This window comes from Zalophus californianus, chromosome 4 (assembly GCF_009762305.2).
Source record: "Zalophus californianus isolate mZalCal1 chromosome 4, mZalCal1.pri.v2, whole genome shotgun sequence".
NCBI classification, from domain to species: Eukaryota; Metazoa; Chordata; class Mammalia; order Carnivora; family Otariidae; genus Zalophus; species Zalophus californianus.
In genome coordinates this window covers 152,576,850-152,648,938 of record NC_045598.1, presented here as the reverse complement: position 1 = coordinate 152,648,938, position 72,089 = coordinate 152,576,850, and the positions used below count along the sequence as shown (strand labels likewise).

Genomic DNA, 72,089 nt, shown 5'->3' with positions numbered 1-72,089 from the left:
ACTGCCAATGCGAAGCCTGAGAAAGTCCGCGGCAAGCTGGGAGGGGTTGGTCACCCCAAGCAGCGTCTTACCTGGTGTCCTTGCCTTTCCCCTAGTTTCTCTCTCTGATCCGTTGTCCACAGAGGAGCCAGAAATGGAGACAAATTCAGTCATGTCACTCCCCTGCCAGAAACCCTTGGAGGGCCTCCTAGCGTATTAAAGCTAAGCCACTTCAGAGGGCATACAAGGTCCTTGTGATTTAGCCCCTGCTGTCCCCTGGCTCCAACGCTCACGGACACTCTCCCTCTTCCCACCTGCCAGACTCCTGTCCGCCCCCCACCCCCAGCAAGCTGCACTGTGGGTTCCAGCCACATATGCTTTCTTCGGCCGGTGCATGAGGTGCCCTTCTCATCCCCAGGCCTTCTTCCCTCTAACCAAATGCTCTTCTTCACTTCAGTGATCTGTCTGCCCAGGTCTCGCCCTGCCGTCGCCTCCCCAGGACATTCTTCTCTGACTTACCCTATTTGAGTTAGGTGCCTATATCCATTGGTATGATTTTGATTCCCCATAACAGAAATGTGATTATTGTGGCTTTACAGGGTAGAAATTCAATTTCTCTCTCATGTGGAATGGACTTGGAGCTGGATGGCCCGGGGTGGTTTGGAAGCTGTGCAGACCCTGGGGACCCAGGCGCCTTCCTTTCTGTACCTCCATCCTAGCTTGGAGCACCTCGTGGTCCAGGCTGACTATTGCAGCCATCGTGTCCACCTCGCGGGCAAAGTGTTTGAGATTCTGTATTTGTCTGATTGGTAGCTATTAATCATTAGACCAAATGAACAGCCACGGTCATTGGCATCTCCCATCCACGGCCCATTCTCTGAACTGCCTCCTTTACCTGACTGTCACACACCAGGCATTTCCTGGCATTTCCCTGACCCTAGATCACCCCAGGGCCAGGGACCAGACCACAGGGACAGCTCCTCTGCCCCAAAGCCTGCTGGAATTATTCCAACTGGCCAATCCCAAGCTTGCCTGTCCCTCAGAGGACATGATCAAGGCGGTGGCCGATGCTTGCCCTCGCACCTGCTTCCGCCTGCTGACCGAACCTGGTGCCTCCCCACGTGGCCCTGTGTGGCATGGACTGCCCCTTCTTCCTATTACTGCAAGTCATAGATTCTTCTGCCGATGGCATTCTTCTGCCCGTGCCATCACTCAGCCTCCTTTATAAATGAAGACCCAGGCACAGATCACAAAGTGACCCCCATCCTTTCAGGCAGCCTTCCCTGACCCACAGCACAGTGTATGGCCACAACCCGTCTCCTCCCGCGGCTAGCTCCAGAGGAGGCTGGGAGTGTGCAGCGTCATCCCAGTTGCATCAGGGTTCTGTCATGGTGACCTTACTGGTGGCTCTCCTGGCCCTCCATGCTTCTCCGGTGCTAGCATTTGTCCCCTTGTCCACCACCACCGGCTTGCTTGTCTGTCCTCTAGGCCGGTAAGATGAGCAATTGATCTGTCATGACGCCTTGGTGACTGCCGAATCCCTGCCCCTAGCGCAGGGCCTTGAGCTGTGGAGATGCTTAGTGCTGCGGAAGGAAAGCGCAGCTTCTTGACTGTTGACTTGGGAATATAACACGTGACGTGCGTCGGCACTGTTCGGCTCAGCCCACCTTCTCTATAAAATGGGCAACACATCTGACACGGATCCGTTTATTTATGTGGTCACTGAACAAATATTTTTTGGAGCAGCTAAGTCAGGCTTGTTGTAGTTCAAGGAGCCAAAGTGAGCTAACCAGACACGGTGTCTTACTCAGTACTGTGTTTAGAACAAATTCCTACCAGCACATCTAAGCCTTGCTGGGCCCACCTTCCTTTCTCCGTCAGATGCGTTTAACGCTATGCTTTTCACAGTAAGTATTCAATAAATCTCAATTGAGCCACCAATTGAAACAAGGACAGAGTGGGAGATTTTTAATGTCCTTATTATCATCCCAATTTCCTCCTTAAAAATGTTACTTGGTCATTCTTCCAAGTTTTATAGCCCCAAAGGCACGAACAATTGGATAATAAGGGCTGGATATAAATTCTAATTCCCTTTCCTGGAACGTGTCTTTGTAACACTCCATACTGTTTTCCTTTGGAATTTCATATTGTAGAAATTGATGTAGAATAGGTTTTTGGAGTGAGCTGAGCCACATGGTGTCACATGGTGTTATCTTTCCCAGTGCCAGGTTCTTAGGTTTAAGGTCTGGTGTGGCATGAAAAGACCCCAGCTACCATTATCTCTCTGACAGGTTCTTTTTCTTTCTTTCTTTCTTTTTTAGAGAGAGATCGACAGCACTTGAGGGGAGAAAGGTAGAGGGAGAGCGAGGGAGAATCTTAATCAGGCTCCATGATCAGTGCGGAGGCCAACACGGAGCTCCATCTCAGGACCCTGAGATCATGACCTGAGCAGAAGCCAATAGTTGGACGCTTAACTGACTGAGCCACCCAGGTGCCCTCTGTACAGATTCTTAAAGATATGTTTTTTACTAAACCTTATATCTGAGAAAATAAGTTCAATTCCAATTAGGTATTCAAATAACAATAATATTTTTCTATTTTTAGTCATACACACGCACACACACACACACACACACACACACATATATATATTACAGATTTTATTTATTCATTTGAGAGAAAGAGGGAGAGGGTGCACAAGCAGGGGGAGCGGCAGGCAGAGGGAGAGGGAGAAGCAGGCTCCCTGCCAAGCAGGGAACCCAATGAGGGGCTCGATCCCAGGACCCTGGGACCATGATCTGAGCCGAAGGCAGACGCTCAACCATCTGAGCCACCCAGGCACCCACACATATATATTTTTAAAATCTTTGTTCACCTGCCTTTCTTATGGTGATGGTGACAGAAATGAATTAAAGAACTGTGTCCTAACTTCAGAGTCTCTCAAACAATAGATCACTAGTCTATTAGTGTCTGTGCAATGGGGCATGTAACATGGAATGGGGGTCTCCCAAACAACATAACACCATTTTAATTAATGAATGTGAATGCAGTGGGGTCTAAACACAAAGTGGTTTCTTTTGTTCCATCTGTGCCTTCCGTCATCCGTTTTCTGTTGAGTCCTCCTTTCCTGTCCTGTAGAGACATCCAGAAGATTCCATAACTTCCCAGTCTTTTCCAGTCCTTGAAGCTTAGTCCTTGTATAGCTCCAATTTAAATTTCATCCCCCTCCCTCTTCCCCCTTCCTGCACTCAGTAGGCTAATAATGGCTTAGGGATTTGGAGGTAGATGGAGCTTGTCTCTGCTTTCATTTCTTTCTTGCCTCCTTCCTGGAGTGGAGGAGGGGCCTTGTGATCAAGCTTGGGGCCTCCTCACCAAGCGTACTCCAGTTTCTCCAGAGTGTTAGGGTGTCAGCTGGGAGAGAGACAGCCTTTTTCTGCCTGCTGATCTTCTCCCGGGGGTTGTGATGGTTAATTAAAATGAACCATGACCCTTGCCTAGGCTACAGTGCCCCATCGTTTGGTCAGACACAAGTCTAGATTTGCTGTGAGGCTATTTTTTAGACCTGATTAACATTTAAATCAGTAGACTTTGAGTAAAGGAGATTGTTCTCCGTAATGTGGGTTGGCCTCATCTCATCAGTTGAAGACCTTAAGAGAAAAGCCCAAATCCCCAGGAGAGAAGGAACCGTACTTCCAGACCACCTTTGGACTCAAGACTGCAACATCGATTCCTGCTGGGATTTCCAGGCTGCCCGCCTGCCATGCAGATTTCAGGCTTGCCACCTCCCACCACTGCATAAGCCAGTTCCTTAAAATAAATCTGTCTCTCAGAAATGTGCTATCAAGCCAGGAAAAGACATGGAGGAACTTAAATGCATATTACTAAGTGAAAGAAACCAATCAGAAAAGGCTACATATTGTATGATTCTAACAGTATGACATTCTGGAAAAGGTAAAACTATGGAGACAGTAAAAGGATCAGTGGTTGTCAGGGTTTGGAGTGAAGGGAGAGATGAACAGGTGGAGCACAGAGGATTTTTAGGGCAGTGAAAATAATCTGTATGATACCATAATGACAGGTACATGTCATTATACATTTGTCCAAACACATATAAGGTCCAACACTAGAGTGAACCCTAAGGTGAACTATGGACTTTGGATGATAATCATGTGTCCCTTGTCCTCCCCCAGCAACATATCACTCTGGTGGGAGATGTTGATAATGGGGGAGTCTGTACATGTGTGGGCACAGGTATATGGGAAATTTCTGTAACTTCGGCTCAATTTTGCTGTGAACCAAAAACAACTCTAAAAAAATAGTCTCTGTTTAAAAGTCATTTTAAAATCTCATATATATGTACGTATTTTCTCTTAAGACCTTCAACTGATCGGATGAGGCCCACCCACATTATGTGTGTACGCACACACACACGCACCTGCATTTTATTGGTTCCAATTCTTTGGAGAACCCCAATAAGGGCCTTCTCTGCTTCTCTGCCATCACTGACTGTCTGTATCAGTGGTTTCTATGTTCAGACGAGTTTCTCTGGAACACCTCTTTATTTGGCTGGGATGGTGGTGAAGAATACCTCCTCCTTCCACCTTACAGAGAGGGGAGGGAAAGCCACAGTGAGCTCTAAGCCAACCACATTCTACTCTTGTGACTCTCTTCCCATCTCCCCTCCACAGGTGAGAATTTTGGGTGAGAATCGGGGATTGACAAGATGGGAGAGCGTGGACCAGAATGGTGCCTGGGGATGGCCGTTCTTTTTAGAATGTGGGGTTCCTTAGTGCTCCTCAGTCCTCAGCTGTAGACCTCAGTGGTCAGTTCCAGGACAATGGGAAAACTTCAACTCAGCATCAGTGAGAGTAAGTTTTCAGGATGCTACCAGGCATTCCTTGAAAAAGAAGAGTTCCAAGTCCCCAATATATATTTGGGGTAGCTAAGTGAAATAGAGTTAAACACTTTCACACCAGGTTTCTCTGAAACTTTAACACAATGATGTGGATGGAAAGCTCCTTCGAGAGGAAACGACATGCTGGGATTCCTGAACCTTGACTCTGGAACTCAGCTTTGAGACTTAACTAGTAATAACTCCCAGAAGTGTTTCTAGAACTATATTTCTAGAACAGTGGGTTGGGAAATAGGGAGTTAGCGAGGCAGCTGAGATCCTGGCTCTCCCTTGCTCCTTTCCAACTGTGCAGACTCTCCGGAATTTGGAACTAATTACTTGACTTCCTGAGCTTTTGTGAGCATCTGAGGATAACATACACAAAGCACCTACTAGAGAATCAGTGTTCCGTAGTGATAGCTATTATTATGAATAAGATCTGATGTTCATGGATATGGAATCAACTCATAACCCATCCTACCATCAGTAGGTATATTTTACCAATGACTCTTTTGTTGTAAGAACAATTGAATGTGTGATATACTTTTAAGGGGTCTAAATTCTGAATTGTGGTTGTTTTTTTTTAAGATTTATTTATTTATTTGAGAGAGAGGGAGAGAGCACTCATAAGTTGGGAAAGAGGCAGAGGGAGAGAATATTCAAGCCTACTCCCCACTGAGTGTGGAGCCCAATACCAGCTCAATCTCACAACCCCCAGGATCATGACCTAAGTCAAAACCAAGAGTCCCGTCTGCTCAACCAACTGAGCCATCCAGGTGCCCCGGAATTGTGTGTTTAAAAACATTTCTGCTATCATCACTCTTTATTTTTCTCTGTTTCAAAATTGGCACATGGAGGAAATCTGAGCATTTTTCCTAACTCTAAGGTCTGGACAGTTTTTATGCTGGTCAAGTTAATTTTAAAGAGATCAGTGAAGTCACAGAGAATGGTTAAATATTAGAAAACTTGATTTCCTATTACAAACATGCATTGAGTAAACACAATTTCCTACAACAAACAAACAAGTAAAGCCGACAGGACATGTCCTGAGTTAAGAGGGGTTGGGATATAATTAGATTGTCCCCATCCTCTGCCCAGCCCCCTTCTCAGGGGCAAGAGGGGACTCTGAAGGGGGAGTTTCTTGTCTTCTTGCGGGGAGGTGGAGAAGAAACTGCCTTGTGATGATCATTCAAAACCTCAGCCCAAGTTTCGGTCAGATGTGCTCAAGTCCCTTTATCTTTACTTTTGTGCTCTATGAGACAGTACAGATTGGCTGAAAACTGGTGTTTTTTGTTAGTTTGCAAAAATACCACCACCTCAGGGCGCCTGGGTGGCTCAGCTGGTTAAGCGACTGCCTTCGGCTCAGGTCATGATCCTGGAGTTCCGGGATCGAGTCCCGCATCGGGCTCCCTGCTCAGCGGGGAGTCTGCTTCTCCCTCTGACCCTCTTCCCTCTCATGCTCTCTCTCTACCATTCTCTCTCTCTCAAATAAATAAATAAAATCTTTAAAAAAAATACCACCACCTCATATTTTATGTGATTTATGTGATGAAATACTTTGGAGTCCATACATCTATTATTACTGTATTACACAGCATTGAAGTTAAAAGCTATATAACATTTAATCATTAAAGTTCTCAGAAAGGGAGCTTCTTGTACATAAAATATTTAAATTTATGATGATAATATACAGAGTACCATACATTTTCCAGGAAAGACGTTTACCCCCAACTGACTACTGTTTATATTGTTGATGTCTTCGGGGCATGTGATTTGTAACATCCTCCAGCCTCTTATCCTCCCTGTATAAGAAAAGACAATGGCTGGGGCAGTACTTTGTGTTCAGAGTTCAAAGACTCTCAGTCTCTCAAGGATGCTGCTGTCAGAATCTCATGTTCCCGATTTTCATCGAGGCTGTGTTAAAAATGTATTTATTTATTATTGTGGTTAGAACACAACATGAAATCTACCCTCTTAACAGAATTTTAAAAATATTTTAAAGTAAGCTCTACGCCCTACATGAGGCTCGAACTCATGATCCCAAGATCAAGAGCCGCACGCTCCACCGACTGAACCAGCCAGGCACCCCCACCCTCTGAACAAATTTCTAAGTACACAGTACCGTATTGTGGATTAGAAGCACAACGTTGTACAGCAGGTCTCTAGAACTTCCTCGTCTTGCATAACTAAAACTTTGTACTCATTGAACAGCAATTTCTCACTTCCCCAGCCCCTGGCAACCCCCCGTCCTGCTCTCTGTTTCTAGGAGTTTGACCCTTTTACATATCTTATGTAAGTGGAATCATGCAGTATTTGTCCTTCTGGGGTGGGCAGCATTACATTCAACAGTACTTATCATTTCACCCTGAAAAATATCTTTGTTATTTTGCTAATATATCTCCAGTAACCACTATCAGCCCAGAACGCACTGGCCTCACCACATTTTTTATCAGCTCCCCGTAGGGTGCATAAGGAGATGAATATTCAGAATGTAACATTCACTTCAGTTATTCAGACGTGATGGAGCTTTAGGTGATAACAAACCAAACCAACCGTCCCGAGGGGAGTTTATGGTCTGTTATGCAGCAGCAAAATCTAATGTGGAGACCAGAGCTCACCTTGGTCTAAAGCCTTACCTTCGTCTAATTTAATAATTAATAAATCACCTGATTTTCAACAGACTTGAACTTACTTTCGAATTGGCCTTTGTTTTGAAAACTTTGCTTTTTGGAAATGCAAAATGGTACATCCACTTTGGATAAAGAGTTTAGCAGTTGCTTAATAAAGAGGGAACAAGCAATTACCATACAATGTAGCTAGCAATTTCCCTCCTGAGCCTTTAGCATAGAGGAGTGGAAACTTGTGTCCATACAAAAATATGGACACAAATGTTTATTGCAGCTTATTCATAATAGCCAGAATCTAGAAACAATCTAACTGACCCTCAATGGACGAATGGTTAAACAAGCTTGGTATGTATATACCATGGAATGCTAACCAGCAACAACAGTGGTAAGAAAAGGAATGGGCTATTTTTGATACAATAATTTGGATTGATCTCAAGGGAATTATGCTGGGTGGAAAAGGCCACTCCCCAAAGGTACAGATCACGTGATTCCATTTACATAACATTTTTAAAATGACATTATAGAGAACAGAGCACATGTTGCCATGGGTGAGGGTCAGGGGTGGGGCTGGGAAAGCAGGTGTGGTTATAAAAGGACAGTGGGGGGGGCGGGGTGAGGGGCTGTTGTGTACCTTGACTGGTGCTGACTACACGAATCTACATGTGATAAAATTGCACAGTAATAAATACCCACAGAGAAGGGCGCCTAACACTGAGGGAATCTGAACAAGATGGTGGATTATATCGATAACCGTTTCCTGCTTGCAATATTGTCACTATCATTTTGCAAGATTCTATCTTGGAGGGAAACTGGGTAAAGGGTTCTGTATTATTTCTTAGGACTGCATATGAATCTACATTTATCTCAAAATAAAAAAGTTTAATTGAAAAACAAGGCTTTGCTTGTAGTTGAAGATATTGCAGGGAAAGCAATCCTTTAAATCTGATAGACCGTTACAGAGCAAAGAAAAGTTTTCCTCCGTTTCTCCTGAGGAATATCATACATGGCAAAATAGAACTGTAGGCCTCAGGAAAGTTACAAATCACTTCTGTTACCAAGAAAGCAATTTGGTATCAGTCTCCTCTAGAAGTCAATGAAGGAGAAGAACAGCATGAGATGAGAGTAACCTCAATTCTCAATGAATTCCAAAGATGAACTTTTTAATCACTGTTCTTATTTTTTAAGCTCAGAATTAGAGTCTGTACTTATGCAGTTCCAGACTGCAAATTGCACATCAGCCAATCTTCCATCCCTGCTCTGTGGAAGGCACTGCCGGGGTGAGGGGGGCAGAAAGATGACAGACAAGAAGGTCTCCAGGAATTTACAGTGATATGAAGGGTAATGAGTACACCTCTGAAGAGATACAGATAGAGGCCAGGGCTGTGTGTGTGTGTGTGTGTGTGTGTGAGAGAGAGAGACAGAGAGGGAGAGAGAGAGAGAGTTAGAGATGAGGACTAGGGAGACAAGGGAAGGATTAGAGGAGATGGTATTTATTTATTTATTTATGAATGATTTTATTTATTTATTTGACAGAGAGAGACACAGCGAGAGAGGGGCAAGGGGAGTGGGAGAGGGAGAAGCAGGCTTCCCGCGGACCAGGGGCTCGATCCCAGGACCCTGGGATCACGACCTGAGCCACCCAGGCGCCCCTCCACGAGCACCTCTTGATGGGGACCTGGGCTGTTTTCCAGTCTCTGACTAATACAAGCAAATGCTTAATGTATAAGAAACTTCGTATTTTTGGCATTGTCCTCTTGAACTCGGTGCTTCCGGTGGTGGCCTCCTCGGGGCCAGCCTAGAACCCACTTCTCTAGCCCTTTCTCATTTGGAAAATAGCCGACAGGGGATGGGGTGAGGGTCGAGGATGCCCTGTGTTCAAATCGCCACCTTGTGGTGGTTTCAGATTCCTTCTGAAGGTTTTGTTTTTTGTTTTTAAGATTTTATATATTTGAGAGAGCACATGCGCACGCACAAAGAGAGAGAGAGAGCACGTGCGCATGGATGAACACAAGCAGGAGGAGGGGCAAAGAGAGAGGGAGAAGCAGACTCCCCGCTGAGGAGGGAGCCCGAATTGGGGCTAATCCCAGGACCCTGAGATCATGACCTGAGCCGAAGGTGGACACTTAACCGGCTGAGCCCCCCAGGCACCCCTCCTCCTGAAGGTTTTTAAACCTACCTCGAGGTGGGCAGTGGCAGACAGCCGGCGCTGGAGGACTGGAGGCCAGTCCTGACCACTTCCCAGCAAAATTGCTTGGAATCAAAAAAAAGCACTGAGTGAATATATGGAATTGTTGAATCACTATATTGTACACCTGAAACTAACATAACACTGTATGTTAACTACACTGGAATTAAAAAACCTTCACACATTTTACAATAATTAACTCAAAGTGGATTATAGATTTAAATGTAAAAGATAAAACTAAAATTTTTAGAAGAAAACAAGAGAAAGTCTTTGGCACCTAGAGTGAGGAGAAGAGTTCTTAAACATGACCCCAGAAACATGGCCCATGAAAGAAAAAGTCAATACATTGGACTACAGCAAAATTTAAAACTCTGGCTCTGCAAAAGGCCCTGTTAAGAAAATGAAATGACCAGCTATAGATTGCGAAAAATTATTTGCAAACCACATATCTGGCAAAGGATTTTTTTTCATGGAAAATAATGAAGGACTCTCAAAATCCAGTAGTCAAAACACACCACCCAACCAGGAAATGAGCAAAACATCAACAGACATTTCACCAAAGGTGATGTACGGATGGCAAATGAGCATGAGAAAAGATGTTGAATATTATTAGCCATCAGGGAAATGCAGATTAAAACCATGATGAGGTATTACTACACCCCTATTGCAACATACTGTACAAAAATGACACTATCAAATGGTGGTGCTGGGATGGCCTGGGTGGCTTAGTCAGTTAAGCATCTGCCTTCGGCTCAGGTCAGGATCCCGCTGTCGTGGGATGGAGCCGCACTTCGGGCTCCTTGCTCAGCGGGGAGTCTGCTTCTCCCTCTGCCTGCTGCTCCCCCTGCTTGTGCTCTCTCTCTGACAAATCAAATATAAAAAAAAAAAATGGTGGTGCTGATGTGCAGGAACTGGATCTTTCGTATATTACTGTGGGAATGTAAAATGGTAAGCCACTCTGGAAAAGGATCTGGCAGTTTTTTATCAAACTAAACCTGGGCTTACTGGTGGCTCTCCTGGCCCTCCATGCTTCTCTTGTGCTAGCATTTGTCCCCTTGTCCACCAACACCGGCTTGCTTGTCTGTCCTCTAGGCCGGTAAGACGAGCAATTGATCTGTCATGACGCCTTGGTGACTGCCGAATCCCTGCCCTAGCGCAGGGCCTTGAGCCGTGGAGATGCTTAGTGCTGCGGAAGGAAAGCGCAGCTTCTTGACTGTTGACTTGGGAATATAACACGTGACGTGCGTCGGCACTGTTCGGCTCAGCCCACCTTCTCTATAAAATGGGCAACACATCTGACACGGATCCGTTTATTTATGTGGTCACTGAACAAATATTTTTTGGAGCAGCTAAGTCAGGCTTGTTGTAGTTCAAGGAGCCAAAGTGAGCTAACCAGACACGGTGTCTTACTCAGTACTGTGTTTAGAACAAATTCCTACCAGCAGATCTAAGCCTTGCTGGGCCCACCCTCCTTTCTCCGTCAGATGCGTTTAACGCTATGCTTTTCATTTGTTAGGTTATTTTTCCGTCCTTTTTTAAAGACTTTAGTTTCCATTTGGTCTTGTATTTTTCTTGAAAAAATTTTTTAATATTAGACGCTTCTACTTTTTCTCTTCTGACGTTAGTTTTAAAATTTTATTATCTGTTAATACCTCCAAGACAGTCTTGGCTAGTAGGTAACCCTGCTCTGCTCTGATTTCAATTGAGATGACTTTAGTATTTCCCTTAAGTTTTTGTTTTTGTGTTTTAAATCTAAATTGGGAATGGCTATTGGATTTTTTAAAATACTTCTTCAGCAGTGTCATGTGATCATAGGCCTTTTCTGCTTTAAGTTTGTGGTGAAATGAAATGTGTTACTGGATTTCCTGATTATCAGCCCACACTTGCATCTTTCATGGTGTTCTATTCTGTTGATAAATTATTGGATTTTGTTTGTTAATAACAGGAACGTCCCCGGGCTTTTGGCATTTGGATGTCCCCCTTTCCACTTCCAATACTAAGGCGGGTTTTCTTCCGTCTTGCATTATTGTGAACATTTCAATTTTGATGAGAAATGGGAATAGCTGCAATTTCCCCGGGTAATCCTGTATTTTAGTAAGTTGTTATAGTTTCAAAGAGAAAGAAATCATCCATAATTACACTATCTGAAGTTACTCACAGCTCCTGCTGTTTTGCCATAAACCCTTTTGTGGTGTTCGTCAGAAAATCGTCAGCCCCTCAACAAACTTCACCAGGAATCCGCACCCTAAATGGGCCACGTGCTGCTCTTCTGACTCCCGGGGGCGCACGTGGGTGGGGGGAGCTCCTGATGGAGCCGCGCTAGCCTCCTTCCTCATAGAAAAGCTGTCGTGCAGACTGCGCTACACAGCTCTGGGGGCACCATTCACATTCAGCCATTGTGCCTCCATGTACTTACTACGATTTCCCAGCAGATGGCAGTGGACCGAGGGGCGCCAGTGAGGCCAGGACTCCCCTCCGAGACTGGCTAGAGGTTACTTGGACCCACTGCTACTCTGGGCATGCAAAAGGACCCGTGCCAGCTTGGGGTACCCGAGAGCAGCTATCTTCATCCGTACCTTGCCCCCCACCCCCGCCTTGACCCTGTTAGCAGACAACAGCAAAAGTCAGGCTCACCCCCAATTTCCCCTCTGCTGGTAAGGTTCTAGTTCTTAAGCGGAATGGTGTTTTCAGAGGTGTTCATTTTATTATGCTTTATACTTTATGTACATGTTACATATATTCATTTTGAATGCTTTGATACAATAAATAAAAAAGGAAAGCACACATATACAAATAAGAATGCCAGTATCATGGGGAAGACCTTGTATCTGCTGAAATTTTTCTTCAATTAGCCTATTCATAAATCTCAGTACTGTTAACTATTAAGTTAGCAAACATGTCACAATGTACTTCCTGTCTTGATGCTAGAGTTAGAAATCCTTCTCCAGTTAAAGCATTTAGAAAGAATAGTAATGTTTTTTTATTTTTTAAAGATTACTTTATAGAGCAGGGCAATTTTTCTACTGGAACTCGTAACTGACAGTTGCAGTAGAGGCATGATAGCAGGCTACTTGAGTTTCCTTCAGCCTGTCTCTAGAATTTAAAGCAGGAATTGAGTGGCAGGAATTTCTTCCAGAAAGCTGTTACATGTAAGTTTGAACATTACTAGCTGCTGCTCTTGAGCAGTATCTGAGAGATTTCAGAATTTCTGCTCTGTTGCAAACGCTAAAACCTGACCTTAGAAAGGATGCCTGGGTGCAGGAAAAACGCAGCGTTACGTCCAACCCTGTGACAGGGACCGCTAGCTGGGCTCGCTGTCCACCTCCCCACTGCTTCCTCCGTAACGAATCCTGGAATGTTCATTGGCCCACGACAGCCAGAATAAAGACTATTATTTCCTGTTCTCTTTGTAGCTAGTAGGATCAAGTGATTAAGTTTGAGTTGATGAGCCTATGTGGCGTAACTCGAGAAGTGCTCTTAAAGACAGGGGCGGCATTATCCAGCTGTGTAGCTGTCGGCAGCCTCGACATGGAAGCCGTGTGTTGCGCGTGGGGGGGGACCGCGGTCGAGGGAACCGGGAGTCCTGACCCTGCAGCGCTGGAGCAGTGCCGGACCGCCTTCCCAACTTTTCCACGCACGCACAAGAAATAAACTTGTATCTTGTTTAAGTCACTATTTGGGGACACAGCCCAACTAATAAATAGTGTCAAATTTGAGTCTCATTTCCTTAACCTAAAACGTTGATGCAAGTTAGACGCTGCACCTGATGGCGGGTGCATCTACTGCTTAGATGACGGACGGAAGCGGGTTCCCACGGAGAACATCGTGCGTCACAAACGGCTATTTTACGAGGTGCTGAACTCCAAATATCTGACCTCCCACTGGTAAAGCGCATCTGTGGTTTTTGAAAGAAGCATCAAGATCAAAAACTAATTGCCTTTAGACTAGCTTAAGATGCAAAGTGACTGAAGTCCCTTCCCATAAGAGAACTGTAACGAGCAATTTAAACAAAACAAAAATGGTTTGTTTTATTTACAATACTCAATGCATTTTACAAATAACATATTTGCATTCCCTAAGTCTTTTGGAAAGTAATTCCAGTTTGTGCAATGAGTTTACAGAAAAGTCTTAAGACATCTCTTAGACATCTTAAACCTAAATTCTCAATTTTGAAAGATATTTCACACTACATTAACAGAGGACTGTTTTTAATTAAGAAAAATTAAACTCTGTAGTTAAATATTGCCTTTCAATTATCTTTAACCCAAATACAAACTGGATTAGCCTGTGAAATAATACCATTAGATTTGGATAAATTATTTCCACTGCTTCCCCCACCCCCAAAATGCATGCACAAAGTAAACATGGTAAATTACATTAACGACATGTTATTTCAACACTTTTTTTTTTTGGACTCTCTCAACTATTGTTTTGCTCAATCTGGGGTACAGATAGGTAGGATTCCAGTCTGGGGAAATCCTAAACCCCACTCCAGAATAGGGAAGGATTTTCAGTAAGTCTGAGGAGACAGGTCAGGATTAGGGAGATTTCTAAGCAGGTTCTCCGAGGAGGCCTCGTCTGCTAATTAGAACCAGGTTCCCCTTCAGGCCTGATGAAGCCTAAAGGAGTCAGTCATCTCCCTACTGACAGTCTGGGGAGCATCTAATGCGAGTCTCCAAAGGACAATAGGTTCCTCTGTCTCCCCTCTTCCCTGAACCGCTACCTTCATTTTAGTGCCTTCTAAGGTTGATGATGGACAAAAGTTCCTGTGTTCAGATTCCAGAAACTGATTTAATGCCATATCAAGATCTTCTGGAACAGGTAAAGAGCAATGAACAATGACACTTTAATTGTGCAAGAGTTTTCATCTCATGCATGTGAAAAAAAATTTTATCACTCATAGCTGCCATCTCTTAAAACATAAAATCCACGTCCTCGCTCTTGAGCTGGAAAGACAAGAGACATCGCCACATCGGATCCACCCATTTAGCAATGCACTTCTCCATCTCCACACTAGATCTCTCCTCAAAAGACAGTGTCCCTAACATCCACTGTCGGTGGCTGTCTGGGAGATACTGAGCCAGAGAAACAAAGCCCAACATTTGACACAGCCAACAAAATTCTAAGATAAAGAAATGGTGAGGTAGAGTTGAGAGAGTTCAACTGAATTTTCTGAGCATAGATCTTTTGGCACATTCTAAAATTATACAGACTCCTTCTCAAACTCTCTGTGACACCTTTACAAAGTGCTGGCAACTTCAGGAATCCTTGATCTATTTAGGAAACATCTATGTAAAGCTCACAGAATAAAGTCATTTGAAGAAATGAATTCCTGGCAGTTGAGCTTATTTACCCCAATATTGAAGCAAATAAACACAATGCTATCCATTTGCTGAATTTATTTAAACAAATCAATTTAGAAATCTCATAGAATGAAACAAGACTTCTGACATGTAAACATACTGCCGTGTTCCTGAAACAGATGGTAACACCTGATAAAAGTTAATAATCGCTTGTTAGGAAAGCTGTCCATTAATAAGGCCAGTCTTCAGCAGTTACTAAAACCATTGTGTTTCTTTAGCTTTCCTAGCGTGACAATGCAATACTATCAAACCACAATCAGATCTAATAAAAGACAAGATTGGATGGACAGATCAGTACCATTGGTTACAGCTGTTAAACAGTTTCATTCTTGGCGCCACGTAAAAACAAGCCAATCACATCAAATAAATCATGGCTTTTTTTCTTTATCACAATTCACTAAGTGATGTTAATTATGGTCCTTGTCAAACACGTTTGGTAAAGGCTATTTACAGTGTACATGGCTGAGCATGCACTATTTATAGTTACAAAGATACCTGCCAGTTTATTACAATAGAATTACACAGTGCCTGAAAATGGTGAAACATCTCACACGTCATTTAAATCAATAGTTTCAAGCAGAAAACGTTCCTTATGACCACAATTGCAATAATTACATGAAAATTCTTATAAAAACACGAATCCCCCTCAAGAAATTGATGCATATTCTACGCACTATAGGTTAAGGCAGTAAAAAAATGTATTCCTGATAACTGGAGGTCTTGACAATGTCAATTAAAGCTGTCCGACTCTAGTTTTTCATTCTCCATCGTATACTCAAAGTTCTGTCTGTGTAACTAATCTGTGAAAGATTTCATTTTTAAAGTTGAAGAAGTATTAGCAATGAAGAGAAGAGCTGACGTTGGAAAAAGAAACTGCTAGGGAAAGGGAGAAATGTTAAGTTGCATTTTGCCTGAAAGTTTTCAAATTCTAAACAAGAGCATTATTTGTGAGTCTGAACCTTAAAAGTATAAAACAAATACATATAGTTTACCTTTCTTAATTTAAAATATACTGAACTTTGAACAATTCAAGTAATGTAAGACTATCAAAAATAACTTCATAAGCCATACAAGCATCAACTGCATGTTCAATGTTTTTAATTAAGAACTTTTTAAAAACTGTAAACTAAACCAGGAGTTTAGTTAACAAATGGTAAGTGACCTTTTATTTGCACTTGTGATTCCTTTAATACAAATTGCTACCAACATATATGTAAAGATATGGCAGATTATGCATTTGATCAAAGCACTTTGATTTAAGCATAAAACAGATTCAAATGGTTTAAGTTCCGTGCATAAAGATCGCAGATGCTGCCTACGCATCCGCAGGCAGCTCTCTCTCTAATCAGAATCCTTTATTCCTCAGCTGCAGATGAGACAGGGCACAAGCTGTTGTAAACAGGGCACTGCTGTAAAACCAGGATAATATTCTTAAATTAAGATCATTCTCGTTCAATTGAAAAGACTTTCCCCAAGTGTCTTCCAGCACTGGAGTATATTCTGCTGACCTCTGAATTTCATAAATTAACTTTCCTTTGATTCCATTTTTACGGTGGTTGTGTTCACAGTTTTGTTCTAAAAATTGGTTTGAATTTATATAAAACTCTGTACATGTTCACAAATTATTGCATAAACAGCATAATCTTCCAGACAGTGTTTGAAAACACATGTCCAATTCAGGAAAAATATATTCACGTTTCCCGTCTGGCTTTTTTCTTCTTTTTTATTTGTTTGGGAGATTCCCAGCTAGTTTCAGACTTGGCTAAAGGGAAAAAAAGAAAGAAAAAACAGGAGTAAATACTGTTATGTCTCAAAAATGTAAAGGTAGCATCAACGGAAACATGCGTTGAAATAGCTCCGCCGGTAATGCTTCAACCTTTGTGTTTACATCCCCAGCCCCAGTGACACGTTCTGTAGGTGAGTCCACGGCTGCCGGCCCCTTTTCCTCTGAATCCCAGTGTATTGTTTTTTTGTGACATGGGAGGTATTTCACCGGTTTTGATCTAGAAAACCCACCATTTAATACGGCTCAATCTGAGTGATGAAAGTGAAAATGGGCAAAAATGGACACTGAACAGAGCTGAAGGGAGCAACGGAGGGAAAAAAAGGCACAGAACGATTCCCAGCCCCAAGAACATGCGCACAGGAAAAGGGAGGGACCAGACAGACAAGGGCATGTATCAAATCCTCCACCGTCCATGTCCCTGGCCACCCCCTCTTGCTTGGAGTGATTTCAGTCCCTGGGCCCTCACAGCTGAGGTCCACAGGGTTCCAAGAAATCCAGCCTTTGCCAAGGAAGGAAGGATTATCTATCAATCCAATCCATCAGCCTTCTAAGGTATTAACGCTTATCAACAGTACAAGAACACACAAAAGAACCAAAACGGAGGATTACTCACTCTGTGAAGGAGGCACACTATTTTGCTTAGTATTTGACTTGGATTTATCTGTCTCTTGTAGCATCGGTGGCACTTGGGACGAACTCTTGTCAGAATCACTTTTTGATAAAAGAACAGATGGCTCGGGAGAAATAGCAGGTGGAAGAGTCTTGATAGGCTATTTTGGGATAAAATTATCTTAAGTTCTTTTGTAAAAACTTTCAAATAAAATTAAATATCATAGTAATACCAAGAGGCTGTTCAGGAACAAGTGAATACTAACACCGTTTCCAAACAATTTACCAGCGGAAGCACTACAACTCGTGCCTGCCCTCTAGCGGCATAACCAAATAAATCCTTACCCACAATAACAAATGGACGAAAGTACAAAATTAGAAGATGTTTACGGAATCTCAAATAGGGGTGAATAATTCCATCTCCATGAACCTTTACATTTTTCTTTTTCATTACAAATATAATGATTTTATATGTTTTAGTAACTCAATGTCCACTTCTTACCAACTCTTTAATTCCTCAAAACTTTTTCATGTGAAAGACAGAAAAAGGCTAATTTCTGAAATGCCAATAGGGGATGCTCCCTTCTCTGCTTCTTGAGAGGTAAGGTTAACTCAACTCAAACAGGGCAGCAATCACTTCCGTTTCCTACCCACAGAAAACGGCGGCCTCAGACAAAAGCGAACTATGGCTATTAGTCCTATCCATTAAAGGAAGCAGTAAAACTCAGGTCCAAATTTTCAGAGTTCTATCCAGTCTTTTAGTGAAATCATAATGCTGAGGGCCTAGGCTCCTACGCCTTGCTTCTCCCCACCAACCTGGAAGCAGAAAGGCCTCTGTGAGACCTGTTAATGCATGGTCAGGAGAGGTAAGGATGGAAACCCCAGTATTTGGAGTGCCTTGAGGCTGTAACAGAGATCATCAATTCATCCTTAGCCTTATCATCATGATTGAATATAGAAACAAGGCTAAGTGATGTTTCTCTTGCCCCTTGTTCCGCTAGGCTTTGTGGGTGTAAGAAAGCTCAATGGAAAAGGAAACAAGAAGAGGAAGCTGTGTGCACGCGGGTAATTACTAGGATTCCTTCCTTCTGTTTCAGGTATCTGAAAGAAGCTGCATTTGTCCTGCTTGGCTCAGCTTTCTTATTAGTGTTCTCCATATTTATTTCTTACCCAAAAGTTTTAGTATTTATTTCCAGTATTCTTTCTCCCCTCTATTCTCTCCACTTAATCTATGATAAATCACAGAAGGACTCAAATAGTCTTTACAAAATGGCTTCTGAAAATGACTTACTAGTAAGTAAAACATCAAAATGTCAAATGACCCTTTGTTGCCCTACTATTAAACCTATGCATGTACTGAGATCACATCCTTACATCTCAAAAGGGAATTCTTCTCTTAGGGAATTAAAAGCAGCAAATCCAAATAGGAACTATGGTTAAGATTTTATTTTGGCACAAGACTGTTACCAATTACTTCTTTTGGCAGTAACTCAGGTTCTTCTTTTTTAAAGATTTTATTTTATTTTTTTAAAGATTTTATTTATTTGACAGAGAGAGAGACAGCGAGAGAGGGAACACAAGCAGGGGGAGTGGGAGAGGGAGAAACAGGCTTCCCGCAGAGCAGGGAGCCCGATACGGGGCTCGATCCCAAAACCCTGGGATCATGACCTGAGCTGATGGCAGACACTTAACGACCGAGCCACCCAGGCGCCCCTAAAGATTTTAAGTAATCTCTACATCCACTGTGGGGCTGGAACTCACAACCCCGAGATCAAGAATCACATCCTTTACCAACTGAGGCAGCCAGGCGCCCCTGTAACTCAGGTTTGTGTCTGAAGCTGTTTCATTAAATATGTACACTTCAAAAAGGCAGATTTTTTTTGATCTGCTTTGCTCTCTGATATATCCTCAAATAGTGTGTGGCAGTGTAGTGGGTTCTCAATAAATTTTTTTGAATGAGCATATAAATGAACCATGCAACTCTAGTAGGATTTCATAGATTTCTATACAATTTACCTTTTTAGAAATTACATTTTAAAAAACTATGCATCACTGGCCTACACCTCTTGTAAAATGATCCTTTCTGACACATCAAAATTTTCTATCAATGGCACATATTTCAAGAACCTGTCACCAATTTTAAACAAATGTTAAATTTTGAGAGGTTGGACCACAGTCATTATATATTATGGCATGCTTTTAGGAAAATGCAACCAGTTACATTTTCTCTAAGCCATCTATCCCCTGTATGTTTAAATATTTAATAGGAGAAAACATAGTCTATTGGTTCTGGTTTCACCACTGTCAGGCAGCTTGGGACTAGTTATTTAAGTTCTCCAACCTCATTTATATAATAGATCTTACCTTTCTCATGGGGTTGTTATGAGGGTTAAATTAGTGTATTTAAAATACTCAGCACTTTAGTGATTAGCAATGCTTAGCACTTAGTACTTCGATAAAATATGAGTTATGACACAACTCTCAAGTCATCAAAATTTTATTCCTTAAATATCAAAAAATTACCTGGCTATTTTTGATGAGTGCTTCAGCTGGATCACTAGTGCTTATGGTCTTCAAAGAAAAAGCTTTTTCCTGTTTTGGACGGACTTTTGAGGTATTCACTGGAAGCTCTTCCCTAATCTCTTTTTCTAATTCTTCTGTGTCCTACAGAGAAAAGTAGTCTATTAGATGATATAAATCACTCTTTTTTACTAATTAAAAATCTATCTGGTTTGTAGTGTTAATGTCCAAAAGATATTCCAAGAAAATAATTTCACTTCAGTAACTGTCCAAACAGCTTAACAGAGCATATAAAAACAATCATTCAAAGATTTAAAATATACAGGTACATCTGGAACAACAGTGATCATCCCTGCTCTCGCCAGGGACTTAAATCAATTGGGAATTAAAAACCAATACACTCCCATCCCCAAATGCAAACCATTCTAATTTACTAAACCAACTAAAACGAAATAAACTAGAATTTTGTCTTTTAAACAAAATACACAGTGAATTAGGTGATACTCGAACTAAGACTTTGGAAGTAACATTTCAGTTAATGACTTCTTCAAGGAACAAAATATTTGTACATAAATACATTCTGTAGATAAATGAGGCTGACACAGTAGAAAGTACTTTTCAGTTCTGGTCTGCTGCAGCCTCGCTGTGTAGTGTCAAAGACAAATAATTTCATTTCCCTGAACCTTAGTTTCCTCCCTCAACTATAAAATAAAATGTGCCTAGATAATTTCTAAGGTCTTATCCAAGCTTTAACATTTCCATTCTTAGGCCATCAGACTTTATTTTTTAAAAAAGATTTTATTTATTTAACAGAGAGAGAGAGAGACAAAGAGCACACACACAAGCAGGGGGAGCAGTAGAGGGAGAGGGAGAAGCAGGCTCCCCGCTGAACAGGGAGCCCGATGAGGGGCTCGATCCCAGGACCCTGGGATCATGACCTGAGCCAAATGCAGATGCTTAACTGACTGAGCCACCCAGGTGTCCAAAGGCCTTCAGACTTAAAAAAGTTTCAACAAAGCAATTCTAAAGCACATTACATGCTTAGGTATGTGAAATAAATATGAAGTAGAATACATTAAACAGGACCATCGTTGCTAATTGTATTGTTCTTTAGCCAACACATACATATAAACCACTGGCTAGGATGATCTTGGAAGTTTTCTGCCAATACCGATATTTTATAAAACTTGTTCAGGATGGTAGTGGGTTTAGACAGTAATAGAAATTTTGTTGTGAATTTAAGTTGAAGAGTAGCTCTGGAAGTATATATGTAGGATTTGCCATCTGCACAAAATTAACGTGATGACATCAGTGAGTTTTACCCTAAGCTGTATTCTAACAGTAAGACGCCCGCCAACCACGTACCCACAACTAAAAAGAACAAATTCCCAAATGTATTACGGACAGGATACTATGTTCTATGAACCTGACACAGAATTTCACGGTTGTCTCATTTAATTCTCAAAGCAACCTATGCAGTTAAGTCACTTGTACAAAGAAAAACAAACAAAAACAACTAGTAAATGGCAAAACTGAAATTTGAATACAGATCTGACTCCAAAGCCTGTATACTTACTGTTATTTATTTAAAAGATTTACTGATTTAAGAGAGAGACAGAGGGAGGGAGGGAGGGGCAGAGGGTGAGAGAGTCCCACGAAGACTCGGCGGTGAGCGCAAAGCCCAATGAGCTCAATCTCACGACCTGAGATCACAACAGGAGCCAAAACCGAGTCAGATGCTTAACCAACCGCGCCACCCAGCTGCCCCATACTCACTGTTATTTTTAAAAACCTATCAAACATTTTTAAAAGGAGTATCAGAATACCAAAAGAACTTCCACAAGTTAATGACCTTTGCCAGTAAGTTGAAATTTACAGATTACATCTGTCCGACAAAATTTCTTTTTAAAAGGAACTCATCTAATCCACAAACCAGAAAAGCAATCTTTAGTAAAGGCTATAAATTTAAGGCACAGAAGTCCAGGAAAAGTTTGGCTAAACAGAGTTCAGACAGTATTACCAACAAAAGACAGCTGTCAATAATGGTTCTCGTCAGACAGCTCAGCTAACAAGAGAAGCACCCTTATTATGTAGTGTATCCACTGAGCTCAGTTACATATATTACTGTGAGAAAAAACTAGCACTGAAAATGGATTAGTGTCATTTATGATGGGCTGTGCCTCCCTCAACAAAAAATGAACGCAACATGTATTTCCTTATATAGCAACTTTTCCCAAAGAGAATAAATAGGAAAATTACTATGTAGGTTATCCTCTAGAAACTCTGGCTATCTCCCACATTTAAAGGAATAAAAACAAGCAGCCACATGTTTGTAGGTAAGGAATAAGATTTTCATAATTTGTAATATAATGGTGATAGTGCTTTCAAAGAGAAACCCATGCATACTTCTGGTAATCTAGTATGTTTGCAATTAAAATACCTTTGTTTTCATCTATATTGTCACTTAAAAATTTTCCCAATAGGAGAGACCAATGAAAAAAGAAGGAAAATGGAGGAGTGACAGAAATAGAAAGTTTCTGTCAGAAGCCAACAAGCAGATGGAAGATACTAAGTGAAGGTATTAAGAGGATACTAAGTGAAACAGACAGCAGACTCAGAGTGACACTCCACTTGTGACCCACATGTTGTTCTGAGCTAAAATTCTAACTTGCTAAATTCCAGTTATTCAAAAGGCATTTGTGTATGTGAGAAATACACAAGGTTACCTCTTTTTCCATTTTACCTTAATATAAATCAAAATGCATCTAATTTAATTTATTACTTTGGGGTTTACACCTTTGGTATGATTTTTTTAGAGCAATACAGTTATTATTACAGTAGGATATAGAAGATCTTTAAAACATTCTGTGACTTTTCAAATGCTCTGCAAGTAAACCTATCTCCTAAAGTGTCTTTTAACTCTACATATTCTTAGTACCTGCATATTATCTTTTCACATTTGAGCAGTAGGTGCTTAACGAATGACATCTGTTTTGATACTCTACCTGTGCTGGAGAGTTATCTTCACCTTGCTTCTTCTTTTTCTTTTTTTTCTTTTTAGATTTCCCAGTTGGAAGAGCTCCCTCTCCCTTTTCTTTATCATCATCTGAAACCTGATGTTAAAAGCAAAAGTATTAAGTGAAACAATTGGTTAAGTTTTCATTATTCAGAAATTATGGAATAATTTCATTCATTAGGCTCAGTCTTTATCTCCTAAATGCTAAGTAAGAATTAGTAATGAGTAATAAAATGGATCTAAAATTACATATTTAAAAAGAACAAAGTACACGGAACTTCATTCCCCTATTATCTATGATAGACCACCTTTTTTATTTTTTTTTACATATTTCTGATTGTTTTTATATGCTCTGTTAAGAGAATGACAAGCTACCGAGTGGGAGAAAATATTTGCAAACCATATATTCAACAAAGGACTCGTGTCTCAGACTATATAAAAAACACTAAAAATTCAACAGTAAACAATCCAATTAGAAAATGTGTAAAAGATACGAACAGACATCTCACAGAGAGAGGACAGACAGATGGCAAAGCAGCACATGGGAGATGTTCCACATCATCAGGTATTAGGGAAATGCAAAATTAAAATCACAGTGAGTTCACTCACACCTACCAATAACGGCTAAAATAAAAAACAGTGACAAGCAAGTTCTGGCAAGGATTCAGAGAAATACGATCACTCATTCTAGCCCCAAGCCAAAAACAATCCTGATGTCCTTCAACAGAATGACTGAACAATCTGAGGCATATCCACACCATGACTACTCAGAAGTAAAAAAGAACCAGCTAATGATGCACACAACAATCTAGATGAGTGTCTAGAGAATTATGCTGAGTGAAAAAAATAACAGTATGAAAGGTTACATGCTATATTATTCTATTCATAGAACATTCTTGAAATGATAAAATTATGGAGATGGAAAGAGATTACTAGTTGCCAGGGGTTACGAGGGGGGTGGTGACAAGTGGAAAGAAAGGGTGGCTATAAAAAAAAAAAAAAAAAAGGGCGGGCGCCTGGGTGGCTCAGTTGGTTAAGCGACTGCCTTCGGCTCAGGTCATGATCCTGGAGTCCCGGGATCGAGTCCCACATCGGGCTCCCTGCTTGGCGGGGAGTCTGCTTCTCCCTCTGACCCTCTTCCCTCTCGTGCTCTCTATCTCTCATTCTCTCTCTCTCAAATAAATAAATAAAATCTTTAAAAAAAAAAAAAAAAAAAAAAAAAAAAAAAAAAAAAAAAAGGGCAACATGAGGGGTCCTTGCAGGATGGGAATGGTTTCTGTATCTGACTGCATTAATGTCAATATCCTAGTTGTGATACTGCTCTCAAGTTTTTCAAGACGTTACCACTGGGGGGACTGGGTAAAGAGTACAGGGGATCTCTCTGTATCATTTCTCACAAGTGCCTGCCACTCTACAGAAGGCTTAATTTAAAAAAAATTGAATTTGAGATGGAATGTCATTGAAAATAACATTCTGCAGGACGAAAACAGTGATCTAGAACGTTAAATTAGTATTCATAATATCCCTTCACACATACCATATAGTTGACTTCTCTATGAAAAAGTGCTTTTTGTTTCTTCTGCACAGATGACAGCCAAGATTCCTAGCCTATCCTTATAGGATGAGATGATGGGGTAACTACTATTTCTCCGCTCAGCAGCATAGTCATTAGGATGACTCTGGAGGTCTCATGAACCACCAAACAGTTCACAGAAATTACTAGCAGATGGAAAAACAAAATCCTACACAAACTTAGCTAAGAGATGTTCAGTACAAGTTGGTTGCCAGTTGTGGAGAAACTTCCACACAAGTTTTCACCGTAAGCTCATTGTGATTAAAATACCACGTGAAAAAATGTATCCTATAAGGAATATTCAGGTCACAATGACTCTGGGCAGCCTGCTTCTCAGACAATTATCATCCAACCATAAGAGAACCGTAGTTCCTGATTGATGGCAAAACACTATTTTTGTTCATGGGGAAAAAGGCTGAAATCAACTCCATACCATCTTTTAACTCGCACAAAAGAACTGACGCTTTGACACATTTATTTTAGATTATTAAAAGACATTATTGATAAACTTAAAATTCCATAAACCCTTCCCAATCCCATTTCCACACCACCTCCCCTGGGGGTTTACCCTAGGCTTTATCACTACCATGCTAATGGTCTACCATTACCATTACCACGAACCTCTTTTGTGTCCCTCCAGTCAAGCTTCTTTTTATAAATTCTGGTGTGTTCACACATACAAAATTTATATAAATGGTATCATACTGTATCTTTCCATAAACCTGTCCATCATTCAACGTTTTTGAGATTCTATTCATGTTGATATTAATGTAACTTGTTTCATTGATTTTTAACATCTAATATGTGATTGTACAAACCTGTCACATTTTCTTTCTCCATTCCTCAACTGATGGGCATTTAGATATTGCCCCATTTTTGCTAAGATAAATGAAAGACGATCTCCAAATATACTCAGAAAAAGAACTGCTATGATATGTAGCAGTCTTTACTCCGTTCAGTGATTCTACTCTGTCATTCTGATGATCAGGCACAAGGAAGTTTCAGTTAAAAAACAGATTTTTGGTTGCACATTCACTAAACATTCAACAGATACCAGAATGATTATGGTGTGTGTTAAGGTACCGTACCAGGAAGCTTTTCTTTCCTTAACAGACTTTATTTTTTAGAGCAATTTTAGGTTCACTGCAAAACTGAGCAGAAGGCAGAGATTTTCATGTACTCCCCACCCCACACATGCACAGCCTCTCCCGCTATCACTATCCCTCCCCAGAGTGGGGCATTTGTTACAACTGATGAGCCTACACTGACACACGATTATCACTCAAAGCCCTAGAATTTACCTTAGGGTTCACTCTTGGTGTTGTACATTCTACAGCTTTGGGAAAAATGTATAATGACATGCATCCACCATTACAGTGTCTCTACAGAGTAGTTTTACTGCTCTAAAAGCCCTCCATGCTCTGCCCGTTCATCTCTCTCTCCCCCAAACCCCCTCGACCTTCATATTACCTATCAACTGGCCCCCTGTACATTTCTTTACACCCTTAACAATAAATCCCATTACTACCTCTTCCTTCCTGTGGTCTCTAAAGATCAGAGGTACTACCATCCTACTACATTAAAGGCCAACCCACAATCCACTCATGCCTAAGATTCCCCTACGTCTACTGCCAGGAACTTACTCTATTAGTCAAATCTCTCAGTTATGTTTAGCTTTTACTTTACTCTAGATCCTTTCCCTTTGTGACCACAGATATGTTAAAGCAGGGGTTGACAAACTACAAGTCTGGCCCGATGCCAGTTTTTGTAAATAAAGTTCATTTCCCTATAGTCTACGGTTGCTTTTGCACTACTGTATGGGACTTTAATAAAAAGTTTACCGACCCTGTACTAAAATCTCTCCTATCATTAAAACACAAACAACCCCCAACAAAACCCTTCCTGATACTACAGTGTGCTGTCATCCACTACCTCTCCTCCATTTCTATCCAAACTTACTTTAGAAAAACCTTGTAATTGTTACTACTCTTTCCTAACCATTTACTCAACTTACTGCAATATGGTTATTAGTCCAAGATTTCTTTTTTTTTTTTAAAGATTTTATTTTTTGACAGAGAGAGAAAGTGAGAGAGGGAACACAAGCAGGGGGAATGGGAGAGGGAGAAGCAAACTTCCCGCTGAGCAGGGAGCCCGATGCGGGGCTCGATCCCAGGACCCTGGGACCATGACCTGAGCCGAAGGCAGACGCTTAACAACTGAGCCACCCAGGCTCCCCTATTCCAAGATTTCTAACGAAACTGCTCTTAATTACCAGAGAGCAAATGTCTCAGCCTCTGTGACCCAGAACTCTCTTCCCTCAGTCTCTTTCATGGGCTTTTTTCTCCTTAAAAGTTGGGAGTTTCCCAGATTCCTATGTTCATTCCACTGCTCTTTTCAAGTCTACAGACTTTTCCTAGATATTTCACCTACGCTCAAAGTGTTTAACAACCATATACTAATAACGTCTAAACACATCTTTTCCCTAAGCTTTAACGTGGCACAAAACCAACTTCTCTTTGGCATTTCAACAAAACGCTCTGCATTTAACATATCCCAAATGGAACCAACCACCCTTCCCCCAATTAACTAGCCTTTGCTCCTATATTTTCTCTGTTGGGAGGACTACTTCCACCTTCCCAGTTACCCAAGCTAAAATCCTGGAAGTCATTTTGATGACTCCTCCTCCATTCAATTCTTTTTTCTTTTTTTTTAAATTTTATTTTATTACGTTAATCACCATACATCACATCATTAGTTTTTGATGTAGTGTTCCATGATTCACTGTTTGCATATAACACCATTCAATTCTTTTTTTTTTTTTTAAAGATTTTATTTATTTATTTGAGAGAGAGAGAATGAGATAGAGAGCACGAGAGGGAAGAGGGTCAGAGGGAGAAGCAGACTCCCCGCCGAGCAGGGAGCCCGATGTGGGACTCGATCCCGGGACTCCAGGATCATGACCCGAGCTGAAGGCAGTCACCCAACCAACTGAGCCACCCAGGCGCCCAACACGATTCAATTCTAATCATGTTCTGTGGATTTTATTTCAATGTATTTTTCAAGTCTGTTCTGTATTCCGTGTACCATTCTTACCACTACTGTCCTGGACTACTAAGCAACCTCTAAACTGGTCTTCCTGCCTTTTCCCAGATATGCCTCCACCTTTTTCCACATGGGCTACCAGTGTAACCCACGGAGAAAAAAAACACTTTAGCTTAAAATCCTTCCATTACTTACAGGATAAAATCCATGGTTTTAAATATGACATTCAAGAACTTCTAGGATCTGGTCCCTGCCTCCCTCTCTAGTTTAATTTCTGACAACTCTTTGTTTCGCATTCTGCTTTTACCTTCAGGATGCTTTTGCTAAAACTCCCAAGTGCTTCCCTAATACGTAACATGACTTTTACCTGCTGATGTGCGGGTCTCCTTCCTCTCCTCCCTAACCAGACTGTGGGCTCCTGGAAGGCAGTAATCGTGTCTTATTACCGCTTCTCTACTAACCAATCCATACCTGACTTATGGTAGATGTTCAATTAATATTTGTTGAATACCAACAGCCCTATTATCTTCAGAGACTCCTTGACTTTCACCCTAATTCCTATAGCCAACCAGATGCAGTTTGATCAGGAGCTTTATATCTCTGGTAAACACCACTTCCATTTATTTTTCAAAGCTATCAATTTAGTTCATTATCTCCTACCTGATTCATGTAACTGCCTCTTTAACACTTACCCCAAAATAGTACAAAATAGCTTCCCAAGCTGCTTGTCTTTCCACTGTATCCAGCTTAATTTTCCTAACCCCAGTGATGATTAGGTTATCCCTAGTTAAAAAGCCGCCGACAGGTTATCATCTACAGAATTTCACAAAAATGTGGCAAGGTTACCTATCATTCCTTTCATTTATTTACTGAATGCCAAGCATGTTGCTAGAGCTACAAAAATAAAAACTTCATGGTCCCTTTCTTTAAGGAACGTAGCCTAGAAGGCATGTACTTTTCATCAACTGATTCCACACGTGTACTATTTACCTCTCCACTAAATTATTACCTATTTTCTTGCCTTGATGGTTTTTTCATGGTGTTCTCAGTCTTGTCTGCTGCTATGAACCCTTCCTAAATCTTTCACTGGCAACTGATCTAGTCTTCTCTAAACACACTAAGAGTTGATATAATACCAACTATTATTAATTCTGATAAGAGGAAAGGAACTGTGTTTTCTTATCAGTGCCTAATAGTGCTTTCCACATATCACAATTCTCAATAATTTGTGGAAAGAAAAAACAGTGATACAGAGAAGGCATGCAGGCATAAGGATTGAAGCAAATATAATCAGAATGGCTCAGAAGCAATTCTACCACTGGATGTATTTATAATACAGAATGTAACCCCTAATAATTATAATATAGTTGGGTGCACAAAGAAATAGACATACCCGCCAATGCCTTTACTCACTTTTTGATCATCAGGAATTGGTTCCTGGGACTTTAGAAGTGAAGCTCTTTCTTCATCTACCCAATTTCCCCACTCTTCTGCTGGTGCATTCCAATCAGAGCTGGGATCAGCAGAAGACAGACCATCTAAAATTTAACAGTGTGAATTAGGAATCTATTATTTCTGCCAAAAACTAAAACGCAAAAACTAAAACTCCTTATGTTGAACTAAGCTGTATTTTTAAACTATTGTTCTTCCTTCTTTCTCCCAAGCACATTTTAAGAGCTAGAAGAAAACCCCAATAACATGATGGTAAAAACCTTTGTCCCACTTGTGCTAGGCACATCATATGGCTAATTAAATGGAATTTCTAAGAAACTCTAGGAAACTTAAGAATTACCTATTTAATTTCACTCTCCCAAATTCCTCTGTGATCAAACACCTGACTTTGCTCTGTTTGTACTGTTTATGTCTAATTTGGTCTGGGTCCTGGTCATTTTTTTTCTCCTCCTTGGTCATTCCATTTTTGTACTTGATTTATTTTCTAGGGTACAGAATTAGTGAATCTTGAACAGCAGTGCCAAAATTATGGTCCCCATCCGTCCTTTTACACTACACCTCCTCCCCTCCTTAGGAGCTTTTCAAGATTAGGTTCTTCAAATTCACCAAGTCACGACAGAATAATGTCTTCTTTCTTCTTTTGGGGGAAACAATTACTTTGTGACTTTTAATGGTTAATACTTCATCTGTACCTTCTTACATTTTCCAGATTATTCAATGCTACTTTTATCATTCCAAAATATTCAAGTCACTTTCAGGGTTTCTATCATCTATTCTCAAGAATAAATTTATATTTCAGACCTCTAGATTCCTCTCTTTCACTCTAAAAGGCACTGAATTTTACCTCCTTTGGGAAGCTATCACTTGCTTATTCTAAAAAGGGAAAAACAATCTTTGGCTTTATCCTAGTTAAGTAGCTCTCAAAAGTCAATTCTTCTTTCCTCTCCCTGGATTTCTGAAATGCTTCCACATCACTTCTGCAATGACTACTTACAGCCAGGTTTCATTTCCAGTGGTTTAAGATGATAGGGGTTAAGCTCTATTTCTAAATGGTAAACAAGTCATTCTAGCACTGCTTTATTGAAAAATCCAATCTTTTCCCATTTATGTCAAACGTTATTATTAACTACTGAGGTCTTTCACATACACTTCAGTCTGTTTCTGGAATTTCTATCCTATTTCACTGATATATTCCTGGGATGGTGCCATATGTGACTCTGTAATACTTTTTAGTAACTCAAATGACAAATCTGCCTGATTCTTATTTTCTTTGCTGTTCTTATTTTTTTATGTGAACTCTATTATTTTTCTTTAAAGGGGAGGTATTATGATACCTCATGAAGGCTTTAAAACCTATGTTTCAGAAGAATATAATCTGGGAAAATGCTCACAGAAAAAAAAATAGACAAAATTGTCTTTAAAATATGATCCCAAATTTATATGAGGAAGAGACTGAAGAAAATAATACAGTAACAACAGATATATCTTAATAGTAGAATTGCAGGAATTTCACCTTATTAAGCACTTACTATATATTAGAACTTGAGCTGGGTAGGTACTAGACATACAAAAATGAGTACAATATACCCCCGCCCCCAACATGGAGCTCCTGGTCTTATCTATTCAGAGATGAAGATAGGTAAGTACAAGAGACATTTAAGTACAGAATGAGACTTTCTGTCACAAGGGTATGGAAAGGGAGAAGAGGGGTTAAAACAGTAGAGGATGGAGAGAGACTGAAAATAAGAACTGGTAGTCTAAACATGTAACAAGTGATGACAACTGTGAAGTATGTTACAATAAAGGAAGTCCTTTCCTAAATTTACTACCATGAGCAGGAATCCAGAGGCTGTACTGCACGGTACACCCACATTGGGGTTAAGGGTATGGACCTTGGAGTCAAATAGATCTACATCTGAATATTGATCTAATAACTATGTGATATGGGTCAAATTTCATAATCTTAGTTGGTTATACACTAACTCTCCAGGATGACTGAGAAGATATTAGATACATCTAAAGCAGTGCACAGCAATGCAGTATGTACTCAATGAATGGCAGGTGTTCTGTTTATGTAGCACTTATGACATTAACAATAGAAAGCCAGTTTCTAAGCTATCAGGCATACACAACTAAGAATCTGTTTCTTACAACCCTGGTCAATCTTTCAGTAAGATACATTTGGTGTGTCATAATGTAGAAATCATTTTTATAAGTATAAAGGCATCTAGCAGATATCTGGAACCAATTGCTCATCTTACATTAAGCATTCATTAAGAACACTGTTAGGAGATCTGAATGTCACAGGTTTTGCTTAAACCTCACAAATAAGAAATGCAGATTTGGCAAATTGCTCTCCATAAGCCAGGTCTCTAAGGCCTTTGGCCAGAAAACACACTTTCTTTTATAGGAAAAAAAAGTTTAGACAAGTGGGTGGGCATTATACTAACATATAAACTATTTTCTTTCCTTTTTTTTTAGATTTTATTTATTTGACAGAGAGAGACAGCGAACATAAGCAGGGGGAGGGGGAGAGGGAGAAGCAGGCTTCCTGCTGAGCAGTGAGCCTGATGCGGGGCTTGATCCCAGGACCCTGGGATCATGACCTGAGCGGAAGGCAGATGCTTAACGACTGAGTCACCCAGGCACCCCATAAACTAAATACGGTGGTGTGGGGGGGATAACAGGTAAAAATCTAGTAAAGTATTTAGTAACATTACTTTTTTAAAGGCTTAGATAACCAGAAAGGCTGGGGAATGACTGCAGCCTACGGTTTAACCCATGTAAGAACATTAACAGAAGCACAAATCTCTATTGGCTCTATAAAGGTTTATGGTGATTTTTTCCAGGTTTATTGATTTCAGTTTTGTTTGTTTTCTTATTAACTGGGATCAAATAAAACTACTTTATAAAACAAAAGATTACCTAAACATAAAAGTTGTCACCAGGAGACTTTTCAACACATAATTCTTAAGATTCATGGGCCTAATATGCTAAAAACTTCTTTCCTTTAAGGAAACTATACAGTATAGTTTCATTCACTGGATAGTTTTCTCCATTTATAAACAGAGTAACTTCTCATTTCTCAAAATTTTCCCATCAGTTTGCCAATATCTTTTCAAAGAGCTGTATTAGTGTCTTTTCAAAATGGTAAGGAATTTATTTAATTTGCTTGAATAATGCTTTAGGTTTAAGCATCTCATAGCTAATCTCTTATTTTATCTCAGTAAAAAAATGGCTGTCAGCTGCTTCTGGTCAGAACTTTAGTATTAACTTTACTACAACAAAACAATTATGTTAGAAAGACTCTCCAGTGTTCAAACAGACAATACTAATTGACTCCACCAAGTAGACAAATGTTGCCCCTAGAAGAATATCAACAGCACCACAGCACTTACTGAATATTCAGGCAGTGTTCTAAGTGCTAATATTTATATACTTTATTATTTAATTCTCTCAACAACTGTGGGAAAAGAACTATTCTTTTTACAGATGATGAAACTGAAGCATACAATGACCACGTACCTACCTAAGTTTATGTCAAGGCTAAGATTCAAACCCAAGTAGTCTGTCGTCAAAGCTCATGCTCTCAACCCCTAACTATGCTGCAGCAATTCGCTCACTCTGGTGTGCCAACAAAAACAAAGTTCTATTCAAAATCTGACTTTTTACAGGGGTTATGATGATGATGTTCGTTTATGATCCAGACAACGGATAAGATTAACATCTGTTTTTAAAAAATGTATCTTCTGTACTTTAGCATCTTAACTTTATATTCAAGTGTTTGGGTAAATCCAATGCCTTTTTTTCAGATAATGATGTGTATGCCTCAAACCAGAGGGTCAATATATTAATCATATCACACTATGAAATGTAAAGCTAGCGTATGTGTATACATACACACACACACACACATATACATACTCTGTGGATTAGTAATCTCAAATACTAAATCATGCATTTTGTAAATTTAGAAGGAATAATTAAGTGCACGGAGTACCCAAATTAGCCACATTATAGATGATAAAACAAAAAATAAAATTCACAGAGAAAAATGAGGTTAAAGAGAAACTTTGGACTTAAAAGGCTGCAAAGAGCCTAGCCAATGAAAGATGGTGTTTCTGATACATTTAAACTTTCAACAGAGTCCTGTGGATACATCTTTTTCTTCAGTCTTTTATTTCGGCAGCCAATCATGTTTTTCATGTTATAAGAATTCTAAAATGGATAAAAGTGGAGTAATTCTGTGCAGGCAGGGAAGCCTAGAGCCCTGATGCTCAGCTGTCCTCCGTCTCAGCCCATAGCTGCCTCACCGCTATTCTCTGCCATTCCTACAACGCACTCTTCAATTCTATCCTGCACAGAGCTGATCTTTCTTCCCAAAGTACAGAGACTTTATTTTCCAAAATCATTACCTTCACATCCTGTTAATACCCTGGATTTATATGGTACTTTGTAATTTACAAAAAGCTTTCATGTTCATTCATTACCACATTAAAACCTCACAACAATCTACAGAAGTAGATGGGACAGATTATTTGCTCCATCTTACAGCTCAATTAATCTAGATTCCAAGATAAGTGCTTAAGTCAAGCCGTATAAGGTACAACGTTTTAAAGTGAGAACTAAAGTAGGAAATACCTTCTTCTCAAGTAGCACGCCAACCCCACCTCCCTAATCTTTAGCCAGCAATTCAAGGCTTTTTATGGCCTAATTTACCTTTCCACCTCACTTCCTTTAATCTGTAGGAACTGTGCTTTGGTGAATCTACAGAGACTAAGTAATTTACAGACTAATTTTTGTACTGCATTGCAAGTGTACCTTCGCGATTACAATCATCACTAAGACTGGACCCTGTGGTGGTTAAGAGCATGAACTCTGGAGCCAGACTACCCAAGTTTGATACCACTTCCTCCACTTAACTAGCTGTGTGACCTGGGTTAGAAAACTTTGCTTTGCCTCAGTTTCTCCATCTGGAAAGTGTGGGAAAAAAACACGTACCTTGTAGAACTGTTGTAAGCATTAAAATAAGCTAATAAAATGCATAAGACTTAAGACGAGTGCCTGGCACAGTCAGCGGTTTGCTTTTCTTATTATTACTACTGAACACCTCTGTATAAAGCACTGCACTACGTACCGAGGATCCAAGAGTAACTGAGAGTTGCTATTTTTAGAGGGTTTCATTTCAACTCTACTTGAAGAAACACAAGATATTCTTCAAGAATTTTTTTTTTGCACTAGCCAAATGGTGGAGAAGTCCACAAGGTAACATATAAATGCTAAGTAAATAGAAAAGAATGGCTGTAAAAATTCTAAGGAATACATTCTGAGGTTTGAGGTTGTGTGGGAAAAAAAAAAATCTCAGATATTTTTTTTAAGTGAAGATGGCATAAGTTCTCTGAACATAAAAACCGTATTCTTTTTCCCTCCTCCTCCTTTTTTTTTTTTTTAAATAACTCTTGTCATTAACCTTCCTAAGTTTCTACTGGGAATCAGGCTAAGAAAATTATTTTATAATACAAAATTTGCATACCTCACAAACTGAAAGCCATTCCTATATATTATATTCACTCTATTATACTAAAACTAAGAAGAGAAAGAGAACGTTCATATAAAACAAAAAATTTTTAAAATAAAAAACTATAGAGCAACTATAAGAAAACATGTTTAAATATTGCCTCAATCACAAAAAGTGTAAATTTAAATTCTACAGTTATTCAAACATCAGTTTACAAGTAGTATACATCTGGTATTAAATTATATTACTATGGCCTAAGAGGTGAAAATTAGGATTAAAATTAAAACATAAAGCATGAATTTAGGGTGCTAGAAAGGAAATTCTGAAAAAAACAAAAACAAAAACATAATTTTTAAAAGGACATACTTAACCCAGACCATTCATCATCGATATAGGGTTGATTACGGCTAACATCCCACTGATAATCAGAAGTGGTAGAATGAGAAACTGGCTCAGCAGTAGACCCTTAAATGAAAACGAATGCAATAAAATTAAAAATGGAATTTTCTAATGATGCTTCATAACAATAGTTCTATACTTTGCACACGGAGTCTAAATTATTTTTTATTTCCCCTAAAAGGAAAAATTCAGACATTAGAAAAAGAGTTAAGATAAGGAAAAGTAGAATTGAGGGTAATTTCAGATTAAGCATGATAATCACTTGACTGAATTCACTGCCTGGAACTATATATTGTCCCTAGTACCAATCTATTCGATTTTGTCTTTTATAACACATATTTCAAACTGATTATCTACAAATTTCAAGAAGGTGAAAAAAGTTCTATTTTTGTTCTTAATGAAAAATAATAAAGCACAAAAGAAATCCTGAATGTTTCAGGATATGCCTATAACCTGAGAACCTTGAAAAGAGAGAGCTAGAAAATATCTAGGTTTGCTGGAACCTTCTGCCTAAGAAAAAGTTAAAGAAACATGATTATCTAGAGAGGTGAGAGACAGAGGGAAGCCAGTGGTTTAGAGGCCAAGTTAAGTTCAGGTGCACTTAAAGAGAAGAGACTATTATCTCCTAAGTTCCTTCTGTTTTCATTTTTGGGGAGGAGGTGGGGTGAGAATGGGGTCACATAGTTTTTAGAATCTGATGAAAGCTGTGATGGACTCTGTCCAGAAGCTACACAAAATTTTGCAGATAATTTTGGGGGCACAGCAATTCATGGGTGCCAGGTCAAAAACCCTTGTTCTATAGCTATAAATTCATTTTAGAATGCAAACATAAAGCAAGGATTCTCCATCAGGGATACATATACCCCAGACCTTCTGAATCACAATTTTCACATGTACTGGAATCCTTGGGAGACTCTGATCCTCACTTTGGATTTGCAGCCACTGATACAAAGAAATGGTTAAGAAAACCTGTTACTGTAAAAGACTTACATACAATCATGTCCTCTTATAAAAGTCCTTCCTAACTTAAACGTTTTCACCTGGTTATAGATGATCTTACCAGCCTTCCATAATATAATGGCTTGATACATACTTAAAGTAGTTATGTATTTTTTAATAAAAAATTTAACAGAACCCTATAAATCCATATATAATTAGTATATTAGCTGCTTATAAGCACCACAGTAACACTATTGCTATTTCTTTAGCAGCCCATGCTGCTTTCTCTTTCTCTGAATAATGAAGAGAATAACATCTGTGCTGTACCAAGTCACCAAATGAAAGACGCAATTAATTCTATCTCTGGAACTGAAATGTAGTCTATGAGACCAGGGGCTGGCAAACTATGACCCACAGGCCAAATGCAAACAGTCCCTTTCTGTGTGACCCATAAGCGAAGATCAGTTTTTATATTTACAAATGACTGAAAAAAGATCAAAAGAATAGTATTTCAAAACCAGACACAGCCATCTGTTTATATGTATCATCTCTGGCTGCCTTCCTGTTACAATGTCAGAATTAAGTAGTTCCACAGAGACAGTATGGCCCACAAAGCCTAAAATATTTATTATTTTGCCCTTTACAGAAAAAGTCTGCTGACCCCCTAGTTCTAGTAACTCCAGACACTGTGGAGCTACATAATTAGTACACTGGGTCCATGAATTCCATAGTGAACAAAATGTTACAAACTAAACACCTCCCACATTTATGTAGTATTTGTTAAGTACATATGACTTCTACATGATTAATAAAAGGCACATCCATTACAGCATTTAAGTAATGCTGAATTGGTAATAGTTTATTAGTAATACTGTATTTTCTAAATCAATAGATACTCTAAGTAGAGTTATTATGTGAGGTTCTACATAACCTAAAAGGCTTAGATATAAACGCATGATGAATAAGGGAATAAGGGCAAATAGAAATAGCAAACTGCAAGTAGAAGTATGGTAGAAATACACTAGTAACAGGAAAGTATGACCCTGAAGGAAAGGCCTTCTATTTCTATTTGTCTGTGTGACAAGGAACTTTCAGTTATGTTATGCCACAGAATCTTCCTATCTTCACTACAGAAAGGAACCAAGCCACTTGCAGGTAAGAATTTAGGTCTTCTTTTCTCCCCTTTTATTAAAGCCTCCGCTACTTTATATTATATATCTGTTATTTATGTTGATAGCAGTACTTGACTCCTTCATTTTTCAAATAGCATGAGCTACAAAGAATTTAAACAGAAATTCTTTTGTTAACTAAATGAAAGACTGTTTTCACATACCAGAAACAGCAGAGTTAAGTGTGAGAGATGCAAAAGAAGAATTCTGTTCAGAGGTATTCATTCCCCTATCCACACTAGACCAAGCAGCTGTTAAAATAAAGAACGTCACTTGGAACCTTCAATTTGCAAAAGAAAAGTTGAAAGATATGTACAGATTTAAACTATGATAATAATATTTAAAGATAACCTTGGAAATTAGGACAATACAGCAATAGCTACTATTTCTATGACAGGCCAAGCTCTTCATACCAAACACCTCTAATCCTAGGGTAACCCGCCTAGGCACAATTTCAGAGTAGTTAAATGACTTTCTGACAGCCAGAAAACAGCTGAGCCATGACTGGAACTTAAGCTGATTTCCAAAGCCTATGCCTTTCTCCACTTTAGCAAGCTACCTTATTATTTACCATAATTATGCTACTACTTGGGGCCAGGCACCGAACTTGGTACTTGACTTTCATTATAGCCAATCCTCACAACTACTGAAATAGGAGGTTCATACAGGTTAAAAAACTAAGCCTGATTTCCATAAAAGTTATTATGTGGGAAAACAGGGATTCATTCCAAATAGGTCCATTTCAACTAGTCCACACTCATTCTACTATACTGTACTATTTCCTCAATATTTTCAAGCTATTTCTTACTTATATAAATGAGTATTTTAAGGAACGTATACATCCATGAGACCAGTCACACCAGTCTCTTCTTAGTGAGTCACTACAAACCCAATTTAATATAGTTCCCTTTCAATTTCAACAAAGGTCCTAATCCACTTAGGCAGGAACTCTAACCTGCTGCTTAATTTTATCTGTAGCAACCATTAAGCAAGTACCATCTAATTTATGTCCTAATTATGAAAATGCTACATAGCTTTTATAAGTAAATTGCAAATATCTGAAAAGGCCATAGTTTTTAACATTACTCGATAAAATCTGATGATCTTTTGTTAAATATGAAAGGATGCTTTAAAGCATAGACATTTCTGCTTTCTTCACTATGGAAAATGAGGCTGGGAATTTAGGGACTGTTTACTTCCAAACAAATTTTTATATTTCTACACAATTTCTGGACATTGTAGGGAAGAACAAGCTTAAAAATAATTATCAGTAAATGATCTAGAGTTTGCTTCTTGGGGACAATAGTCAACATGAATCTTTTTAGGCTTAAAAGTGATGGGAAAAGCAAATAACACTGGAAGAAAGTTTTTTTGTACTTAATCACTAAAAACTCTGTAGTGTCTGTTGCTCTCCCAAATAAAAGAGATAAAACAAAAATATCTGCAATAAGCGTAACAGAAAAAAGTATATGTTTAATGTACAAGGAATTACAACTTGATTAGAAAAAAAAATAACTGAAACAAGAGGCCATTAGACAAATGGGCAAAGAACATGAATAGACAATTCATAAAACAGAAATGACCAAGAAAATTGTGAAAAATATTCAACCTCATTTAACCAGAACAATTTATGTATGTATTTTTTGTTTATCAAGTTAGAAAAGATTTTTTAAATAAGAATACCCAATCTTGGTCAGCACAGGACAAATGGCACTCATATCGATGCTGACAGTATAAATCAGAACTACTCTCTTAGAAAATACTTTGACAACGTGACAGAGCACTGTATGTTTATACTCCCTTCAGCCCAGTAACATCACTCCCAAGAATCTATCCTAAAAAAATAACCTGAAAACAAATATATTAATGCAATGTTACTTACAATGGTTAAAAAACAGAGAAAATTCTCTTGATAATATGGGAATAGTTGAATAATTTATATGCTATGCTTATACGATATATTATAGGGCCTTCAAATAAAAATCCTTACAATAAGGAAAATGTTCATGTTATAATAGTAAGTGTGTGTGTGGGGGGAAGGGACATAAAAATGCATTATCTAATTTAGATTATGTAAAACAAAAAACAAAAAACAGAAAAACTACACAGGAAAAAAAAGACCATTAAAGAAATATAAAAAACAGTGGTTGTCATTGGGTGGTGTGATAACAGTGGGTTTTTCCTTCTCTTTTAAGTTTTCCATATTAAACATGGACTTCTTTTCTATAACACATACACATACATACACACACACACACACACACACACACACACACACACAGGAATTAAATTGTTTATTTGATGGCTTTCAACAAGAATAAGCTTCTCAACTAATGTCTTTATCTTTAAAACCAAGGAGAAAAATTAATTATATATACTGCAAAATAGTATAAAAGTGGATGCTGTAAACTTTTATTATTCTTATTTAAACTCAATAGAACTGATGAAATTAATCAAAAAGTCTGCTCACACATTACATTTATAACATCACTAAAAATACACAATTATACCCCTTAGCTACACTGATAATCAGATGTGATAAAAGTATGTGAGAGCACTAAACAAAGAGCGAGTAATACATGCTATTATTGACTTTTTTAGTTACCACTTTGCTCTATGTGAAGGTTTGAGATGAGTTAGTTATTACTATTATTTCTGAATAGCTTTACTCATTTTTCTACTCATGGATTTTTTTTTTCATTCCTGGAAAATTCAAAATGTACTGGAAATAAGCAATTGTAAATGAACTTAAAATTTTCTAACACTTCTTACCAATGCCAGAAAATATTGAACGGTCACTCCAACTCCTTCCCCAGTCTTTTCCATTTACATTAGCATCTCCAGTGTCTTGACCCCAGGCAGATGGCTCACTTTTCCTCTTGCCTACAGAAGCAGGTGAAACAGAATTCCACTTCTCCTCACCTGCACTGATCTGTGAGGAGAGTTTTACAGACTTTTCATTCCAGCCTCCTCCATTTACAGTGAGGTTTTCGTTCAATCCTGAAGGAACTTAAAGAAAAGAAAAGAAGATTAAAAACTGATACATAACTCCTTAAAACTGGGATATTTTCAAATTTCTCTGATTGCTTGGTTTATATTTATCACTCATTTTTTCCCCTACTGTCCTCTAAACAGCTTGAGCTTTAAAAATAAAAATGATGTCCTAAAAGTGACATGACCACCGTGGATGACTTTAATTTAAAAACTAAGAGTAGGCTTGAACTTTATATTTTAATGATGTTTTCAACAGCAGAATGACTTGCTCAAAGAAAGTACAAAAGAGCAAACAGGAAAACAACACATATTCTGCTATGCTCAGAATACTCACCCACTAAAAATATGAACACTTCTCCTTAGTTCCACGTTCTTTTCTTATTTACACACACACGCACACACACACACACACACACACACAGTATAAGGCAGTGATTCTGAAACCTGGCTGCACGTTAAAATCAACTGAAAAATTTCTTTAGACACTGGAGCCTCAGGCCAGACTAATTAAAATCAGAATCTCTAGGGGTGCCTGGCTGGCTCAAGTTGGAAGAGCATGTAACTTTTAATCTTGGGGTGGTGAGTTTGAGACCCGTGTTGGGCATACAGATTATTTAAGAAAATAAAAATAAAATAAAATAAAATCAGAATATTTGCATGCAGGTATATGTACATATGTGTGTGTGTTGTTTTTCTAAGCTTCCTAGATGACTGTAATGTGTAGCCAGGATTGAGAACCATGGGAATGAAGGAAGCTGACAGGGTTAAAACAAGCCTGAAACAAGAAGGTGCTTTTCATTTCTGAGTTTATATTTTACTACCACACTTTTAGTTTGCAGGTAAGGTATATCCCTCTACTTAATTCAATCTTTATCATAAACAAGTAAATAAAATATATTTTCTAATTGTGAAGCACGGTATAACTTCAGACTGTAGTCCATTTATTGTAAAATATTTGATATTGTTAAGGAAGCAATTTAAACGATTATAGGTATTAAGGTTTTTTTTTTTTTAATAAACAGGGGTAAAGTCTTTTATCCCATATATGCCTATATTAAAACCAAGTCCTCCACCACCCCAAATCTTTCTTTTCTCTATTGGCTTACACAATGCAAGCAAGAATAAAAATCGCATGTAAACTATTACTAAAAAAATGTTTTTACATATGGGGAGAGGGAGAAACAACTAGAACATACCAAAGACTGTTAGGAAGTGGGAATGATTTTTCTTTTTATCCATTTTCCAAAATCTCTGGATTGTGATTATGTTACTTTAGTAATTAAAAATCATTTCTAAGCCTTTTTCTCCTTCTGTATCATTCATGTGAGGAAACAGACATGTATATAAGTTTCTATTTTGATGGGCCTTCAATTTAAGTTACATGTAATTTCTCTCACCCTGAAGTGTAGAATCTCCTTTTCCAGACTTAAAGTTGCTAACTTGAACATTTAGATGAGAATCACCTGGTTGAAATAGAAATAAAATTTATTTAATACTAAATAGGCCACTATGCACATTAAATTAGGAGTTAACAAAGAAATTAGTTTTCACTTATTATTTTTAATAAATTGTTTCTTCAAGTACTAAATTCTTATACTGGAGAAGAGTTTTACTCACAACACACTTGACATATCCTTAAGGAACTGAGTTCTATACCATATTCTCAGTCAACTAAAATGGCAATATAGGAACTAGAAAATCGCTTAAGTATATGTAGAGTCTGCTGTTCTGTAATGCTTATGAGATTCTTTGAAGTAGGAACTGGAGAACTGGGGCTCTGTAATTGGATTCAACTTTGCCACCTCTCAACAATACCAGCTGCCTTTTCAATAATCCTGGAAGCAAACACATCCAATTTAAGAAGAACACTGCCAGTATTTGGGACCAGGACTTAGGAAATATGGCAAGAGGTACGAATACATATTATAACAAAGATACCATTTCTCTGACACTAAAAGGCATTTAATGATTACAATGTATCAAAAAGCCAGCAGACACAGGATTGTGCTAGCAAGGGAGGCATGCACAAGACAGTGAAAAAGGGTCCCCAACACAAAGGAGCTCTAAGGCATGGCTAATATGTAACAGCGAAAATGCATAAATAGAAGTCATTGCTGTACCAAAGCAATACATTCCAGCAAGTCATCAAGCAAAAAAGTAAAATATACCAAGGCTAAGAAAGTGGTCTGGAGACAAATGCAGGGTGAGGAGGCAATTAATAAAAAGGTGAAGAAAAGTCAATGCCCAAGTTGAATACTATCACTCTGCAGACTGATGTCTTCAGGGTAAAAATGATGGCAATGTAAAGAGCTTTAAGAAGCCATCAGTACTGGATCGTGTGAGCACTTGAAATACTTGGGAAGAGTACCAGCTCAACAACCTCTGAAGTTTCAGTCTAGCTTTATCAAACACCTATGGCATTCTCAAAAAGTTAGGGTGATAAGAAGTCCAGACAGAGCCTGCAATATCCAGATCATGCTTGCTTCATCTTGGAATGAAAGCATCCAACATGCAGAAGAGTGACAAATAATTTTATTTAATAAATGTCTTGTCCACTCTAAGAAATGGAGATGTAAGAGAGTTGCAGCAAAGCAATGCACACAAGAAAAAAAGGCAACATCATTTTCTCATGTGAGTCAAGGCAGAAAGGCAATTTTAATTTAGCAGGCCATTCATTAGGCGGTACGTAACAAGTAACACTGCTAGTCATCAGGTAAACCAATATGTGGTCCACAGTGCTCTCACGAAGAAGGGTATATCAGCACAATGATGTAAGCAGTTCAAAATAGTCAAATTTTGACATAATGATATTTTGTACATCTGATTAAAAGGAGCTGGATTTGATGTATGACTCTTATGTTCCACTAATATACCTTTATTCTTCTTGGAACCAACAGGAAATGATGCAGTTGTAAGTTGCTCGGTGGGAACTGTGATGGTATTTTCTATCCCAGGGATAGTTGAATCCAATGAACCAGAATCAGTCTGCACCTTATCACGTTTACGCTGCTGTCGTTTCTCTCTGTGACTAATTTTAGTTTCCCAGGCTCCTGACATAGCCCCAGAAAAAAAAGTGTTATTCAGTAAAGGGGAAAACAAAACGTTGTAGTTCTGAGGGGGGAAATGAGGCAGGGCACATAAGATATCATGATAAATTAAGAGAGTAAACTAAAAACCCAGGGTACTGATTATATTAATTTATCCTAAGAATTTATTCTAATCCCAATATGTTGTTTTAGCAGCTAACGGCCATTATTATTTATTCTGGTAATTTTTATCAACTGTCACCTATGATTTAGGAAAAATGATAACTATAAGTCATCCTGTAGATCTTTTTATCCCGCTGCAGAGAATTCAGAGTGTTATAAATAATTACTCATAAATGGGTTTATTTGGTGATGACAATAAAGGGCTTCCTCAAGAATTTTGTACACAGCCTTCTAGGGACAGTGTATTTGAGAACAAAAGGGGAAAAGTCCAAATCATATTTCTAAGAAACAAAGACAAAACAATTGCTCAAGATACTGAGCTAGACCTTAAATCTCAAAGTGGTTCCCTTCAGGAAAAGCACTATTAGATTCTTATAACTTAGATTAAAAAAAAAAAAAAAACTGTTTTCTAACAATGTCACAGATCTGTACATTAAAATCTGTAATTATTAAAAGAAAAGCTAGATACAAGATTAAGCGACACAAATGCAGCTTTTATATAATGCACCATGGTAAAAAAGGATTAAAATTTTTTCTATAGTCCTTTCACTTGCTCAAGTACCTTCATCAACTTCCTTTCCATCATGGCGTGAACTGTTTTGCACTGCTTTAGCATCTGACTTTGATTTCTTCTTATTTTTCTTTGACTGAAAGTAAAATAGAATGTTACTTAATATTTCATTATGTTTTTGAAAAGGTAGGAGTCAGTAAGATACATAATGAAATGTATGATGCTGACAACCAAAAAATTTAATGTTTGATTAAAAAACTTAACATTAAATGGCAATAATAATATGAGGTTACCATTTATTGAGTGATTACTCTATGCTAAGTACTTTGCACTCATTTTCTCTATTCCCTAAAAAAAAAAAAAAATCACTAGAGAAGGTATTATTCCCATTTTAGAGATGAGGAAATGGAGACTTAGAGCTGTTAAATATTAAATAGGCTGTCTGGGGTCACATTAAGAGCTAGTAAATGGTAGAGTAAAATTAGGAAATAGGTCTATCTGGTTCCAAAGTCTGTGCCCTTAGAAACATGCTACCCTAACTTACATCATAAATAAGGTACTATAATATGTGTTCAGAACAATAAAATAAAAACCTACTGCTAATGTTCAGAAAGAAAATGATGCACTGATTATTGGTTTTTGGATTTCGTAAAACACATTGCTGGAATACCCTACTGTATAGCAAATTAGTGAGTCAACTGTACAAAGTAGATAATATTTTGTCGGTTTCAGAGCAATGTGAAAATACCTAGGATTCGTATATGGTAGATGTTTAGTATTTAGTAATTCATTAAAGAAAAAATATCTACACACACAGAAGGTAAGGATATTCTGAAATAGCCTTCCAATTCCCTTCCGCTAATATTTTCTCTTCTCAAAAGCTCATTAAAACCTCATAAAGCCATGATTCCTATAGATTAGTGCTTCAAGAAGAGTACTAACATTCATGAAATAGTGATTTTATTTATAATTTGTATTCACTCATTTAACTATTTATTGAGATTGGCTACACATATGTATTATTGTACACTATCTTAAAATTAAGTTTACCACCAAAAAGACTGTATCTTGATAGTAAGCCTTTTTCATGGGTAAAGCAGTAAAGGATAGTAAGTAATGAATGACAGCTCTTAAGAGTGATTAAAAATTCTTTGACAAAAGGAGTAAACACAAACTATTCAAAACAATGTTTTTTTATTTCCCATAGTTGATCTGTACTTGTTTCTTTGCATGTTCTCATGAACATGTATCACGTCTCGCGTACTGCTTTATTACACCTACCAAACCAGGCTCATATCCACTTTATAAAAACTTTACAAAAAAGAGGCATCATCTACATACCATAATATTTATCCTTAAGTGTACAATTCAGGGGCGCCTGGGTGGCTCAGTTGGTTAAGCGACTGCCTTCAGCTCAGGTCATGATCCTGGAGTCCCGGGATCAAGTCCCGCAGAGGGCTCCCTGCTCAGCAGGGAGTCTGCTTCTCCCTCTGACCCTCCCCCCTCTCATGTGCTCTCTTTCTCTCTCTTTCAAATAAATAAATAAATAAATCTTTAAAAAAAAAAGTGTACAATTCGGTGGTTTTTAGTATACTCGAGGTTGTACAATTATCACCATTATCTAATTCCAGAACGATTTCATCATCCCGAAAAAGAAAGCTGGTACCTAGTATTAGTCACTCCCCACTACCCTCTTCCCATTGGCGTCCACCACCAGGCCACTTTCTGTCTGTCTGTCTCTCATATCCACTCTCAAGTACACACAATACCTTGAGCACTTTTCAATTACAGTCTAAAGTAGGGGTCAGCAAACTTTTTCCATAAAGGATCAAACAGTAAATATTTTAGGCTGTGCAAGGCATATGTGTCTCTACATGTAGCAATTGTACAACTCTGCTATTATAGCATGGAAGTAGCCATATACAATATGTAATTAAATGGGCATGACTGTGTTCCAACAAAATTTTATTTACAAAAATAGGCACCTGGTTGGATTTCGGGGGCCAGAGTTTGCCAACCTCTGGTCTATAGAGCAGCACCGTCCAATAGAAATATAATGCAAGCCATGTTAGTAATTTAAAATTTCCTAGCACACAAGTTAAAAGATTAAAAGAAATAGGTAACATTAATTTTAATAATATATGTAAATCAACACATTCAAAATACTATTTCAAAATGTAATTAATATAAGAAACTATTAATAGCATAGTATGAGAAAGAGTGCCCAATAGCCATGTAAGTAGCTACCACATTGGATAGTACAGACCTACAGGAACTAACTAAAGTACCCCCATTTTATAGATACGAGAACTGAGGCCATAGATTATATAAATTGCCTGAGGTCATAGGGTTATTAAGTGGTAAAATGAGCTAAAATTCAGTTCCGACTCTAGATCCTGCCCTCACAAATACTCTGCTATTCTGTCTCTCTACATTTAAGTCTAAATACAAATTTAATCATGTATTAGGCATGTGATTTTGGGCTAAATCGCTCTAAACCCTTTTCCCCAACTGCCATATAGGACAAAAATTCCTAACCTCACATAAGGTCTTTTAAGGATTAAGTAAGATGTGAAAGCGGATTGCTAACTACGAAACGGTATACATAAATAAGACTCTTTCAAGGAAAGCAACTATGAAAAAAGGATTGAAATTACATTCACACTGAAATACTGTGATCTGTCACTAAAATAAAATCTGCAGAAAAATAAAGACAACTATCTTGGCTTAGGTCTTGTTTTAGTTACCTTTAAAAGTAACTAACCAAAAAATCATGCTTACCCAGATGAGACTTAATAACATATTATAAAAAGCATTAAAATGAATATGCATACATGCTATTTGCCCCAGTCATCCTCTTCAGAGAAACTCCTTACTTCTGGGCAGCTCCACTACAGTTAACACTTTTGAAGGAAAACTGCAAATACAAAGTTCTAGCTCCCTTGTTACCACAGTTCTTTCCCCCAGTTCATTGTCAGACTCTACCATGGAGCTAGCCTTAGCCTCCCTTGAATGGCTGGTCATCATGCAATCAAGATTTATTAAATACCTACAAAGTGCTAGACATACACTCCAAAACACTTACTTGTAAATTTTACACATATCCTACTACTGATGATGTATACATGTGTAAAACATGAGAGCAACAGGACTGAATACGCTTCATTATTTCTGAATAATCTCCTAAATGCATGCATTTTAATACTTTCAATATTAAAAAACTATCATACCTGACAAAGGTACAGAGATCCATTTAAATGAAGGCCATGCTTACTAAAACATGACATTAATTCTTCCACCTCATCCTCTATGTAGGCAAAAGTTTTTGTGGAAATATAACTAATAAAATTTAGTCTTCCTCAACACCAGGTGTTCCTGCAATTGAATCTGATGGTTTTACTTTATTTTGGCATTTTTAAAAAATGGATTCACTAAAAACACTTAAATTAAAAAAAGCTGGTTGTAATTGCTATCACTTATAGACCTTTCTAATTAACCCAGTTAACTCTCAAAATAGCTCTATGAGGCAGATGCTATTATTTCCACTTTACAGATAAGAGAAGGGAGGCACCAAGTGGTTAAGTAACCAACCCGAAGATCAAATAATTATTAAGTGCCAGAGCTGGATTTGATAAGCATGCTCCAGAACCTGGGCTGCTATGCTATTTTTCTGTTAGAAAACTGCTCCCAAGCTATTAAATTATGCAGATATGATAATTATCACAACAAATAATTTTTAATAAAATCACACAATGATGTAAACTTCTCAGAATATACTCTCCATTGCATGAGTTTCTTACAAAACAAAACAAAACAAAACAAAACACGAGCTACTTTCTGACACATCTTGTTAAAGTTTCCTTAACATTGACAGGACAGATTAAGTACAAATTTTTCCCAAAAAGATCTGCTAAGTATAATCTGTCATTATAAAAAAGATCAACATATTTGAAAAACATATTAGTAAAAGAAACATATTAGTAAAAGAAAAATGTCTGGCTCGCTTTTTAAGGTGCTCAGCTTTTATAAGTATTTTGACAAATATAATCAATGAATCTCTTTTTTGTAGAATAGAAGATGATGATTCCCACCTTGCCCTTACTATAAATTAAAGGCCTCGTCTTCCAGTTTACAGTCTGGCTTTATACCTTTTTTGCCACCACAGATTTCTAGAAATAATGTAGTGAATGAATTTTGTGCACGGTGCTATCTCTATAACTTCATCTCCCTATTCCCCAAATTTTATTTTTTTAAATTAAATTCCAGTTCACATGGGCCCTCCATCAGTGGCTTTTATTTAGTTTTTCCACACCAAAAAATTTAAATTAAGTGATCTATTCTTGAGAATGTATCTTTGTAGGTTTTTTTTTTTTATCTTTAGTTGCTCACAAAACTAGTTCTTTATGCATTTCATTATTGAAATAGAATATACCAAGTTCCCCAAGTGTAATGTCAGAATCATCTGTACATTTTTCCAATTTGCAATCTGCTCTGCTACTGATTTACTTAATTCATCAACAATGTTTTTATGCTGCACCCAACAGTATATGCTGATGAAAGAATGTGTTCTGGTTGATTGTCATATTGTTTTTTGCGATTTTACCATGGCAGAAAGAACCAGTGTTTCCCCACATGTCTTTCCCCTTAAATAAGAAACCTCAAGAGTGGCTTCTAAGCATTCATAATTATATTTAGTAAAATTCTGTACTATTGGGTACTGCATAAATAATCACCTTTAAAAAAAAAACTGCAAAGGCCCATCTTCACATTCTGAATGCTTAGATATCCTGCTGATTTGAGACAGTTTCAGAATATCATTAGCTAAAATCTTAAGTCACAGTATAAATGGGCAAGGTTTCTTGCCAGAAGTAGGAATATATTTGTTTCACAAATCTTCCTTGATGATTCCAATTTTTTGTGACCAATTTCTTATCAGGTCTGATTAAATCATCTTAACCTCATGATGATGTGATTGACAGAGGTCTTAGTAGGAATAGCAGTGCCCACTCTATTTTTGTTTATTTGCATTATTATCATCTACAGTTGGCAGCTTCCTAGCCTGTTCACTAAAGGTTAGTCTAGTTTAAACTGGGTAACACAATCAAGAAACCCACAGAGTTGAGCACACATCAATTGCAATCTGTCAAAATATGTTATGAGAAAAGAACCAATGAGGGCAGTCTTTCCATTGTAGCTTCCCATTCTTCTTAGGATCTGGCCCGTGTAGTGTCTTACTACCCTCTAATATTCCAAATGAGGATGCCAATGACATCATATATTGAAATGAATAAAGCTTAATTTGTTTTAATAAAAAACTAAGTATAAATAGAAAGCCCAATATTCTCTTCCTTCATCCCAGTGGATGCTCCCGTGTACTCCACTCTGGAGACAATGGCCTTTGCACATGCTGAAGCAGTTCTAGGACTACAAGTAATATGCTTTTGAATTCACAGAACTTAAAATATCAAAAAATTATAAGCTGAGTTATCAAAAAAAGACACTAAAGTGACTTCCATAAATAAGCTCAGCCTCTACCTTTAACTTCCTAACATGAATGAATATTCCTAGTGTTAGACAACACCCAAAAATAAGTGACAACACTTATTAGAGCAGCAAAAGGTATATGTTGGCAGTAAAAGTAGATCTACCGAAATGGCTGCTTCTTAGCAGATTTTAAGGAATTATGAAGTATTTAAAAAAAGGGGGGGGGGCAGAGGAGTGCTCAATTTTAGGGAGTCTAATTAAATATTCATATGGAGTCAAAAACTATCATTAAGAGAGATACTGTACAAATTTTAAGTTAGAGGATACTTTATTTTGCAATTAGTTATTTGCACCAAGGTAGGCAGCCAGATTCTAAATGTAATCCTTACTCAATTTGTTAATTGTCTTTTTTGGGAAATACTGGTCCTTAAAATTTTGGTGAACTGACATAACTGATATTTAAAGCCCTATAATTATCTAAAGCCACTGTTGGTAAAGTTAGGAGTGATAAAGGAAATGGAAGCTGAAAAAGAGGAATGCTGAGTATTTCCTAGAGGTTAGAAGTGGATACTATGATGCTTTTGTCTGCAGATGAGTGGCTAGTATGTAAGATTTTCCACTAATTCATGGCAAAAACTATTCCGTTTTCTGAGATTTTTGTTCTTTCTCTTTCCACTGTGTCAAAATTCCTTTTTTTTTTTTTATAATGGTGACAGTGGTTTTAAAAATGTACATACCTGACAAAATTAAAATCTGTTAGTTGGTGAAATCAACTGCCACTTGGAAAATCTGAAAACTATTGCTTTAAATCAATCTCATCCGCTTCCTGCCTAAACAAATACGGCAAGTCCTTATTTTACATTGCTCCACATTTAGCACTATTTTTCTCACTTGTCTCAAACATGTAAACAAGCTGGGCATGGTTAAATGGCAAAGGATGGATGGTCCAAAGAGTATATTACTTACATTATTTTTCTATACCAGCAATTCTTAATCTTAGTAACTTGGTGACACAATATTAGGATGAGGTTAATTATAATAAGTGTCATAAACCTTTTTAAAAGTAGAGAGACTTGCAACTGATGTTCCCCCTTCTCTGCAGGTGGTAGTGGTGGGGGCTGGCAGAGGCGGTGTAATTCAAACTAGAGCCCAGACTATTCTACTCATTACTATCCTGATGCATTTTCCTAAATGCAAGGGAGGAGCAGGATTGCAGGTGCAGGGAAGTGCCCACAACTTAAACTTTACCTCTTTCTCCTTACCCTAATTAGTTATATTTTCTTTCACAGCACTTACCACCATCTGACACGAGAGAATATATTTGCTTGTTTTCAGTTGTCCCCTCGCTCCCATTTTATCCTGTTTTATTAACTATTATAGCCCTAGTGCCTAGAATAATGTACCTTGCAGATAGAAGGTATTCAATTAATATTTGGTTAATCAATGGAAGGGCCTAAAAGTAGACTGCATTACATATAGCCCTGTCTGCCCAACTCTCACTGTCCCCAAAATAAAACCTCTGGGCTATCCTATTTGTATACTTGATCCATCATCCAAGCCATTAAATTATTTAAATATGTTTAGTATGAGCTCATGAATTATGGTACACCACATAAGTAGCATGGCTATCAACCCAGAATCTTAAAAAAATTACAAGAAACCTTCCTTAAGAACTCTTTTTATCTAGCCCTGAACTCTTTCCCAGATATAGTTCTCACATTTCCAATAGTCTAATAAATTAATTCCACTTGGAGACCCCATTTTTACCTCAATCTTAGTATGTTTAAAACCAAATTCATTATTTCACTGTATTTCGATCCCCTCCTGCCTCATACAACTACAGCATCATGGAAAAAGGATGGGCTCGGGTGGAAGTCCTGGTTCTGGTCTCATTTCTGCATTTGTCAGAATTTAGACAGAAAATTCTAGGAGCAGAAATGACGTTTCTCTAGTAAGATATACCCTCTTTTATAGAAAATAGTGTTTACCTTAAAGGGGACACTGAAAACTAATTCCTTGGATGGGAACCCAAGACTCATGAAGCTATAGATTTTGTGGCCCAAGGAGCCCGAAAGGTCAAGAATCTAAGACCTACACAGTCAGACTCAAAGCATTCCAGATAAAAACATTTTAATAAATCCAAAAGACTATATTGGAGTTTAAAACAGGGTTTCAGCAACAACAACAAAAAAATGAAGTCAGACAGTAAATATTTTAGGCTTTGCAGACTATAAGGCCTCTGTTGCAACCACTCAACTTTGCTGTTGGGAGTACAAAAGCAGCCATAGACAATAAATAAGTAAGTGTGGCTGCATTCCAACTCACTTTCAAAAATAGGCAGAGAGCTAGACATGGCAAATAGGTCATGGTTTGCCAGTCCCTGGTTTTAAATTAGTTTCTACGATGTATTATGGAAGGTAAAACACAAATGCATGTAAGCTCACTGGGCACGCAGGTGTTCTTTGTTTTGCTAAGAGCTGCTATACCTTACACTTGCTTAAAATCTATGATGCCTTGGAGTAAATTTGTCTTTGGTCTTCTAAACAATGATTACTCCTAGAGTGGTGGTTCTCAAACTTCCTGGATATAGGATTACTCTTAAAACAGACTGAGGATGTCAAAGAGCCTTTGTTTACATGGATTATACCTACCGATATCTACCATATTATAAATTAAAACTAAGATATTATTTAGATATATATTAATTTCAAAAAATAGACTAATTACATATTGTATAATTACACCTATATGAACTATATTTTCCACAACAACAAAAAACATTTTAGTGAGAACAGTGGTATGCTTTACATTTTGCAAATATCTTTAGTGTCTGGCTTCATAAAAGCCTGCATACCTGCTTTTGCATTTAATTGTACTGTGTGACACACTATTTGAAGCAGATGAAGAAAACCTGGCTACGTACACATACATATGTAACTGGAAAAAGGACTGTCTTAATAGTTTTTTCAGATAATTGCATTCTTCTTTCATATTACACCAAAGATTAGTGGTTGACAGGGGCTGGGGCTGAGAGGAAAAGAGGGGAAAATGGGGCATGACTGGTAATGGGCACAAGACTTCTTCTTGGGAAGAGGAAAACGTTCAAAAACTACACTATGACTCTGCAGATACACTGAAATCATATACTTTAACAAAATAAATTTTACAGTATATCTCAAAATAAAGCTGTTTAATAAAAAAGGAAGACAGAAAACCAATGTGTTTGGGCTCAGGGAGGGTCAGGGATAGGAAGAGAGACTTGAGTGGTTATGTTCAAGCCTGTGGCATAAGAGCAATGGGAAGTTGTGAAGTTTTAAGCAGAGGAAGGAAAAAAATATTACGCCAAAACTTGTCAAGTGGTAGTTTCTTAAAAACTGTTGCAACATGAAATCTGTATCTACGAACTTTCCCATACTCTATTGGTCTATCCTGCACTTTGAATGAATCTTTTACACTTGCCTGATTTTGTAACGTGCAAGCATTGGTCATTTGGAAAATACCAGTTCAGTGAGTCACACACATCTTCTAAAATGTTAAAATATTCCATTGTATACTGTATTTTTAAAAATCACAATTGTTAATATCACAATTGATCTCATCAGAAGTTCTTTAAGCTCTGAGATGCTGTCAAGCTCATGGTAGCAGATACAAATTTTCTAAATTTCTAATTTTCACTTGGAAACAAATCATTGTATCATTTGCAATAAATACTAAATGTTGTTTTCCTTGACGTGACAGGATCATCTTGACTGTTTTTGAGAAAATGTCTGCAAATACCCAAGTCTAAATCACCATGGCCTATCTATCAGCTCTTCTTTCATGTTAAAATGGAGCAATATGAACAAAGTGGGGGCTAGTCAGGACTGTAATTCAACTGTACTGGTGTTTTTCCTCAAGACAACCACTGTTCTTCACTACACAGCACACCGTATATATAGTTCCCATTTCATCATACAAAATAATTAAAAAGCCTGTGTTCAAAGGTCACGATTTAATAAAACTAATAACGATCATTTTCTCAGCTTAAGGCCACTCTTAAGTGAAACTGGCATTCTTTTTCTTGTTAATTGTGAGTGGATTGCAATAAAGAATACAGCTACTAGTAGTCTGGTGTCACAATCATGATTTGTGCTAGGGAGGTCAGCAGTTTTACCTGCTATTGCTTCTGTACCATTAATGCAAATATCAACACACTGAGAAAGGCAAATGTCTCTTGTTATGAAAACAGCTGGACCCAACAAAAGGTCCCCGAGGCCCTTTCCCAGGGGTCCACAAACCACACTTTGAGAAATGGTGCCCCTGCAAAATTGAGGGATCATTATTTACTAGCTATGTGATATTGGGCAATCCACTAAACTCTTAAATGAGCTGGATTTGAAAAAAATGATTATACTCTCCTCCTTCCCCAACCAAGAGTTATTCATCAGGGTCAAGAGATGTGAAAATATTTGTATTATTGTAGCATCATAAAAATGTAAGAGCTTATTAATACTTATCATGAGTGATATTAGTATTTCAGTAGGACACCACTGACTTCATCCTGAACAACCTGACAGTGACCAAATTTCATACATTTTTGTTTCTCTTGTTTCTCTAATGATCTTTACACTTCTGTTTTAATTCAGACCCTCATAATCATTGATGCAAACCTGATTTGTTTTCATAAATGTTGCTGCCAGCTGAACATACCTATTTTTTTAAATTTTTTATTGTTATGTTAATCACCATATATTACATAATTTGTTTTGGTGTAGTGTTCCATGATTCATTGTTTGTTCATAACACCCAGTGCTCCATGCAGAATGTGCCCTCTTTAATACCCATCACCAGGCTAACCCATCCCCCTACCCTCCTCCCCTCTAGAAACCTCAGTTTGTTTTTCAGAGTCCATCATCTCTCCTGGTTCGTCTCATACCTATTTTTATCATACCCCCAACCCCACTGTGACCAGTCAAACTTGTCTAGGGCTTTCCGTTGAGTATGTCTGAATGTGCTTTTTTGCTTCAGCTGCATAATGTCTGATTGTGTTCATTTGTTTCTCTCACCTGCCAGAATTGGCCTCCTCACTTCTAGTTACTGAAATACCATCCCCATCCTTAAGAGTCCTACTAAGTCAATCTTTTCTGCCCACCCAAATAGAATAGATAATCTTACTCCTCTGAATATCTGGCACTCAAAGCCTTGTTACCTGGTATCTTCTCTTGTGCTTGCACTTCCTTAACTAGACTGCAATCTCTCTGAGGGCTAAGTACATCTTCCATTCTTCTTATTCCCTTCAGCATCTAACAGCACAATGCATTCAGCCTAGCTAATGGTCCTTGTGGACTCTGCTAGAGACCAGTATCAATGAAGCATTGACCTTCACAGCCAAATAAAGACCTAGACAACTATGGTAGTTTAACTTGCTTTATAGACCCAAGATCTATAACTCTTGTCAAACATGGTTTTTAGACAATGTTTTTCTCTGTGAGGTTTACTCAAGTGACAGGGCAAGGTATTCAGTATCACAGCTTAGACTGCAATTATTCTATAGGCAACCTGTACTTCTCAAAGTGGCCAAGATGTGGCTCTGAGAGGAAAACAGACAATAATGTGTCTTAAGGTTTCTAAGTAGATCTACGATAAGCATCTTTACAAAAAAAGTAATAAAAAGTCTTAAAATAACACATATTTAAAACGCACAAAAACATACACAGTGCAAGAGCGTAAAAAATTAACTGAAACGAGGTCTCTTGGACTGGAACCAGGTTAAAAAGCATAAATTCAAGACGCAGATGGCAAAAAGAAACACTAGCCATGAGTTGCAGCATTTACTACTATGCAAAAAGTCAAATCAAATAGGCAGCAAACCAAAGGCAGAAGCTTTGTCCTTAAAATCAACAGCAACTGAAAGGAGGCGGTACCATCAAGTGATTAACAAGTGCACGGGCTTTGGCACCAGAGTGAGCTGGATTCGAATCCTACTTCAGCAATCTATGAAATGAGTGAAACTGCAAAATCCCTCTGTGCCTCAGAGCCCTTATCTGTACAATGGGGCTCTTACTATTTGCCTTGTAGAGTTTATGAAAGGATCAGAAATCATACAGAGCAGTAAAAAGCACAGACTTTGAAGTCAGATGGGTCTGGGATAAAACTGACTACTTTTAGTAGCTGTGATAAATTATGCCTCAGGTTTCTTATTTGTAAGACAGGTATAATACCACCTCCTCAGTGCTCTTGTGAGCACAAATAAAGAACATATAAATATTCTATAAAGTCTTAAAAGTATACCCAGTAGGTACTCAGCAACTTGTCTCTCCTAGATATATGTAAATATATTCACACGTATACACACACCTCACTTTGCACAGTGCCTGCCATATTATGGATACTTAACAAATGTCAATTACAACTATTTTCTATCAGAAATTTCAGAATGATTATAAACTCTAAACTGTAGTTTTACATCCTCTCGCACCCAATCTATATAATTCATCAATCAGAAATGAATGGTAGTTCATCAATTATTCCAACTACAAATTTTATAGGATAATTCAGGAACTGGAAGCAAGAACAAGCATAAAATGCTCACTAGTGGAAAGCCCAGAAATAAGGAAACTTTAGATGAAAGAAGTATAAATCCATTATTAGACATATAAACTATTTATTCTGTAAACTCACAATCCCGAAATTGTATCCTTATTTGCTAATACAAGTCATTTACTATTTATTTTTCTGCCAAAGGCAAAATCAGGCATAAAGTTAACTCTTTCCCACAACTAGCCTTCATTTTAAGCCATCCCACCTGCAACTGTCGTGGCCCTAGACCAATTTCATTGGGTTACAGGGGGAGAATTGATCTTGCCAGTTCTTCAAAGACATTTTGAAGTTGCAAGCATTCAGAAACTGTAGTAGCAACCATTTCATACTACTATTCTGTAGGACTGGAGCTGTTGCATTCTGGTTCCTAGAAACCACTTACCTACCTCTGGTTATTTTTTGTTTTGTCTGTCTTTCTTGAAAAGAAGTTATGCATGTGTAGGGTTTTAAAGGGGGAGGGGGAACAAGTATTTAATGTACCAAAAGGACTTAAGTGAAAAGTCACTCTCCCACAGCAGAACAACCCACTGTTAACAGTTTTTTACATTTTGCCTACTTACAAACTAAATTAAATCAAATAAAAACTGGGTCAGTTCTAACACTGAAAATTGAAAAATGAATAAAATCCCAGGAATGTACCATTTATGGGGTATGACAGATTGTCTTATTTGAAAACTTAAGAGTGCACATCCAAACCTTTTAATAATGACCTGAATATAGAACATTCTCTTTTGTTAAACAAAGTCAAACTGTCTAATAAGAAGACAATCATATCTCCCAACAGAACAGAAATTTGTTTCAACCCTTAATACCACAGAACAATTTTGGTAAGCTTTTTATGTCAGAAGTGCACTATTAACAAAGATAACACAATTCTGTTTTCAAATAAGAGGGATGTTACATACCTGGAATCTTACTCATATAAAAGATGTTCAAGTCATGAGTAAATTCTTTTGGCAAAATGAATATTTAATAATGCCACAGCATGTTTAGAATACTTGGTGATATATTCTTCCTTTTTAAAAGTAAAAAAACAAAACAACTTACTTAAACCTGCACCACCTATGTCCCAGATTTTCAGTTGTCCTTAAACGGGGAGTATATGCACACTTTTGTGAAACAGAAAAGCATCATTTTTATATGTTACTCTCTTTATTAAGAGCTTTGCATATAATTTCTTATGTTCTCAAGCTTACCTTTTCATTTTTCTTATCTGTCTCTAAGGGCTGCTTTGCTGTAATACTTCGAGGAGTTTGGACAGCTTCCTCGTCAGCCACTTCAACAGTCCGTCCATTTGGCTGCACAGGCAACAGAAAAGAATCTTGTTATCAAACTACTCAATAGGTCAAACCAAAGATTTATACTCAGGAAACAGAATATACTACAATCAAATTCTACCCCCTGACCCAAATTTAGAAGGTTTCTGTACAGCCATGTTATCTAAGACCTGGACTACTATTCATAGTAACTGTGTTTCATAATATAATTAATATAAACAAAACTCTGTACCACAAATATATTTTCTGATCTTACTCAGGTATCAGTTGCTCCAGCAAAAAGTAATGGACTGAAAGCAGGAAAAAAGGGAACTATACTGTATTTGCACTCTAACTACCAATTAGTTGTGTCATCTCCGAACATTTCACTCATTATCTTTTAGTCTTATTTCTACATATACAGAATGAAAGATCTGATCAATTCAAAGTTGGCACGCTCTGTCAGTAAAAGGACAGGAAATATTTTAGGCTTTGTGGGCCATATCGTCTCTGCTGCAACTGCAAAACTCCGCTCTTGTAGTACAAAAGCAGACACAGATGAATAAATTAATGAGTTTGGCTATTTCCAATAAAGCTTTATTTACAAAACACAGGTAGAGGACCAGATTTGGTCCATGAACCATAGTTTGTTGGTCTCTGTATAAGATTATCTTTAATATCCCTTGTAATTCTATTATCTAATGGCTCTACTGCTCCGGGGTTAAGAAATTTACCAATCCACTGCTAAAGCTTAAGAAAGGCTACCTCAGCTTTAACACTCCTAAAATAAAATGATAGCTCTTAGAGGTGCTCATGAATAAAATTAAGTCTGTGAATTCCAAATTTGGCTTTTCATTAGAATGACTTGTTTCGGGGGCTACCCCACCAAAAAAAAACCATTTCTGAGCTCTATCACCAGAAACGTATTTAGGATTCAGGAGTTTGAAGAATGGGGTCCAGGTATCTGTATTCTAACCTCTTCTTTATGGATCCTACTACTTCTTTTCACTTGCTTATTCTCCTCATATTCCAACACAATGAGTTAGTAAATCAATACACTAGTTTCAGTTGCCTTATTTCCAGTTCTTGCAGAATTGACTTCCACCAGATTACTCATTATAGCAGAGCCATACTCAAGAAAACAATATGAATGTTCAAGTTTCTATAACTCGACTTTCCCTGAGTTTGTTCAAAATTATCAGGGATATACAGTTAGAGAAAGAGACCATTAATATTCTAAAATCCAATTTGTAGGCTTCACAAAGATTTATGGAAGAAAAACCAAAACAAAAGCTGTCTTTTAGCTGATGAAATTCCCAATCAATCCCAATTTAATCTGCTGGCTCTTAAAGCAACTTGTTGAAGTCAGATGCCAAAACCAGGTCTCCTCACTCTTCATTTGGTTTTCTTTCTCCTGTGCTGTTTTGTCACTTTCCTGCTGCTTCCTCTAATCCACCTTCCTGTGTATGTATATGTGTGTGTTTGGGGGTGGTTGGGGGGTACTACAGAGAAAGGTAAGAAACCCTAAAAGGAATTTGGACTTAGAGCCATAACCACAACAGGAATATAAAACTGTTTAATTCTACTTTCTAATATCCAACATATGCTAGTTCTTAGTTCATGCTATCTTTCTAAGCCAAATTTTTTTTCTGATTTCCTGTGGTTGGCTTTACCTTTCTATACAAGCCTTATGCCACCTTAGATCTTGCAGCTCCAATTCCAGTTTCCCACTTCTAACTGGCAGCTCACAGGCTTACATTTCTAAAAACTTCACTTAACTAATCCCTTCAGAAACTGTCCATCATAGTCACTTAAATAGCATTTCCATTTTACTCATATAAATGACTACACGGAGTCATTTTAATTTCTTTATTAACTGCTAAAAGGCAAGAAATTAAGTGGTTTAAAATGACTAAAAAGTTCAGTGTAATTCCTTTGACGCCAACTGCAAACACTGTTGATACAGCCTCCCAAATGAAAGATGAAACAATCTCTCCTCTTGATCAACTAGGAAGTCTGAAGTCCACTATCAGTGACTTACAAAGGGAATACTTAGTTTCCATTTCATAGACTCTGAAACGACCAAGCCAGAGGTTGGTCCCACACCATCAACCTGTGCCAATTTGACTTCCTTCTTTGCCACATAAACTTAAGCAATGGCTGCTACTGCAGCTGTTCCTTTGGTCTCTGCAGATGTCCCAATGTTCCACTAACTCTGGGGCTTTATATAGCTCTCAGTACTACTGGGAGTCCATAAGTCAGCAACAACTCCCCCCAAATGCCTGATAACATGAAACAATAACCCTCCTTTCCCAAGAATAAAGTCAACGAGCTCTTGGACAGCAGGAGAAAAGGATACAACACTATGGTGGCTGTGCCTCTTCTACCCACCAGCAACACTAATCTGTCCTCTTACTTGCCACTAGCTGGTCAAGAAAGCCTCACCCTGGAAAATTGTTAACCATATTTAAATCAGCAAATCCAGGGGCGCCTGGGTGGCTCAGTTGGTTAAGGAACTGCCTTCGGCTCAGGTCATGATCCTGGAGTCCCGGGATCGAGTCCCGCATCGGGCCCCCTGCTCAGCAGGGAGTCTGCTTCTCCCTCTGACCCTCTTCCCTCTCGTGCTCTCTCTCATTCTCTGTCAAATACATAAATAAAATCTTAAAAAAAAAAATCAATCAATCAATCAGCAAATCCAGAAATGGAAGAATACTATGTAGATCTGCTCACATGAAAAGTAACTAACTGCAAACCAACACTTTAAATACTACCTAACTGCCAATCTGGGTTTTACACAAAAGTATTATCTTCTCTCATCATGAAGCCTTAATATCTACGGTGTGTTTCCATAGATTAGTAATTCCATGAGCCTCTTATTGTACCCTAGTGTAAAATTTTCTAGAACACTCTTAGGGTTCCTTCCAGGGCCAACCAAGGCTAATTTCATATATAGCATACAATCTGTATTTTAAATTAGACAAGAACATCCTCCAAATCTTGTGAAAATCAACTAATAATAGAAGAATGACATAATCATTTCTTATACAGATAAAGTCCTTGTAGGCATCACTATGCATGCCTTATTATTATATATTCCCCAATTCCTATGCCAGATTCTTTTAAAAATGCATTCATGAAAAGAACATGGTGTGTGTGTGCGTGTGTGTGCTTGCATGCGTGTGCGTTGGGAGGGGTGGTGATAAACCAGAACGAAAATACCTAGCTGACAATCAAGAAAATAAAATGCAGAAGGGGGACACATAGGGGAGTAGGGTCTCTTATTTAATAATGCCTGATTTAAAGGAAATAAAATTCTTTGTGCTGGTGAACCTTCAATTTATTAATTCCATACAATTCCATAAACGTTTTTAAGTACTAGGCAATGGGCTAGGGACTTCAGGAAAAAGGACACATGAAAGGAATCTGCCCTCCAGGAGTTTCAAAAGTTCAGAATAAGAAGATATGCTTAATAACAGACAGCTACTCCATTTGAGCAGCCTGTGCGTATTTGTCAAACTGATTCTAAATTGCAAAAGAATCTACATCTAAGATAAGCATATTTAAGGTTTAACATTTGACTTCTAAAATGAAACCATTTAGAATCCCATTTTCACTTAGCTATGTAAATTTTATTTCTAGACATAAAATATAAAAATCATGACTTAAATTACTTGGAAACGCCTTAAGTTTAGAAACTAGAAGGGCAGTCTACCAACTACCAAAAAAAAAGGAATATGAAAAGACCATGGGCTCTGAAGGTGGACAAAACTGGGATCAAGACTTGACTTCTGTATTTACTCCCTGTGATTATAAGCATTTTCCTTGACTTAACCCTTGATTTCATCATCTGTAATATATTAAAAAAAAAGTACTTGTCTTATACAAGGTTCTTATTAAAATGACAATAAAGGAGAGAACATGGCTAGGATGGCTCAAATCCCTACCCTCATGTTCTAGCATTCAGGTCACTTTTCAAACTAGCAAGCTCAAAATAAACGTTAAGACCTGGTGGTCAAGAGGGCCAACAAACAGTACATGTGCTCAGTACTCCAGACAAATTCTTTTGGGAAGTTAACAGAATACAAATGATAAGTAAATATATCCTCTCAGAGGCCAGAAATAGTCCAGGCTTCCTCTAGAGACAGCAATGTAATATTATCTTTCTTAAAAAAAAAAAAAAAAACAACTGCTTATAGTTTCACCATTTTCTAAGAAAAGAAAATTACATCATATTCACTTATGTTCATTCACTCAACATCCAGTAAGTGAACACAGTAGAGTAATATGTAGACCCTTAAAACCTTGAAACAGACAAGTGAGGCATAATCCCTGCCTTCAAAAAGCTTAGAACCTAGCAAAGGAAGAAGACAACATCACATATTAAAATACAAGGCAAAAGGTATACTCTGCCCCCTTTTCCCTACCCCTCCAACCCCACCCCTTAAAGGCAAACAGTATGGGTTTTGAAGGCAAGCTGAAACCACAGTTGAATTCTCAAATGTGTGCCACCTGGAGAAGTTGATGTCACTGGAGTTTCAATTTTCTTGGCTCAAAGTCATACTGAACATACCGGAGGCATAAGTATACACATTACACCCTTCATAAAGAAGATAAAGGCAAGATGTTATAGAAATTCAAGGTGCATCATCTTTAGCTGACAGATTAGACTATAAGACAGCCTGACAATAATAATTTCCAAATATTTGCCATGTGCCAAACACCTTGCTCTAGATGCTTTTTATACACATCAACTTATCTAATGAACACGACCTTACCTCAGTCAGTTTATTTTAGTTTGAAGAGTTCTGATACAAATTCATGATAGAACAATTCCTTGTCATTTATTTGAAAGCACGAACTGTGTGTCTTTTTTCTGCCAAATGTGAATATATCAATTACATAAACTAAATATACAGTAAACTACAGCTTCAGTCATAGTAATTTACCAAATTATTTTTAAATTCAACTCCAATTTTAAACTCTTAATAACCGAGAATAATCTTAAAAATATGGCCTATAATTCAAATTTGCACAATCTTGCTGTGTAACCTGAGATCTTTTCTTTAGTGGTAAAGATCCTGTTGCCTTCTAAGCAGTTAGTCAAAGACCCAACTCTTTTCAGGGATTCCAAACTATCTACTTGTTGACTGCATCAGGGACGATCAGAGCTACTTTCATAGGACAGAGAGATGACATGCCATACCTGTCACCTGGCCAAATTATGCTAAGAGGACTTCTGAAGAATTCAATACAGTATTGGTTTCAAAGGTTTTACCTCTGATGGGTACTGAGATAAGGACTACATTTGATACAGCAGATACACAGCCATGTACTTTCTTGGATCCTGTTGGATGCCCTCTGGAATACCGGCATTCTGTGGCACAGTTCAAAAACTATTAGCATAGCTGGAGAGAAAAAAGTAAACTTTAAAACTGGTCAAGTAACACCAGTTCCTCACTCAGAGCCCTTGATTTTGCCTGAATAATAATAATTTAAAAATACTGTCAAAGCTTTCATGAACTTGAGAAGTAGTGCATTAAGCAATAATGCCCAAATGCAAAAGAAACCCCCAGTGCTCAGAGGGTTTATTGCTGCTCTTGGTATCTAACATAAGCAGAACTATTAAAGGTCTTCTCTACTAGGCCTCTGGCAGGAGAAAATAACAAGATGAAAATGCCCTGTCATATAACCAAACAAGTGGAGCCAAAATTCTGGAGCTTTGGTAAAATCATTACAATTTGCAGTACAAACTTCTGATTCTACAAGTAAATTTTAAGAGCAATAGAGAGAGCTGTAACTCACTGGGAAAATTGGATTTGCTCTCTGAATAAAAGTAACCTCCTTGAACATGCTACAGAAACCAGAGAGGTACACTGGAAATAATGGTTGAGTCTGTAGACTAAAAATCAGGATGCTGTTTAGCCTTTGAAACTCCTTTGGTCTATGACCTTGAATAAGTTACTTGATCTTTATGAATCTCAAGATTCCTTTTCTGTACAATCGGGAATATTTGTTTTAACTATGATGGGATTTTTTTCATCGAATGATTATTCTTTACTTATTTTCAAATGATTATTCTTTTAGTACTTAAACTAAAAGGACTAGTGATTTAGAGGTAAAAAGAAAATCCTGTATGTAGGTGGGAAGTGATATAATTTACCTTTACTAATACCTGGGATGATACAGCAAAACCACTACTTAAGAATAGAAGATATAATTCTGTTGGAGTATCTTAAAAGATAAATTTATTTAGCCAAATAAACTATCCAATTAAACTGTGAGATATCATTATAGTTACTCTGTTCAGAATTGAGTTCAACAAATAATTATCAAAGGCTCTTACATGTGCTGGGCACTGTTTGCCATTGCATTTCAAGGCCAGTGAGGCTTTCCCCTAGTGGAGGCAGAGGACCACCCCCCCGCAACCAAAAGTTAATGGATAAGTAAATAATTTACAAACTGTGATACTTACAATTAAAAAAATCCTCACATACCAAAAGTTGAGACTGAAAATAGAACAGGATGACTATGTGAAATAGGTAATCAGAAAATGATTTTCTAGGAAGGTGAGCTTTAAGGTGAGATCTACAGGCTGATTAGAACAGTGGGGAAAAGATTATTCCAGAAGTGTTAATAATAGTTCATGTAAAGGCACTGGGTTGTGAAGGAATTTGAGGAACTGAAAAAAAGATCACTATAGCTGGAGGTAATAATGAGAGGAAATTAACTCAAAACAGCTTAGAAAGAAACGCAGGTGCTGGGCCACTTAGGAAAGAAGTTGAGATTTTAAATGCAAAAGCCACTGAAGTGTTGATTTTAGACAAGTGTTGGCTTTGGGATTGGAGGCAGCCTGCAGAAGCTCCAGCAACACAAGCGAGCTAAGGTGCCAGACAACAGAACAGAGTAGTCAAACTGAATATACATCTTGGAGATAAAATGGATGGTATTTGCTCATAGATTAGATATGAGGTAGGGAAGATACAAGGAGGTGAGGAAAAGGGAATAATCAAGAATGATTCTCAGATTTTTGGCTTGAATAACTGAATGGGTGGCAGTCATTTACCATTCACAGAAATGGGGAAGACCAGGAGAAAGCAAGGAATCATGAATTGTTTTGGAGATGTTAAAATTTGAGACAAATGCCAGATTTCCAATTGGAGAAGTCAAATATATACCTAGACATGAGGAGATGAGAGGAATGGTCCAATTACAGATACAGACTAGTATAAAGTTGATCTCCGGGGCGCCTGGGTGGCTCAGTTGGTTAAGCGACTGCCTTCGGCTCAGGTCATGATCCTGGAGTCCCTGGATCGAGTCCCGCATGGGGCTCCCTGCTCAGCAGGGAGTCTGCTTCTCCCTCTGACCCTCCCTCCCCATGTGCTTTCTCTCTCTCTCTCTCTCTCTCAAATAAATAAATAAAATCTTAAAAAAAATAAAGTTGATCTCCATTATTCAGGGATTCCATATTGGCAAGTTCACCTACTCACTAAAGTTAATTTCTGATCCCAAAATCAGCACTTGAGGTGCTTTCCTGATCACACATGGACGTGCACAGAGATGGGAAAAAATCTGAATTGCCCCACAGGTACAATCCTAGGCAATGCTCTGTCTTCTTTAGATCATAATAAAATATAAAATAAACATATAAAAAACAGATTACCTCTACCTGGAGAGCTAGGGAAGGCTTTATAGTATAGAGAGCACCATAGCTGGGCCTTCCTTGAAGGATAGGTAGAAACTGTACAGATACAGAAAGACAGGCTTTCCAATGGAACAAAATAATATGAATAAAGAGATACTGCAGTCTAGCTAATGGTAATGCATCTGGGATAATGGGTAAGAGATAAATCTAAGATGGGGTTACATCATGGCCATGTCATAGACTGGATTTTACTCAACATGTGACGGGCAAACTACTGACAATATGTGAACATGAAAGTCACGATCAGAGCTGGGCTTTAAAAGATTTAACTAGCAGGAGTGGGTAGAAAGGAATGGCAACAAAGAGACAGAAAGCAGGAAAACCAGTTAGGATGCTGTTAGTATAGTTGAAGCAAAAGGTAATAAAGTTCAAAAGTAGGGCAATGGCAATGAAACTGGAACAGAAGTAATAATTACAAAAGATACTGCATACTATTAGAACGATTTATTGGCTGTAGAACGATGGACCTCACAAAATTTTAGTCAGAAGAGGCAAACACAGCCATCATCCACTGTAAAAATAAAAAGGTGGCTCATATGGCTGTTTACCAGGCACGAAGAATGGGAATGAGTTGTATAAATACTTTGGTAGGACATCTTACTACTTTATGCATTCGGTAATTATTTATTGAGTGCCAAGCACTAGGCAAGGTTATACAGCAGCAAACAAAACACTGCTCTATTCAGTGAACTTATTGATACCGATGGCTGCGCTATGGCAAATCTTTATGAGAAGTCCTACACCAATATAAAAACAGCTTTTTCACTAAAATGAATTTTTGTTGAAGTTGATCCTGGGTTATGGGCTTCCAGTTGAGATTCAAAGCAATGATTTTTTGTTAAAGACCAGTTATCTGAGATCTCACATCCATCTAAATCACTGCTCAGATTAAGTCAAGTTAAAAATATTTACTGAGTGCTTAACTGGGGTGCCTGGGTGGCTCAGTCGTTAAGTGTCTGCCTTCAGCTCAGGTCATGATCCCAGGGTCCTGGGATCGAGCCCCGCATCGGGCTCCCTGCTCAGCGGGAAGCCTGCTTCTCCCTCTCCCACTCCCCCTGCTTGTGTTCCCTCTCTCGCTGTGTCTCTCTGTGTCAAATAAATAAAATCTTAAAAAAAAATTTACTGAGTGCTTAATACTCACATTGTCCTAACAATGATTTCCAAAAATGCCAAGAAATAAACCCAGCGAAAAGTGCCACCCCCTCCACTTTTAATAGGGAAATAAACCGCAATTCATACCCTAAAAGACCTATGCCAGGATATTATTAGGGGATAAAAATCAAAATGATATAAAAATTTCAAAAAGTGCTTATGGGTAGATATTAAAGAGCTAAATACCACCTGCTCTACAGATAAAAATAAGCTACTAGAAACAAATTTTAAAAACTTGAGTTGCAAAATTTGGAATGACTTAAGAGAGAACTAAAAATAATGGGATAAAAAGATGAGAATAAAACATTTAAGTAAACATGTAATATCCTTTTACAAACCCATAGTAGTTTAGTTGATCAGAGGAAGGTATATCCTAAAATGTGTATCAGAATGATGTAGTAACGAAGAGATGGATTGTAAGATTAAACATGACTCCACTTAGAAACCTCTCCTATTCTATGGATCTTATGGTCTTAGACCAGTGAGTCATTTTTAAACTAATAGCAAGGATTTACCAAGGGATCTCGTTAAAAATGCAGATTCCCTGGACTCAGTTCCAGAGATTTTGAATTTGTAAGACCTGTTCTGGTGCTCAGGAATCTATAAATTTTAGTAAGCATTCAAAGTAACTCTATCGCAAGTAGACAGAGATAACATTTTGAGAAATCCTGCAGTATTTTAACTCAATTAAGATCCTCAATTTATAAACAAGACAAGCTAAACGGAGCAAGGTTAAATGTCTTACTTAAGTTTAGTCCCCATTCCTGACAGGCTGACAGTTAAGTCTTCCTCTACTGGGCCTTTTCTGTTGCTTCAGTCTCTTCCACTACCTTGCTCCTACCCACATTCAAAGCCAGATTGTGTGATAAGGCCGTTCACAGCCTCCTGGGCCCACACTGGGTGTGCAATGTTAATTTTTGTGTGTGTGTGTATCTTTTTCCACAGCGGGAATAAAAAGCTCCCTGGGGAGCAACTGAGCTTTACTTTTGCATCCCCTTCACAATGAGACATATGAATACTGTATTCCTTTTTACTGCCTTCAATTTGCAAGCAGTATGCTGCTTTTCTCCAAGTAAATACTTAGCACAGTGCAAAGCATTTGAGTACTACACAAATGGGTGCTTTTACTTTTCAGTCCCATAAAGCAGTATTTTTCTGAGGGTCATGCCTCACAGTGAAATGTGAAGCCAATCTGATGGGTCACAAATATCATTAAAGAAAAACAGAATGGTTTGATATGTGGGTGGGGGGAGAGTAGGGGCAGGTACTGTAATGTAAAATGTGTTTCTTACTATAAGTTGCAGTCAAAAAAGTTTGAAAGCTAGAATTTTGTTAATGTTGACAAACTTTTCCAACACTTCTATACCATGAAGTAGGCAAAGATATTTTCTCACCCAATTAACATTCGACCATTTGATTAGTCGTCCCATTCTCCACTCCCCAAAGCTTAATATTAGATTTATTTATTCACTGCCCCATTCCTTAACTAAAATGAAAAAGAGAAGCAGTAAGCCCGAAGTCTGATGGGTATTTTTCACAGTACAAGTTTCATAGAAGTCTGTTCCTTCTTCCGATAGAGGTCATCTGAGTGTTACGATGCACTTCAAATGGGCTCCTGGAGCACCCATCTCTGGACTCAAGTCTATCTGAAATTCTAGACATCCCAAACAGCGCTTTGAAATGTTCACAACCTGCTTCATCCACATAGGGTTTAGGCTAATGTATGTGATTTTTGCAAGATCACCTTCTTTGCTTATTTTGGAACCAAGTTCTCTATGTCCACCATAACATTACTTTCTGGTAACCTTTGATGTGCTCGACAAATTTAATTATATACATTCCAAATCAGTTCTATTTCCTCTTCTAACTTAAGGTAGAATTCATACTGACAAAGTTGTACCTTTTCTAGATTTTGCACATATCTTACATCCTCTTAATCAGCAGACAAAATGTGATCACTTATCTAGGCCTAATAATGCACTAACTGTGACCTGTCACTTCTCTAATACTGTCTTATTCTTTGTACTGGTATCAACAATACTCTCACTGCTTTAGTTTGAGCTCAAATCCCACTTCTTCCAATAACTTTCCTAAATTCCTTCAACGGAATTAGTCTCCCACCTTCCAGACCTCATTAACACCACTTGTGCTCCTATAGCACCTGTCTATGCACTACAGGCATTATTTATGAATCTGTCTCCTACACTAGTCTCCAGGATTGACTCTAACTCCTATGTGTATACCTCCCATTGCCCAACACAGACCAGAGTGCATATCACAAAGTATGGCCTTGGTTACATTTACTTTATTGTACTGAAACGTAAAGAACTTAATTCAGTGTATATAACAATGCGCTAAGAACGGTTTCTAATTCTCCACATCCTCCAAACTCTGCTCAACTGTAAAGTATTTTAAAAAACAAAACTATGAAAGATACAATGGGAAAACGGCAATAAAGAAAATACAAATGAAACAGAAAGGCATGATAAAATGGATGTGATGCTCTCTGCATTTCCACACGTGGTCCGGTAGGTAAATCGGTGCCTAAATCTCTCTTTCGGACTGCACCATTCTGCTCTGTCATCCCCTTTTACTCTATTTCAAAACCTCGCACACCGCTCAACTTGCCTTAGGTGTCTCTCATGGGGCCATGTACCCCAGAGTAAATTCGGCAACCGACTCCCTCTTGCCTTGCTCCGGTTCAGGCCTCTACTGGCCACATTCACAAGAATAAGAGTGGGCAACCATTTCCCTTAAACAGTCTAACTAAAATGGAAGCGCGTCTAGACCTGGGTACCTTTAATCCTCTGTAAGCCCCAGATTTTTTAGGTCATCGTATTTCCTCCACTGACTACCGTCTCAATGTGACTTGAAGTAGACATCTGTCTTCCAGTCACTGTCTTTCCACAACTTCCCAACACCACCTTAAGGTCCCGTTACTCTGCACACATACAGCCTACCCGGTAGGCCTCTGGTACGTAATTCCGGCGGTCAAGGTTCCCGAAAACGGCTTGACCTCTGGACGCTTTGAGTTAAACGTACCCCATGCCGTCTAACTTCCTTCCTTGAAGCTAGTCTTTCCCACCCGTCTTAACACTTCCCGAGTTTCCACGATTCCCCAGTAACGCGTCCACCGATCACCTCCTCCACCTGAAGAGATCGGAGTCCCAGCTCTTGACTAACCTCACTTTTCCTTCTCCCGGCTCGGGCGGCTGGGGCTCGGCCTCCCGCTCTCTCGAGGGTTTCCACGCCGGCCCCTGGCCCCTATTCTACCGCCGCTCCACCCCTACTCACTTTGGGCTTCTCGGGCAACTTCTTCCGGTTTTTCTTCTTCTGTTCCTCGCTCCTAAGATTCTTCAATAGGGCTAGATCGTCAGGGGCCGGGGCCGGCACTGCCGCCGCCTCCTCCCGCTTGCGGGGCGGGCTCCTCCGCTTTTTTCGGGCGCCGGCGCAAGCCGCGGCCCAGCCGTAGCAGAGCAGGAGAAGCAGCAGCAGCCCCAGCGCGCCGGTGCCCACCAGGATTACCCAGCCCGGGTACCGCTTCGGCTCCAGCCCCAGGTCGAGGCCCAGCTCGGTGCGCAGAAAGCCTAGGCCAACCGAAAGCATTTCCCGCAGCCGAGCCGAGCCCTCCTCGGCCTGCCGGGCCAGCTCGTCCTGCCAGCTCTGTGCAGCCATCTTCCCTCCGTCAGCGAGACTCGCAGGATGACGCTGGGGCGCACAGACGCTGTGTAAGAGTCAAGGGAGGCGAAGAAGGGCCGGGCCGGACTGCCTCAGGCGGAGCGCATCGCGGCCGCCCCTCGCGCCGGAGCCGGGGATCGGCAGCTGCCGCCGCCAGGAGAGGGGGCTCCCAGTTCCCCCTAGCCAGCCTCACTCCGCCGCCGCCAGAAGGAGGGGGGCGGCGGGAGGAAGTGTCTCCAGTGGCGGCCGCTAAGCGGCGTCTCGGCGCCAGTGCCAGGCCCCGCCGTCGTCCCTTGGCGGAACAATGGCGGCTCGGGCCGCGATCCACGCCGCGCGCGGGGATGGCCGCGGGTCACGTGGGCGCCATGGGCGGGTCGTGGGTGTCACGTGGGCACGGGCGGGGCGGGGCGGGGCAGGAGCCGTTGGGTCGAGGGCGCGGCTCCAGCGGTTGGCGGTGACCGGTTCTGGCCCTAGTGGAGGCTCGGAGCCTTTGGATCGCAGACCTTGGGCGGGCGTCTGGGAGGGGTTAACTGCAGGAAGCCTCCGCCGGGTAGCTGGTCCCCTGGCGCTAGGAGACGTGGCGCTTTGAATGAGTCCAGGGGAGGGGCTTTCGAGGAAGTCGGGGGTGGGGGGAGAGGGTGAAGAGCGTAACAGCGGGTCGGGGGGGTCTAGGTCAAAGTCGCCCTAGTAGGTGTAGGTTTTCTCCATTCTTTTTCCGGGAGTGGTGTTGGGGTGGAATCAGCATTTTCTCCCTGAGTCACAGGGCTAGATTCTTCCAGAGTGGGCTTAACTGAGTATGAAGCCAGACGTTCCTCCTCCAAGCTCTAGGTTTCATTCACAAACTGGCTCTTCTTTCTCTTCAGGGCCAACTAACATACCGCGTGCCTATCTTTCGCTGGCCTGGCTTGGGCGGTTCGCATCAATTTCGCTCATTCACTCTTGCTCTGGGTGTTCCCCACAATTCAAAACTTGAAAAGCCCGTGGGCGGCACTATTTTCCTACTAATTTGTAGCTTTAATGAGAAATAACGAGAGAAGCACGTTGGGCTGTGTATACGCGTAGAGGTAGCTTCCTCCTTGTGTTTTATTTTAAGCTTTCATACAAGACCACAAAAGGAGTTTGAAAAAAGTCTATTTTTAGAATCTGTGTTGACCATCTCTGGGTAGAGTTAGGAAGAAATGAATTGCCCTTTCATATTTTAATTACAAAAATGATGGTTTGCGGCGTGCCTTGCCGTTTCTTTCCACTTTGCTATAAGGAAGCTGTTTAATCATTAAATAATAGCATGTAAGCAAGTGTCTTAGTGGATTAAATATTGTTGACCCTTGAACAACTCAGGGGTTAGGGGCACTGACTCCTGGACAGTGGAATATAACTTTTGACTTCCCCAAAACTTTAATAGCCTACTGTTGTCTGGAAGCCTTACCAAGAACACGAACAGTAACCTAACATATTTTTGTATGTTATATGTATTATGTACTATATTCTTATAATAAACCAGAGAAAAAATATTAAATTCTGAAGGAAAGTACATTTACAGTATTGTACTGTGTCTGTTGAAAGAAATTCACGTGTAAGTGGACCTAGGCAGTTCAAACGTCTGTTTTTCAAGGGTCAATTGTACAGACTTTCTCAAAGAATAGAAAAGGGGGTAAGATCAATAAGCACCTAATGCCAAATATCTATTAAGGAGTATTTTGACCTACTTTGTGATTAATGGGTGGAAGGGAGTTTTGTAAATAAATGGTAAAAATGAAAGACTACTCTTGCTAAGCTTTATATGGACTTATAATTAAAGACAATGTAAGTTACAAGGCCAAAAACTTAGATGATGACATTGGGATCTGCTTTAACCCTAAAAGTTTCCAAATTCCATTTATATTTATGAAACTAGATTTATAATTCCACATTTTAACATTTTGTTTCCAGAGATGGGAAAGATGATGACTTTCTTAAGAAGTTCAAATGCCCATTCTAGGTTAACACCTGTGGATTTATGAATTAAGCTATTATACGGTAATAGTAGCAGGATGTGCCTGTTCCTTTGGCAGCCTAGCAAGTGTTGATTATGTAAAATAATTTCACTTTTTTGTGACTGTCCCTAAAAATGCCTTTTTAAAAAACCTTAAAAATAGATAAAAAATATATTTAGTAATACAAATATCATTTTTCATATATAACTGTATAGTCATGCAAGTATTTATATTCTAAAAAGAGAAATAAGGTCATACGCTATTTACTGTTTTGCACTTAATGTGGTCATGAACATTCATGCTCATTGAGAAAGTCCATCTGAACACCAGGAACACACCTGTGGTGCCACAAATTTGGGTTTATTAACTTATGGCAGAATGAAGTTTAGGTAAAGCTTAAATGAAGCAATGCTTTGAAAGACTCTAAGCAAAGCAGGCTGTTTGTAAAGGAGTAACCAGTCCTGGCCCAAGTAGATTCAGAAT

General features: G+C 38.7%; 1 protein-coding gene across 6 annotated transcripts; it reads right to left on the bottom strand.

The window, feature by feature from the left end:
- Positions 1 to 12,364: 12,364 nt before the first annotated feature.
- On the bottom strand, positions 12,365 to 69,991 carry MTDH (metadherin). Of its 6 annotated transcripts, XM_027598144.2 has the most exons (13): positions 69,250 to 69,989; positions 57,042 to 57,143; positions 43,834 to 43,918; positions 42,936 to 43,112; positions 41,460 to 41,525; positions 39,841 to 40,077; positions 37,233 to 37,319; positions 34,928 to 35,026; positions 29,005 to 29,129; positions 22,966 to 23,073; positions 19,964 to 20,104; positions 17,445 to 17,601; positions 12,365 to 16,807 (listed from the first exon to the last, which is right to left on the bottom strand). In XM_027598144.2, exons 1-13 carry the CDS (start codon positions 69,628 to 69,630, stop codon positions 16,737 to 16,739), a joined length of 1,836 nt encoding a protein of 611 aa, XP_027453945.1. In that variant the 5' UTR covers positions 69,631 to 69,989; the 3' UTR covers positions 12,365 to 16,736. The 6 variants fall into 6 exon arrangements, with proteins under 6 accessions (XP_027453945.1, XP_027453955.1, XP_027453965.1 ...); XM_027598154.2 differs by lacking the exon at positions 41,460 to 41,525 and having other exon boundaries at positions 69,250 to 69,991; XM_027598164.2 differs by lacking the exon at positions 37,233 to 37,319 and having other exon boundaries at positions 69,250 to 69,986.
- Positions 69,992 to 72,089: the final 2,098 nt, after the last annotated feature.

Bases quoted from the DNA above. Each gene is read 5' to 3' on its own strand.
- MTDH (XM_027598144.2), bottom strand. From the start codon at position 69,630: ATGGCTGCACAGAGCTGGCAGGACGAGCTGGCCCGGCAGGCCGAGGAG. The intron at 43,919-57,041 runs GTAAGCTTGAGA...TTTTACTTTCAG, and splicing joins CAGATAAGAAAAATGAAAAG to TCAAAGAAAAATAAGAAGAA. The intron at 23,074-29,004 runs GTGAGTAAAGGC...TTTTAACATCAG, and splicing joins CAATTCCTGATGATCAAAAA to GTTTCAGATGATGATAAAGA.